This window comes from Drosophila eugracilis, unplaced genomic scaffold, assembly GCF_018153835.1.
Source record: "Drosophila eugracilis isolate 14026-0451.02 unplaced genomic scaffold, ASM1815383v1 contig_1477, whole genome shotgun sequence".
NCBI classification, from domain to species: domain Eukaryota; kingdom Metazoa; phylum Arthropoda; class Insecta; order Diptera; family Drosophilidae; genus Drosophila; species Drosophila eugracilis.
This window is the reverse complement of record NW_024572288.1, coordinates 31969-101228: the sequence shown is the minus strand read 5'-3', so window position 1 is coordinate 101228 and position 69260 is coordinate 31969. Positions and strand designations below refer to the sequence as shown.

Below are 69260 nucleotides of genomic sequence, written 5' to 3'. Positions count from 1 at the left end.
GTTTGTATCGATAGTACCAACTGCAGTCACCAAAAAGTATCGAATAAAGTTCATTCCGATATGTATCACCAACTGGGGCCGACGTCTTTTTACTTATACGGGAATACACATTATTTGTGTTATGGGCCCAGGGCACACATATATACACATACGTATAGGGCCACGCGGTTTGGAGGAAAAGAAATTTCAATAGAAATAGAAGCGGCGTTTGCATTACGGAGTGCAAGCAGTGAGTGGGAGCTGGAATCGGATCGCTGCCAAAGAAAGCTTCAGCATGAGTGCGCTTTACCAAATAGACAATTGGAGGAAAAGAATTATGATCTTGGCAAACACAGATGCGCAGCGTACTAGGTACACACGCCCAGAGCTGATGGGACGTGGCGTCCGGCCAGTTAAAACAAGAAAGATGCCGGTGAAAACTCTAATTGGCCAAGCCGTGACAGTAAGGCTCTGGCCATGATCACACTAAGCGTTAAAACTGCAGCAGTTGGAGTTACTATAAAAACGTGTACGACATCGTTTGAGGCCTGGACAAAACTAAAAGAAGTGCATCAACCGAGTGGGCCAGTCCGAAAAAGTTTCGCCTTCTACAAAACGTTGCTGGGAATTTAAAAATGGAGGATGGCCAACATGTTTCCAGTCACCTGAATGCGTCATGAGGTTTTTTGGATCAGCTATCGTCGGTAGGAATGGATATCAGCCAGGAGTTTCGAGCTATAATCCTTCCCGTCGAGCCTTCCCAAGGATTGCGAAAATTTTGTGGTCGCCATTGAGGACGTGCGACACATTGCCAGAGTTCGAGGTACTGCGAACCAAGATCAAAGAAGAGGGAGAGAGACGATCTCAGTCTGGACCGAGTGGCATGCACGCACAGGCTTTTGTTGCAAACACAGCCGCCCAGTTTCCAATAAGAATTAAAGAACGTCATTTGTTATAAATGTGGGTAAGCGGGGACATGTCAAAGCCGAATGTCGGTCGGATGGATCCGCAAAAGAAGAAGCAGGCTCCAACTGCTCAAAACAGTGCAGCTTATTGGAAGCTCTGGGATGATAGCTTTTGGTCGCACAAAGTGGTGCTGGGATAGGGAGCTACAAGCCACATGCTGTGACGAGAATTTGTTTTCAACCCTGGAACGAAGCACACTGAGACATCGATTGGATTAGCTGGAGACGGATTTCTCAGTTGGCGGAGGCAGGGAAAAAGGGAGTGGTCAAGATAAAGACGGATCGGATACACCCTTGTACTAAACGAAGTACTATTTGTTCCCACGATGACTTCATGTCGTAAGTCAAACCGTTTCTATGGCAATTTGCGCATTTTAACGACAGGCATGTAAAGGATTATTCAGAATCTATGAGTGTATTTTCCAAGTAAAGAAAATTGGAAATCTGTATTACTTGATGGAAAGTCCAATCAGTGTTTTGTGCTTCCAGTACCGATGGTATTTATGGCACAGCAAGATACGGTCACATAAACTATCAAATGCAGTCTGTCTGATAATGTGAAGAAGAACATGGCTCGTGGAATGGAAAGCTGTGGGTAAGCCACTAACTGAGACATGTCTTTGTAAAACATGTATGTTGAGCAAAATACATGTTCAGCCATTTCCACAAAAACTGAGAACCGAGCCAGTGAAATTTTTTAGAACTTATTCATGCAGACGTATGCGGCCCTTTTTTAGTACAAGATCCCTGGGTGAAAATAGATACTTTCTAACGTTTATCGATGACAAAAGTCACGTCGTATATTTGTTTACTTTTTGAAAGGCAAAGACGAGGTATTCTCTAAGTTCGTAGAGTTGAACTCGTGGAGAGGCAAACCGAAAGCTTCTGAAGTGCATACGGGAGTGACAACGGAAAGGAATTTTGTTAATGCAACCTTGACAACTTCCTCAAAGCAATGGGGATCAAGCGGCAACTGACATCCTGTACAGCCCACAACAAAACGGAGTAGCGGGAGAGGGCTAACCGTACGTTAGTGGAAAGATGGCCTGATGTTGACGCAATCTGGGTTTTTGATGGAGTCCTTTTTATGGGGAGAGGCTATATACACAGCCGTGTGGCGCCTGGCGGAACAGAGCGCTCACGAACGGCGTTGCGAGTTATGACGCCGATGGAAGCGTGGAACGGTAAAACCATCAATATCTCATTTTAAAAAGTATTTGCCCTTTTCTGCAGTAGCGATTTGATAAAGGCCACGCACGAAGTAAATTGGGAAAGGCAAAAGGGAAAATGGTCGGTCGGCTATTCTCGAACAAAGGGTATAGGCTTTACGACCCGAGCTCAGGACGGGTTATCGAAAAGAGGGACGTACTTTTCGACGAGCGAGCTGATAACCTGGCGAAGATGCCGGATTCGTATCGTTTGACCCCACCCCAAGCCAGTGAGGTTTCAGACGATCAATTGAGGATAAGAGGGACAACTGCAAGCGATGATGTAAGCTCAGATGGTGCAAGGCTAACCCCGGTTTGCAGGAATACGCCAGTTTGACGACGAAAGCCTCATACGACCAAGACAATAACGGCAAGTATGTGACCGCAGCAGGACGAGTCCATCAGCGCAGAGGAGGTGGATAGTGCGCAAGATGAGAACACCGAATGAGGTGAGCACAACGCACAAAGGATCGGAAAACGAGTGGGTCCTGGCAGACCTTAAACTGATCTCGCAGTGGCAAAACCTGGATGCCCGCGAAAGCAGTACAATGTCTTAGAGCGGCAATTGGCAGCGACGTATTTGTTCCGAAAGCTAAGAAGAAGCAATTAGGTGTCCCGATCATTATGGATGCGATGAATCGAGAGACATGAGGTTCTTATAAAACAAACTGCTGGCCATGGCAGATAGTGGATCTTCCTAGACAGAACGCTATAGGATGCAAATGGATTTTTACTTGTGAAGAGGGATGCCAACGGCAAGTGCAAAGTATAAGGCACGTCTAGTAGCCAAAGGCTGTTCACAACAGTATGGAATTAACTTATGTTAAAACTTTTTCACCTGTGTGTCGGATGGAAAGCATCTCGTTTCCATACTTGCCCTGGCTGCACAGTTAAAATTATATTTGCACCAGATGGATGTCTGTACTGCTTATCTGAATAGCGATTTTAACAGATACCGTACATGAAACAACCAAAACGGATTTGTAGCCAAAGATCACGTGACGGTGTGTTGTTGTTAAAGAAGGCAATTTACGGCCTAAAACAGTCTGGCAGAGAGTGAACCTGTAAATAGGGATGGAGTTCTGCGTAGTATTGGTTTTAATGCATAAACGAGCCATGTCTATACATAAACACAAGTGGACAGCATCTTGCATCTTTCTTATTCTTGCATACGTGACGACCTGATCATAGCCTGTCAAGATAAAAGGATTCATCGGCATAAAAGCAAAATCGCCCAATCGTTGAATGCAAGATCACGGACAGTTGCACATGTTTCGATTGGAAGCACATCGCGATGGCGAATCATGAGATAAAGTTAAGTCAGACCCCATATTGAGAATCTGCTTCAGCGGCACGGAATTGCTGAATGTAGAGTAGCCTTTGAACATATATTGGACCTAGCAGTCCCATCTATACAACGTGTGAAGAACGTCCACACCTCGGACACCAATGGTTTCTTTAGCTTAGTCGTCGTACTGACGTCGTTGTTGTTGTCATCTATTAAACAAAACACACAAGACATACATGCATACACGTACACTAATGAATTATATTGATTTACCTGCTTTTGTTGCCAAAAACTTGTCCATTTTTCACTTTCCAAAAACGCTTCTGCAACTAGTGGTGTTAAATAAGAGCGATACATCGATGGTGGAAAAAAAATCGAGGTATCGATGCTTTTACGGCTCTACTAAGCAGAAAAGTCCTATACCAGTAAAAAAGACGGAGTTCAAACAAATAAATACAAAAGGTACTCCCAAAGTTCAGAAGAAACAAAGAATAAAGAGAAAAAGGTTAATTGTGGAAATATAGCAAAATTAAAGAAAAACTCAAATATGTGGCGTCGTGCGTGTGAAATTCCGTTACTGTTTTACACAATTTTAAAATATTCATTTTGCTAGTTGAAATTACCCAAGCCCCACCTATTGTCGGAGAATGAATGTCGAGTAACTGATAGTGACGTCACTGCCCATGTGAGGCCTTATTACCTAAATTTCTTCATAAGTAGCGAAATAATGTTCCAATTTGAAAAATCTTTGTTAAATCCATAGATATAAACAGAAATAAGTTATACAACGTCAAACGAAGGCATTAATAATATTATTATAGACTCCACAGTGTTTCGCGGTTTGTAGGCGTTAGAGTGGGCGTGGCCGGATAAAAACTCAGGGGAAGTTGCAGTGGCATCTCTAAAATACGTATTCTTAAGCCTAACTTTCTAGCTCTTTTAGTTCCTGAGATTTTTGCATTTTTGGTTTTTCCGGTTTTGTGGGCGTTAGGGTGGGCGTGGCTAGATGAAAAACAATTCGCATTTGGGGCATCATAAAAATCTACATGTTTAATCCGAACTTTCTATCACTTACAGTTACCGAGATATCAGGTTTGAGCTTGGTGGGCGTATGGGTGGGTGTGGCCAGATAATAGTACCACTAAAAGATTCGCTGGCATCCAAAGTTTATACATACTGAATTTCAACTTTCTAGCTCTGGCAGGATGCTGAAATAAGCTTGCGCTGTCCCGGGACCTCAAGAATCTTCATGCTTAATCTCATCTATGTATCTGTTATATTTCCTGAGCATTGCAGAGCGCATAGGAATCCAAAAGAGGTCCGTATTCAGATCCTAGAGGAGTACTATTTCCCACGGATGGCTAATATTATTCGCACGCAACTGTCAACCTGTGCCACTTGTAAATTGCACAAGTATGACAGGCACCCAAATAAACCACCACTACAGACAACCCCTATCCCTAACTACCTATGTGAGATACTTCATATAGACGTTTTCACATTGGAGAAAAAAATTTACCTCAGTTGCATCGACAAATTCTCTAAATTTGCTAAACTTTTTCCCTTACAATCGACATCAGCAAGCCATCTTTGCGATACACTATTGTATGCACTCCATTTCTTCACGGCCCCTAGAATGATAGTAACTGATAACGAAAGAGGTCTTCTATGCCCAACTGTCCCACACTACCTTCGAACATTAGAAATTGAACTCTAAAAGCGAAGTAAACGGTCAGGTAAAAAGATTCCATTCTACCTTCATGGAAATATATCAATGCTTAAAAGGCGAATATCCCACCTTTCAACCAAACGAGCTTATCTCAATTGTTGTAGACAGATACAATAACTCTGTCTACTCGGTGACAAATAAAAAACCCGTTGACATTTTTTTAACCGAACTTCTAAATAAACTACCAGGGGCTATCTAATTTTAAACAGCAAACTCTTGACGACATTCGAGGCCTTATGGGACACAAGCAAATCTTAACCAATAATGGGCGCAATAAAAATAGAGGCGACCCAATTGTCTATGAACAAGGTGACACCGTGTATGTCGCCAATGAACAGATTAAAATCAAAGAAAAGCAACGATTCAACGCAGAGGAGGTTGAAGATGACCGAAGGGTCACTATAAAAACAAGGTCGGGAAAAATCTTTCATAAGTCCCACCTAAGAAATTCATTATTTGATCAACACGTGTAGTTTTTATTTTTTTCGACAGGGAAAACTGGCAACAGAATATCATAACTCCTCAAAATATTAAAATTTATCTTAACGAAAAATGCGTACCGAACGTTTTACTGACTCATAATCTCATCCAACCACAAACAAATCAATACCAGACATAAGCAAAAATAATTCAACCTTAATTTAAGATAGGCATTTAAAAACAAAAACCTCTTATAACAGGGGAACAATTAATCAGAATAACATTGAGCTACACCATATAAAAAACCAATTTTTTTAGTAATAAGAAGAATAAGACAAAAAAAAAACAATTTTATTATAAGAATCTACAATTTCATGTGCATGTAATCCCCTGCCGACGTTACAAGTGCGTCCACAATCTTCGTGGCGACAACCCTCCATATTTACAAATATGATGCACCGGTTGCCCCTTACCCTCTGGAGGACCAATGGCGTTTTCAAAGTGGCTCTCGTCATCAATCTAGGCCACATTCAGCAACTTGTCAACCAGGTAGCAAACTAGGCTATGGTATAACCGACCAACGTATCAACGCACTGGTTGGCCACTTTCTGCAACACGCATCAGAGGGAATCTCGCGCATGGATAAGCGCCCTGGAAAAGATCACTCTGGAAGTGGGGTGCGAGATCACTGGACAAATCTGATTGGAATGCCATCGTGAATAAGGAGGACAGCTTAGCAAGGGACTACAGCAACTTCTAGTCAACACACCTGCTAACTCATATACAAGCCACGGGTGGTGTCTCTCTATCATGACAGCGGTGTACTTCGACCGAAAGAATCCTTAAGCCACGCGACCTGGAAGGTCTAGAGCCCGCAAACAAGGCCTAATAATCTGTGGGACACAGATCTTGTGGTGGGGAGGAGTTAACACCGACCAAGCGCCCCCTTCCCATCAACCCTCTCGGCCCTCTCGGATTTCGGGCTACAAGACATGAGACCGGCAGCGACGCAGCAGCAGATATACAACGACAGCTACGCGGCGACAGCGATGGAGAGACCGAACGGGAGAGCGACAGCGCAGCGACGGCGGCATTCTGCCGGAGGCAATTCACTTACCTACAGGCAATTTCGCAGGCGCCCTGCCAGGAATATGCGGCGAGGCACTAAAAATCGTACCCCTGACTCAAGAAAACGGCTTTTGATCTTAACTAATAAAACCTTTATAACGCATTGAAACGATCACTGTTACACTGTGTACAAATAGTAACGTAACTCGTAAATATAAAAATCTAGGTCAAGGCGGGAAGAGACGAGTCAACTAAGAACCAGGAACCAAAGGAACAACGGTGGCAACTACTTTAACTAAGTACATAGGTGATATTTTGGAGAATAGTTCCTCTGGCCATATCCGGCCATAACTTCGATATATAGCGGGTCAGTAAAATGAGTGATGATTTTGTTTTCTCAGTGCACAGCTGCAAACCAACACAAAAAAGTCGCTAATAAATAAATGCTCTGCCGTAAGACGATTTGAGCACTCCTGTAATAGAGAGATAAGCAGAATAAGTTCCGTTACTAACATAATATAATATAATAATATACAGTATTGTTGAATACACAATTGTTGAAATTGGTTTTATTTTATGCAAACGAATAACAATAATCCACTGCACGACGCGGAATGGAGAACTTAAGCCATAGAAACTAATTGAAGTCAAACAAATAATAAAGAGACAAAACACCAACAATAATACCAACAGCTACAGCAACACCAACAACAACAACAACAACACCAACAACAACAACAACAACCGAACAGAAATCTGACTCATAATAATTACATTTGAAACCCATCAACTCCCTGCCATAAAAACCACCGAAAACGTCGATCATAGAACTGCTCTGAATATATACTTTGAGCGACACGGATACAAAACAAGAAACTCTTATGCAAACACATCAACATCTTTAAATGGGCAAACTACATCCACATCCTGCGATCACAACCAAGCAAACACACCTTCAACCTCATCTGCATCAATCAAAACAACACCGGCACCGGGAAAAATTCTCCAAAACCACAACCGACACGACCAGGACGACACCGAAGCCATGGAAACGGACAACATGAACCCCACCAGAATACCTCAAACGGATCTCAACTCACTAGGACCTTAAGCTAAAAATTTTCCCTAAAGATAAGTCAAACCCTCTGTGTACTAACTTCAAACCATCTAAATCAAAAGCCAAATCCTTTAACAAAAACAAACATACCACTAACAGCGACAGCGAATCGGTTTAAAAGCCACAGATCTCCCCTACTTTAAGGTTCAACCTTAGAACTTCTTACACTACCAGAATGTCACTAATTTTAATTCAATTGCAAATACAAGGATATACAAATAACTATAATAATCTCCTGATTAAAAAATGCTCTCCGCATATAATTTTTCAAGAAACTCACATCAATACACTAACAATATACAAACTCCAATAAAGTTCACACTACTAACAAACATAGCCCGCCTGGGGTTTCCCGAAAAATAATTCTCGACGAAAAACAATACAACAATTTATTGACAACACACAGCTAACCTTACTAAATGACAAATCCCCCACACATTTCTCAACACACATCACATACACGCATATCGACCTTTCACTTTGCTCAGCAACACTTGCCCCACATGCTAAGTGGGAAATACTTAATGATCTCCACGGCAGCGACCATTTTCCTATAAATATCTCTCATTTCCCTCCAAACACAATAAATAAATTTTTAAAACCATTTTTTTTTATCAAATAAAGCCGACTGGGAGCAATACGAGAAATATTCCCCACTTCACTAAACGTCAACGAAGAAGCCGCACAACTTAACAAAATTATATTACATAGCGTAAACATTTCCATCCCCATTTCCATTTCCTGGTGGAACACAAGACTAGCACTGTTAAAAAAAAAAAACAATTAGCTTGGAAACACCTAATCGCAACATCATCCTTACAAATGTTATAAACTACAGACGCTTAAACGCCAAGTACAAGATCAAAATTAAAAAAAGTAAAAGCGAAACTTCCAGCTCCTTTACATCCACCATACAACCAGAAACTCCTTCACCTAAAATATGGACCAACATAAGGCGCTTCTGCGGTCTTAACCCAAGCAAACAAATTCACGCCATACATAATCCCAAAAACAACACCACAACAACAACAGATACTCTCAAAATAGCCAGCTCCCTCTCACAGCACTTCTCAAAGCTCTCAAGCGACCTAAACTTCTGAGACGAATTCCGAAATAAAAATATAAAATCAACACAACCAAAACTATAGAGGAAAACAGAACTCACCTTGAATTAATGGCAGCACTATAAACACTTAAAGGATCCACTCCGGGATTAAACAGAATTTCTTACGAAATGATACGCAACAGCACCCTTACCACAAAAAACAGAATTAAAATCCTCTTTAACCAAATTTTCGACAGCCACATACCTCAAGCCTACAAAATTAGCTTAGCCATACCGAAACTTAAACCAAAAACTGACGAAACAAACATCTCTTCGTACAGACGCATTTCCCTCAATTGCTGTCTTGCAAAAACACTAGACAAAACAACTATGGTGGGTTGTGACCCACAACATGTAACGTGTAACGGTAGTAGCGATCAATCCTGGATTCTATACATGCGGGGCACGCTTTAATTTTCCGGCTCTAGCTCGTCGGCTTTGGATTCTTTGGATCTAAGAATTAGAATTTAGCGTGCTGCGACAAAAAAAAATCAAATAGAAAAAATGTGAAAATTTCTAGAGAGCTAAACGATAACCGGAAGAACAGAAGGACAATTTCAGAGAAACTAGAAGAAAGGGAAAAAGAAAGAGAAAGAGGTGAGAAATGAAAAGCTTGCGATACACAAATGGAGTGGTGTTCGCTTTATGCCATACCCAACCTATGATCATCTCCGCTCGAGCATGGCACTGAGGATCCCTTTATACCCTAGAACCGGAGAAACAACAGCATGGTTCTGTTAGGGATTTAGTTATTCATTACATTATTTTTTTTAAACGTTATAAAATTGCATAATTAAAAGATACATTTTTGTTTTTGTGCGATAGAAAATTATAACCAGATTGATATCAAATATTCAAAAATAGTGTGTAGAAGAAGAGTAATTATAAAAATGAATTAAAACTAAATATAAAAGAATATAATTATATTAAAAATATATATATAATAGCGAAATAATGTTCCAATATAAAAATTCTTTGGAAAATCGATAGATATTAACAGAAATAAGTTACACAAGGTCAAACGAAGGCATTCATAATAATATTATAGACGCCACAGTTTTCCGCGGCTTGTGGGCGTTAGAGTGGGCGTGGCCAGATGCAACTTCGTGGAAAGATGCAGAGGCATCTCTTAAATACGTGTTCTTAATCAAAGTTTGGTAGCTCTTATAGTTTTTGAGGTTTTTGCATTTTTGGTTTTTCGGGTTTTGTGGGTGTTAGAGTGGGAGTGGCTTGATCGGAAAAAAACAATTCGCATTGGGAGCATCATAAAAACCTACATACTTAATCCGAACTTTCTATCTTTTATAGTTACCGAGATATCAGCTTTTCTAGAAAATCCGAAAACCGTCTTTTGAGCCTTGTGGGCGTATGGATGGATGTGGCCGGATAGTAGTACCACTATAAGATGCGCTGACATCTAAAGATTATACTTTCTGAATTTCAACTTCCTAACTCCAATAGTTCCTGAGATTTCAGCAATTTTAGTTAGCGATTTGTGGGCGTGGCAGTATGCTGTAATAAACTTGCGCTGTCCCGGGACCTCAAGAATCTTCATGCTTAATCTCAACTTTGTATCTGCTATAGTTCCTGAGATCTCAGCGTTCATACGGTCGGACGGACGGACGGACAGACGGGCATGGCTCAATCGACTTTGCTATTGATCCTGATCAAGAATATATATACTTTATAGAGTCGCAAACGCTTCCTTCTATCTGTTATATACCTTTCAACGAATCTAATATACCCTCTTACTCTACGAGTAACGGGTATAAAAATAAAACCAATTTAAATTTCGACGAGCCTTTCCATTTTTTTTTCCGCACGTTTTCACATTTTTAACTTTTTATTAGATATTTTTTTTATTTTTATCTTATTCTTTATTTTAATATTTTAACTATTTAAATCTATTAAAATGTTAAATAATTTTTAAATTTTTTTATTTTTCACTTTTTATTTATTCTTTATAATATTTTTAGCACTGTTCTCGCTACATTATATTTTAAGGTTTATATATTTAAAAGTTCTCTTCATTGTTTGCAGTATATCACTCGTAAAATTAATTTTTGTTTTTGTGCACATTTTTCTTTATATGTTTATGTTTTTATGTTCACTAAAATTGATCTTTATTATTTTATATATTTTCTATTATATTTTCTCGTCTTAGATATTTTTCAGTGTGCACGTGGTTTGGGGACTTTAGTTAAATTTTCACATTTCTGCACTGAGCTTTTTGGCCACTTTCACATCCAAAACAAAATATGCTGGCCCGCGGAGTTCCCTCGATGGGATTGATTGGACGCTCCGCGGGACACTAGCGGGTCGCTGGGTCGGCTTAGGGCTTTTCTCTGCCTGAATGCCGGGCCGATGGATGATCCACATGGAGGTGGGTTCTCCTAGATAAAGCCGGTGTCTCCAAAGGGTTCCTATTTTCCCTGTCTTCAATCTTAAAATTCCGCGGGAACGGGTTGGCGGAATATAACTGGCGGGTTAATTTGGGTAGGTCTTCCTTCTCTAGTGGTTCGATCGAAAAGAACTTTAACATCCAGAGCGGAAATCTACGTCAGTCATCTGTATCCTTAGCTAAATGCCAACACCTCCCTATTTGCCAAAAACGCAATTGCACTAGCACCATAAACTGTAGCAATACACCAATACAACAAGTAACAGCACTCAAAATTTTAGGGATTACCATAAACAGCAAATACAAATGGGACACACACATAAAATCACTTCATCCATCACTACACCAAAAATTGAATTTCATAAAATGCCTCTCTAACCTCAAATTCAATTGTAACACACAAACACTACTCCACGTCTCGAAAGCAACAGTCATAGCAAAAATGGAATATGGCCAGTTTCTATACGGACAGGCTCCGAAAAGTGTGCTAAACAATTTAAAATCACCCTTTGCCCCAGCCAGCATCCTCCCATTAGAGCAAAAACGAGACCAAACAGCCAAACTCACAAAAAACTTTATATTCATCAAAGATACACCAATTCACAAACTTGTCAAACAAAGAAAATCAAAAAAGAACCCATAAACCATAGACCGCACAATAAACCTTTGTCAAGCACTAAACCTACCAACCGAACCAGTTAAACAATACAAATACCAGCCACCTTGGGATCTCCCAAACCTCATAGACACAACATATTAGTAGCCATATTAGTAGCGATCGACCAAGTCAAAAACACAAGGGGAAAGTTCATGATCTGCTCTAACTCTCTCTCAGCAATTGACTCCATAAGAAACACAAACAACAACAATCGACATGCAATATGCCCCTTATTTAAACCCCAAACATTAATTTAACAGACATAAACAGACACTTAAAACTAGAATTCCCAACAAGAAATAAGCTAAACATAGAACACTGCAATCAATGGTATAAAAACATTAACAAAGACAATTCAAACATCGACAATTACTGCAGATCCTTCATCCCAAATCGAGCAGACTGGATCAAATTAAAATAACACGCCTTTGACTAGGCCACGCAAAACTTACACACAAGCACTACTTTAATCAAAACCAAACCTCACCCTGCCCCTTCTGCCAAGGACAATACCATACCCCACCTATTAAATTCATGCCCATCACTCCTCCCTACTAAACTATCTATCTTCAAAAATACAAACCCATTAAATCCCCTTAACGATCTCAACCCTGATAATTAAGAAAAAAATCTTTATTTTCTTAAAAACTTCAAACCTTTATCACAAAATTTAAAAATGCCCTAAATGTACACAAATAAAATTTACCAAGTAAGTAGCCTAAATACAACGAACAATATGTAATTAAACTTATAGATTTAATTATCATTAACCTTAAAAGCCAAAGGCCTTGCTGCCAGCGCTTTCCCAACTAAGTTAGTCTAGTTTTGTAAACTTCTCTATCATTCATAACAAATAAAAAAAATCTTCCGAACTAAAAAATCTTTGGTAAATCGATAGATATTGACAGAAATTAGTTATACAGGGTTAAACGAAGGTATTTATAATAATATTATAGACATCACAGTTTTCCGCGGTATGTGGGCGTTAGAGTGGGTGTGGCCGGATGAAATGTCGTGGGAAGTTGTTTGGGGGCGTGGCTTGATCGGAAAAAAAATCGCATAAGGGGAATCATTAAAACCTACCTGCTTAATCCGAACTTTCTATTACTTATAGTTACTGAGATATCCGGTTTTCCAGAAAATGCGAGAACCGTCTATTGAGCTTGGGCGTATGGGTGTGTGGGGCCGTATAATAGTACCACTATAAGATGCGCTGGCATTCAAATATTATTCATACTGACTTTCTAGAAATAATAGTTCCCGAGATTTTAGCGGTTTTAGTTTTCGCGATTTTGTGATTTTGTTCGTGATTTGTGATTTGTCCGCTGCGTATGGACCTCAAAAATCTTCATGCTTAATCTCAACTTCCTATCTCCTATAGTTCCTGAGATCTCAGTTCATACGGTCGGACGGGCGGACAGACGGACATGACTCAATCTATTTTGCTATTGATCCTGATCAAGAATATATATACTTTATAGGGTCGGAAACGCTTCCTTCTATCTGATACATACTTTTCAACGAATCTAGTATACCCTTTTACTCTACGAGTAACGGGTATAAAAACACAGTTTGGGTCAACTACCAAAAATTAAATTAAATCAAAACAGTTTATACTAGTCAATCCATAGTCATTAACTGTGACATTGTTATAATAAAAAACTAGAACTTTTCCATCTAAATTTCTGTTATATTTATTGGGATGCAGTTTACATCTGCTCTAGTATCCACCTTAAATTTAAAAGTTACTCCATTTATTTGAAACGTTTTCGTCCATCGTACACCGCTTCGTCTGCACTCACTTATTTTTAAGCTGGAACTTAAAATATGACTACTTGCTTGATAATTTTCACTTTTACCTTACTCTAACCAATTAATTGATGATCCAGAGGATTGTTTGCCTTCCACATTCGATTGCTTATCAATAGTTATGTTGTTGAAGTCCGACTGTGATTTCGATCGTCTGTTGCTACCCCGTTTTTCTGCTGTTTACAGTACCTAGCCAAAATGTTCCAGTTTTCACAAACATGACATGTTGCCTCCGTGGCTCGGCACTCGACCAGATGATCTGGGTTAAACACAGCTCCACCACATTTGGGAACAACAGCATTGATCGTTCTGTAGGCTCTGCCTACATAATATTATTAAATTTTATTGGTTTCCATTCTAATATTTCAAAATGGAATATTTGTCGAACGCTTTCAGTACATCTTCCACTGAGCGACCAACAGCTTGCACAGTGATGATGAAGGGTCTGCTGACGTTACTGCAGTTCCTAACATTTATTTTTATTTATTTATCTAAGGCTAACAATTAGTTAAAACTAAGAGCTAACAAATGGCTAGGAGCAATAGCAGCTAGGGCCTTCAGCTCGGCTTAAGTTAGAATATGGCTGGTGAATTTTTGGCTTATGAGTATATACAAGCTATGGATTACTATTTACATTTTATTTACAAAAACTTTGATTTAGTTAGATTTGGGAGGTGATATGGGAGTTGTTTAGGAATTTGAGGATGTTTAAAGAGTTTGTATCTGTGGGGTTAGCTATGGTGCTGATTGGATCTGGATTATTAAGGAATAAGGATCTTTGCGTGGAGAGGGAGGGGCAGGAGCAAATAATATGGTGGATGTCAATCTGGGAGATGTTGCATAATGGGCACACGTTGTTCCTAGTTCTGTCGAGGTAGTGGGCGTTTGTTAAGAATGAGTGTCCTAGTCTGAGGCGGGTGATGATGATTTGTTCTCTTCTGTTTAGGAGGGAGTTTTTGAGGGGCTGGGTAAACGTTGATGACTTGAGTATTTCTTGGTACCAAACGGAGGTACGCAGTTGTGTTTTTTTTGCATGTAGGAGAGATTTTAAGAAATGGGATGTATCACTGGGGCTTAGATTAGGGGTGTAGGTTAAGGGGAATTTGGCAGCGTGTTTTGCTGCAAAGTCCACCTGCAATGCCCATGTGACTGGGGATCCAGATTAGTTTGATTTTTGGGAAGTGTTGGGTGATCATATTGCGAGCTAGGGTTGGATAGTGAGAATGGTTATCGTGGTTAAGAATCGCGGTAACTGAGGAAAGGGCGTCTGTACAGATGGTATGCTTGCCTGGCAGCTTGGCGCAGATGACTAAGGCTTCCTGGATGGCTATAATCTCGCTTGATAGTACTAAGGAGAAGATAGGTAGGAGGCCTGTTTTTATGGTTTCGCGCTCGGTTGTAATGCTGTAGGTGGTTATACCATTGGCTTTGGAGCCATCTGTGTAGATGAAGTTGTGATTAGGATAGGATGATTTGAGGGAGTGGAAGAGTTGTTGGAAAACGATTGGGGGAGTAGTGTTTTTATTATATTTGCAGAGGGAGGTGTCTGTGGCTTTGATGATGTTGAGCATGTTGAATTTTTTGGAGGGTAACTTTTTTATTGGGAGGGTTGGGATAGAATGGGAGTTACAGATTTTTAGGCTTAGGTCTATGGTACTGAAATATCTATAGTTTCGTTTTTGGGGTTTTGTGAAAGTTTTTAGGAGGGTGTCCTTAGACAGGGAGAGGGTTTTGGGGAGCTTGCCGGTAAGGAAGTCTCTTTTATGTTCGATGGTATTGATGCCCGACTCAGCCAGAAAGTTGTTGGTTGGCGTAGAGCGGAATGCACCCAGTGCTGATCTAATTGCGGAGTTAAGAGAAGATTTTAGGCGGTTAAGCTGGGATTTAGGTGCGCGACCGTAAATGGGGAGGCAGAAGTCAATTTTGGTCACTATAAGGGATTTAACTATTTGGACAAGAGTTGCTGTATTAGTGTTGTTTTGTGAGGTCAGATTTCAGTTTGTTGATGTGACAGGACCAGTTGTATCTGTGGTTAATAGTAAGGCCTAATATTTGGAGGGTATTGGTGCTAGGGATAATGGTGCCGCCTGAGATTATCTTGGCCTTGCAGTTATGTTTGCGGCAGATGTGGATGAGTTGACATTTTTCTACAGAGAGAGTGGAGCCCGATTGGAGGCACCATTCGTCAATGCGATTAAAAAGGGATGAGAGGTTGGATGTAGGATTTTTACGCTTGTTGTGTTGAATAAGGAGGTGGAAGTCGTCAGCGTAGGCGCAGAACTTAATTTGTTTAGGGATAGATAGGATGTTGGAGAGGGAATTGTAGGCAATTAGGAATAGGATTACGGAGATGGGTGAGCCTTGTAGGATACCATTGTCAAGTGGGAATATGCTTGATAAGCATTTCCCAGACTTGACGGTGATTTTCCTGTTAGTCATAAAGTTCTTGACGAAGTTGGTGATTTTTGGGCCTAAGTGCCAATCGTGCAGCTGGTGTAAGATCGTGTCACCAATTCTATCGAAGGCTTTAGTAAAGTCTAGCGATAGAATTGACAGATGCTTTTTGAGAGCAATGGATCTGGACGCTAGGTGGTCTACGTAGAGTAGACTGTCGAACCACCACAACCTCTTGGCCACAATTTTGTCAAGAACTTTAGATAGGCACGGGTTCAGGGAAATGGGTCTACACGAGGAGAGTTCAGTTTTGAGTTTGTTAGGTTTAACTATTGGAAGGACGAGGCTAAGTTTAAGTGATTGGGGGATGTGGGAGGAGAGGATGTTGTTGAAGTGGTTGACAATTCTAAGTTTTACAGGGATAGGAAGGTTTTTCATGGAGTAGGAAATTCGGTCGAGGCCTGGGGTGTTGCCTCTTAGGGAGTTCAGTGCGGATAAGAATTCTAAATAAGAGATGTTTGTTTCAATTTCTAGGGCTGGGTTCGAAGGTTGGTATGTGGGGACTGTATTCAGGAGTTGTTTATTGAGGCGAAATTGGGGTGAAAAGTTATTATCATCTGCTTGCTCTGACCACGTTTGACCGAATGTGTTTGCGATTTCAGTTTGGTCGGTAATAACCCCATGGTTGCAAATGCAGTGTGAAAATCCGGGAGAGTTTTCCCGGAAAAATTACTTTAAAAATTTAAACAAAAAAAAGACTTGCGACTAGCGGCTGGGGAATTTCCAAAAAAAACGAGACAAACGAAACGAAGTTGGTTCCAAAGTTTATTGCTGCCAGCTGCTTCGAGGTTCGATCGGTTCATGTTCTCCCGAGAGCAGCATAACACTTCGCATAGCCACGAACTGAAAAGCTTATCAGTTAGATCACAACAACTCGGCTGTGCTCAAGATTGAGTGAAACTGATAAGCTTTTGTACATTGGTTTTTAAGGTGGTTTGTTTACATTTTGCCTGCGTATTCAAATAATTATTTCTTTTCATCTTTCCTTAAAACTAACAATAAAACTTAATCTACTGCTCCAACATTCCGGCCCCGTTGAAGGCCTCCGGCGCTTTAACCTCCTCGTTAGGAGCGTTGCTTACTGGCAGCAATGCCAGCTTGTGGATGGCGCGCTTGATGACGCCTCCTGACGTCCGTACCTCCGCCACACGCACTCTTCCGTCCTCACCGACTGTTATTGCCACCACGCGGCCTGTAAGCCACCTTTGCGGGGGCATGTTGTCCTCGTGCACGAGCACCAGACACCCGACCTCCAGATCGCGGCCCTCGACGCACCACTTGTTGCGATGCTGCAGGCTGGCGATGTAGTCCTTGGACCAGCTGGCCCAAAACTGCTGCTTGAGATCGGACAGCATTCGCCACCGCCTCAAATATCCGCAACTGGCCTTGCTGGAGATTCCGCCTGTGCCGGACTCTTGCGGCAGCGTGATTAGAGGCTGTCCGATAAGCAGATGTCCTGGAGTCAGGGCCTCTCCATCGTGAGCCGCGTATCCTCTCAACTGTTCCTGACTGCGGTGAAACGCTGCGCTCAGATCCTTGAGCACGTTGCTCGCTCCCATGAAGTTCGTGGCGTTGTCGCTGTACATCTTCTGCGGCAGCCCTCTCCTCCCGACGAACCTTTTAAAAACAGATAAGAAGCTGTCAGTGGATAAATCTACATCTAGCTCAAGGTGAACAGCCTTTGACGAAAAACACACGAAAACGGCAACATAAGTCTTGATAGGAGGTTTACCGCGGATCTTTAGTGACACATAAAATGGTCCGCAAAAATCTACCCCGCAAACCAAAAAGGGGCGTGCTAACTTGACCCTATCGGCTGGCAAATTGCCCATTATCTGACCCATTAGCACTGGTTTGTATTTGAAACAGTGGACACAGCTACGGACAACTTTCGTGCACGCTTCTCGCGCATTGATTAGCCATATCTGCTGTCTCGAAAGTGATACCATCACCTTGGCGCCAGCATGGTAATGAGTACGATTCAGGTCTCGAAGAAATAGCGAAAAAAATTCTGATTTTGAGGACAGTAATATTGGAAATTTGGCATCATACGGAATTTGTGCATTTAACAACCTTCCCCCAACTCGGATTAATTGAAGTGTTACGCCTTCTAGTTCGCTAGTGTGTAAGAAAGGATTTAGACGTTGAAGCTGTGGGCTTAAAGATTCAGATTTCTCTAGCTTGACGTATTCTAAACCAAAATCAGCTCCTTGATATACTTGGACCATTCTTAGAAACGATAACTTAAGTTCGTTAGCCGAAATAACCTTATCGCGATTATTTTTCTTCCCTTGAATAAACCGATTTACATATGCGATAATCCGCAGGAGTTTATTGAATGACGAACATCTTCTAACAAGCTCAATGAAGACATTCGGTTGATTTGTTGTGACGGAACATACTGCCACGCTTTTCTTGTTCTCGGACAACTGTAACTCCGGTGAAAGCTCAGTCTGATGAGAACGAGGCCACTCGTTAGGATGTCGGAGTAAAAATTCTGGTCCATTTTCCCATAGCGTACATTTTAAACCCTCTATATCTGTTCCACGTGATACTAAATCGGCTGGATTATCTACCGTGGGCACATGCCGCCAGACAACATTCTCTGAGAGCTCTTGAATTTCAGAAACTCTATTCGCAACAAATGTAGCTAGAGTGGACGGATCCCTCTTTAGCCAGTATAAAGTGACTTGGGAATCCGACCAGAAGTTGATGCTTTCAAACTCTAATTTGTTAAGCAAGGGAAATACTTGAGTCCATAATTTGGCAAGCAGATGCGCTGCCCACAGTTCGAGCCTTGGAATTGATTTGGTTTTGAGGGGGGACACTCTCGACTTGGCGGTCAGCAGTCTTGACAAACTATTTGTCCCAGCCACGGTACGAATATAAATGCAACAGCCATTGGCGTGGCTCGATGCATCAGCAAATCCGTGGATTTGAACACTGTCATAGGAAGACAAACAAATGTATCGAGGAATGGATATCCGGTCAATTTGTAGTAAATTCTGTTTGAATTCATTCCAACTGGTATGTAAATTCATGGGAACCGATTCGTCCCAATCCAGTTTTTGTCGCCACAGTTCCTGAAGCAAGATTTTAGCTCTCGTGATCAGCGGGCACAACAATCCCAAGGGATCAAACAAACGGGCTGTGACTGATAAAATGTTGCGTTTAGTTGGTGGTAGGGACTGAAACGAATCCTCCAAACTATAATGAAAGGCATCACTCTGAGGGTTCCATCTCATCCCAAGCGTTTTCACAGACTCGGAAGTGTTGAACATAAGCGATTTTTCTGATCCCTGGTTAGTCATCAAACTTGGGTGATTTGTTGCCCATTTGGCCAGCTGGAAACCCCGAACTCTAACACCTTGGTCACTTCTTTGCGAATGACTTCCAACTCTTCTAAACTGTTTGCTCCTGTGAGCATATCGTCTACATAGAAATCACTTGAAATTACCTCTGATGCGACAGGATGTGACTCAGAGTAAATTTTTGCCAGTTCAAAGAGGCAACGAATGGCCAAAAATGGAGCAGAGGCTGTTCCATAAGTGACAGTGTTGAGGCGATAGGTTTGGAGAGCTTGCGTCGACTTTTCCCTCCACACGATAAGTTGGAAATTTCTGTCTTCATTGGCAATGTTAACTTGCCTATACATCTTCGAGATATCAGCAGTCAAGGCATATTTGTGTAATCGAAATCTTGCCAAAATAGGTAAAGCTCCCGAATCGTTGCACCCACCATTAGAGTCTCATTTAATGAGATCGAGGTGACGTTTACTTGAAGCGTCAAAAACAACTCGCAACTTTGTGGTGCTACTATCAGGTCTCAGGACACATTGATGTGGAATGTAATAGTGTTGTCCGAGGAGGTGTTGGAAGCAGCGACATATGCCCAAGGTTAAGATACTCTTCATAAACTTTGATACATGTCATGTAACTCGCGATTATTTGCAAGCTTGCGCTCCAACGCAAGAAATCTGCGCCTTGCCGTTTCGAAGGATAATCCTAAAACACTTGGATTTGTCTTAAATGGCAACTTAACCTCAAAACGACCTGACGAAAGCCTGTGTACTGTTTTCTCAAAGTGCTGCTCGCAAGCAACTTGTTCAGCTGTATACACAGCCTTCGATCTCTCCGGGACGTGTTCCAATTCCCAAAAACGTTCTACAAGAGAGTCGAGAGAACTTATATTTACACTACCAGTGACGCTGCATACTTGAGCATTATTCGATACGCCTTGAGTGTACTTTCCCGAAACAATCCATCCTAATAAAGTTTTCTGTATTGAAGGATGTTCTGAACCCAATTTTATTTGACCTACGCTGAGAAGTTCGAAAAAGGGTTCTGCCCCAATTAGTAAGCCTACTTTTGCAGGCTTGTGAAAACGAGGGTCTGCTAATTCAATATTTGCTGGAATTTTCCACTGTGCACAATTGACTTCATTATCTGGTTGATATGAGGAAATGGAGCTTAATACCCAAAAATCAGTAGCGAAACTATGAGCATTGACGCGAGAATGAATCGACGCGTGGACTTTGTGCCGTACTACCGAGTCGTTCTTTCCTACAGTAGTCATATTCAAATAGGATTCTTTCCTGCGTAACCGCAAACGCTGTGCTAAGTCCTCGGCCATAAAGTTTATTTGAGACCCTGAGTCTAACAGAGCTCGTGCGAATTGAAACTGTCCAAATCTATCCCGTACCTTAACGACAGCCGTAGCAAGAATAACTTGGTCACTACTTGCAACATGACAAGAATGGGCTTGATTGGGATGATCAAATGCTACTGAATGTGCTTGGGCTTGCGTTTGAGGAAGCGATCCCGAAGAAGTTGGTTGCTGCTCTACCCCGTATCTGTGAAAAAGTGTGTTATGAGGTTTGGAGCAAACGCGTCACTTTACTGCTTTGCACTTCTTGACTGGATGACCTGGATTCAGACAATTAATACACAACCTATTGTGTTTCGTAAAATCGAACCGTTGGATCACTGATAAAGCCATGAAAGGTTGACAACTGCCTAAACTATGGTTTGTCGCTGAGCAATATCGACATTTTGATTCAGGTCTGCGATCTGTTTGTGTGCATGAGAAGGAAGATTTGGAATATCCTCTATTGGAACCTTGGTTAGGCTTCCCTTTACTTTTGGTTGACTCTTCAGCAGCTAAATGTTGATATCGCCGATTCAACAGAGTCGCACAATCAGACCATGTAGGCAGCGTATTATAATCTAGCTGTTCCTCAAATCTGGATTTTGTTGTGTGATCTACTTTGGACATTGCTATGTGAATAAAAATTGCGTTGTTTATTTCCTTTTCACTACCCAAGGACTGTAACGATGCGTAGAGGGCCGATATTTCATCTATAAGAGACCTCAAGCCTGATGAAGAGGGTTTTGATACTTGCGGGAGGTCAAACAGCTGAGAAATCGTGTCAAAAAAGATCAAACATTTATTATCGTACACGTTTTTTAGACTAGCCAATGCCTTCTCATAATTTAAATCCGAAATTTGAAAAGCTTTCACAGTACCTAATGCATCATCTGTTAGACATGTTAGCAAATGGTTAAATTTCTCTATGTTTGTTAGAGATGGGTCGTTATGAACTAAACTCTCAAAAAGACTTATAAAATTTTTATAGTCGGAATGTTTTCCACTAAATTTCGGTAGATTCATTTTTGGCAACTGAGACGAATGACGATAACCACCTATATCACTTTGACTAAGTCTCTGAGGCTCGCATTCTCTCATTGCGGACCGATATAACGCTTTTGTAATTATGCACATCTCCTCAACAGACGCTCTTAAATCATTCACTGGATTTAGTACATCGATATCTCCTTGAATATCCATCAATTTCTCGCAATATGATTCGAGAAGTTGCATTCGGTATTCCATTTGAAACCTATCGAATGAAATGGTTTTTTCCTCGAATGACGTTCTCATACGTTGAATGTCACTCATTACCCTGCCGTGTTTTTGCATAGCCACTATTAGTTTAGCACTAGGCTTTGACGATGATTCCTTTTCTTTCTCAGACATTTTAGGTTAATATAAAAAAAATAAAATACTCCAAGTAAAACCAGTCGGACACAAGGGTTGAATAAATTTATTTCCAAAATGCTCAAATGCTTCCTTAATAATTTTCCAACAATATCTAAATTTTAAATTTTAAAAATTAAACAAATTTAATTTCTCCAAAAAAAATTTATTGGGTTGGATAAGGGGTTAAATTTGCGCAGAAGCACCACCAAAATGCACAAAATACGTTTGTATGTGTATTTTCCGTTTAACCAAAGCCGAAAAATGCACAAATGTTGAATTTCATTTGACAAATAAATTGTCCAAACTATTTAAGTGGATCCCATACGGGTTAAAGATGCCCACAAACACCGGCAAAAAAAAACCAACAAATGTATTAAACTTTTTCTCCAGGCCGAATCTTTGAATATTTACCGAATTAATATGCAGGCAAATATGTACATATAAACATAAAACTGTGAGCAGGGCTTAAATTCACTGCCGAGTTTTGTAGGAACTTTTGGCTATATACAGTTTGAAAACCACTGCCGCTGCAAATTGCGCTAAAAATTAACCGATGTATTGTTTTACATATGTACAGCATAGAAGCCACTGACACTTATATATAGCAGACAAATAACTGCTCTGCAAATGCACAAAAGGGAATCGAAATTGGCGGCGAAACGCTGGTATGTTTGTACATATGTATGTAGATATAGCTGTACTTTTTAAGTTGCAGCGTATGTATATAACGCACATAAAATTTTCAAATTCTCGCAAAATTTAAAACACCGTAAGTTTTGTCAAAGGCAGTTCACTTTTTATTTTATTATTCGGAAGTTAGGGTATATTTGGGGTGTAATAATATTTCTAATATAAAGGTTCCAAGAATTAATACCATGTAAAATGCACGCATACACACATAAGGTGGAGTGCTCACAAATTTTAATTTTTGGCACTGAATACCTGGTTGTTGTTAGGCATAATTTTCCAAGCACTTTCCTTCCGTATCCAACTGCTTTCGCCAACACTTCACTGCTTCGCCGAATTCCACCAGCTAGAATTTTCGCCAACAACTTTAAAAAAACTAAACAGATGCCGAGACGACGAGAGGTGCCCTGTTTTTCGATTGTTTTTCCGACGCGAAAATTAATAACAAAACTAGCCGTAGTCCCTGTTCGGGCGCCATGAAAATCCGGGAGAGTTTTCCCGGAAAAATTACTTTAAAAATTTAAACAAAAAAAAGACTTGCGACTAGCGGCTGGGGAATTTCCAAAAAAAACGAGACAAACGAAACGAAGTTGGTTCCAAAGTTTATTGCTGCCAGCTGCTTCGAGGTTCGATCGGTTCATGTTCTCCCGAGAGCAGCATAACACTTCGCATAGCCACGAACTGAAAAGCTTATCAGTTAGATCACAACAACTCGGCTGTGCTCAAGATTGAGTGAAACTGATAAGCTTTTGTACATTGGTTTTTAAGGTGGTTTGTTTACATTTTGCCTGCGTATTCAAATAATTATTTCTTTTCATCTTTCCTTAAAACTAACAATAAAACTTAATCTACTGCTCCAACACAGTGAATATTTTTTTGTGGGTGCATGCCGCAAAGTCGTTTGATGTTTGCCCACATTTTCGTGGGGTCAGAAAATTGATTGATATCCGTAGTAAAACTACGGATATCAGCTCTTTTGGCTATTCTGACGGCTCTTTTGAGTTTTGTGTTTGCTTTTTGTATTCCATGGTGTTGAAGGAAGTAACTTCTCTTTTTAGGGTTCTCCATTTCATGGATTTGTCCCGTTTAAGAAGAGTTAGTTCCTTGTTCCACCATGGAACTGTGCGATGGAGGGGGAAGGTTGTGTTTTGGGGAATTGAGAAATGGACGCTTTGAGTGATTATTTTTTTTATTAGCGCTGCTTCGCGGTTGACATTGCTGCTGGGATGGATTGAAGTGTTGAGGAGGAGGGATTTTTCTTTGAAGAGTTCCCAGTCTGCGGATCTTAGTTTGAAGGAAGGTTTGGATAAGAAGGAGGGAGAGGATGGGTTGTTAAACAAGGATAAAAGAATAGGGAAGTGGTCACTGCCATATAGGTCGTCCAACACTTCCCAATGTATTTCGGGTGCTAATGGCGATGATGCGAAGGATAGGTCGATGTGAGTGAAGGTGTTGAGGGTGGAGAAGTGGGTAGGGGATTTGTCGTTAAGGAGGATGAAGTCTGATTTGTCTAGGTAGTCCGCTATTATTTTCCCTCTGGCATTATGTTTAGGCGAACCCCAGTAGGGGTGCCAGCTGTTAAAGTCCCCTAGGACAAGTGTGTGCAGATTGTGCGAAGCAAAGGTATTTTCGAGGTTATTGGTATTAAATGATTTTGAAGGTGAGATGTATGTAGAAATTATGTTGAATTTGTATTTAGAGTGGATGTTAACTCCGACGGCATCGAAGTCGGAGTTCAGAGACATGGGGTTTTGGGAGATGGAGTTGTGGATGAGAAAGGCAGCGCCTCCAAAGCCGTTGTGGTTGTGTGAAGTGTATAATTTATTGGGGAGGGGAGTGAGGATAGGTTTGATATGTGGGTTTCTTGAAGGGCTAAAATGTGTGGATTCTGGGATTTAATTAACATTTGAAGTTCTGTGTAGTTGTTTCTATAGCCGTGTATGTTCCATTGAATTATTGTTAATGACATTTTAGTGAAGATGAAAGTTTGTAACTTAACTTTATTGGTAGTGTTAACGGTTTGAGTTTAAGGTTCTATATAGATTCGATGTCGCTGTTGTTAGTGAGTTGGATTTTATTTAGCGCTTTGGTCTTAGTCTTAGATGCTTTAAGATTAGTTGTTAGGTTTTAAGACTTATCTTTATGGAAGATTTTTATTTTTAGTGAGTCTTCTGTGAGTTGTGACGAGTACGATGTGGTTGGTTTTTTGGTATGTGTGATGCAGTCAATAACCATGTCTTCTAGTTTGTCGTAATCGTGGTGGTGATGGCGTTGAAGAGTTTGGCCTGATGGTAGAGTTGTTGTGACTAAGCCGGTAGCTGTCGTATTTAATGGAGAAGTTTTTGGTTCCTGATGTGTTTTTTTTTATGTTGCGGTTGTGTTGTGTTTGGGTTTGTATTTATATTAGCATTCGATGATTGAGGGTTAGTTGTCCTCTGAGTTGTGGCGTTTGCAAGTGTTTTGGCATAGGTGTTCCTCGATTGAAATCCGTGTCGTTCGAAGTAAATACGTTGGGCAGTTTTGTGATAAAATTTTTGTGTGGTTTTAATAGCTGTTAATTCTTGGTTTTTTATGAAAGTGGGGCATTTGCGGTCGATTGGGCTGTGCTGATGGTCAAGTTCTGGGTTGTTTGTGCAGTTTAGGCATTTTTTTTTCGTTTTTGCATGTTTCATTGTCGTTTGTGTGTTTTGTTTCTGAGCAACTAGTGCAGGTTTCGGAGCTTTTGCATATTGGTGCTGGGTGACCAAAGCGGAGGCATTTTCTGCATCGAAGGGGAAGTGGGATATACTCTCGTACACGCACTGTTTCGTATCCAATTCGCAATATTTCTGGGAGTTTGTGTGTTTCAAATGTGATAATGATTAATCCGGTTTCAACTAGAGTGGTGTTGCTGCTATCAGAGTTGGGGTTTTGTCGTTTCATTATTTTTTTAACTTCGCTTACTTTTTGTGGTTTTAGTTCTTGTAAGATAGTGTCTTCGTCAATATATCTAAGGTCGTTACAATAAATAACTCCCTTAGAGAAGTTCAATGTTTTATGTTCGCTTGTTGTCACTTCCATTTCTGCGTTTTTTGTAAGTTTAAGGAGCTTTCTGGCTTGCAATTCATTTTTAGTTTTTATTAACAATGTTCCGTCTCTTATTTTTTTGCATCCGTCAACTTCTCCTCCACAGGCAAAGTCCACGGTGAAATGGTGATATTTTTTCAAACGACTCGTTGTCCTTTCTTTAAATTATTATAAATTTCGGGTCGCCTAATTGGGAATGATACGATTTTGATGAGATTTTGAAAATGTCTGGTGGGTCCGTCATGATAGCTAATGAAGGGCTTGAGCCCGTATTAGAGGTTTTCGTGTGTTTGGTGTTGTTGGGTTTTTTATTTTCTCTTTGTGGTTGATATTTGTTTGTGCAAGATTTTGCTGATAACGTTTTTGGTTTGCGCGAAACAAACTTGCTGACCACAAGTCACGTGTAATTTTTATATGCGAAACATATTCAAGTATTACTTATAACTGGGCAGAGGTTTCGTTGAAATAATTTAACATTAGCACATCTCGTAAGTGCGTCTTGCTCGGTAGCTTATATGTAGGATCCAATACCTGAGTTTATTGTAAAAACGCTTAATTTTCTAGAATATTGTAGGCAGCAATCTGAGATAAGGCTTTGTCAATGTCGGTCTTTGGCTTAGAATTCGCATCGTAGAGGACGGCTCTTTTGAAGTAGGACCCACACCTCCATCCACCCAAAATTCCCTTACCCACGTTAACCTTTCCTTGATCACTCCGTATCATTTTCCCATGTCTATTGATTTTTCCATAATTTTAGTACTGCCCCTACCCCTCCCCAACCTAAACTTAAAATAGATTTAGCCAATTGAAATGCGTATAGATCTATGTGCGAACAAACAGCTATGGATTGGAAGTCCGGTTGTCTGAGCCACCAAGTTGCACAAATAACTTAAGGAATTAGGTCCGCAGCCAACTGTAGTATTCCACTAACCAAACGGGTTGTGCGCAAGGCTGCAGTTCTGTGGTGGAATTACAGCCTTCAGAGGCTTCGAAATGAAAACCAACATCTGTTCACAAGGCCAGAATGTCCGACACCAGTGACAATGCAGTTTTTAAAAAATCTGTACTTGTTGCCAAACAAACTTGTCTTAAAAATTTTACCTCCAGGATATCCTCTTTAACTTTTTAGAAAAAAGTTTGGCGCGACATAAAGAGACTGCCCGGTGTACCACCACAGCCATTTCAATTTTAGAAGTGCGGTTCAGGTGTCGTAAAAGGTTCTCAGGATATCGCCGAAGAGCTCGGGCATCTTTGGTCAAACTATTTGACTGACAGTAACTTTTCAGCCGAATACGTACACCAAAAAGAAGCCTACTTATCGCAGTCCTATTTTCCGACAGCTCTGTCATCACCTGCAAAATGGTTAGAAAAAAACCTTCACATTAGCCTAAATCGAACATGCATTCAAAGGGTAAAACCCCAGGGGATGACCGGATATCCTACCCAATGCTTAAAGAAATGCCACTCTCTCTTAAAATCAGGCTTTTAGAAATATATAATGCCATTTTTAGCTCAGGAAAATACCCACGTAGTTGGAGATCAGCCACTATCATGCCAATTCCCAAAGCAATTAAACCTCCGGCCGAAATGAACAGTTACCGCACAACCACCCTCCTTTCCTGGTTATGAAAAAAATGGAAATAATAATTTCCCGCCGACTTATGTGGGTTATCACTCGAAATAACCTGATCTCGCAAAACCAAGTTGCATTTAAACAAAAGCATAGCACTATGGACGCCTTGTTGCGTATTTAACACTTCGCGTCTAACGCTCTTTCCACGAAAAATCACTTCTCTATATTAGCGTCTCTATAACCCTTTTAGTAGTTCTTTTTATTATCGCTTTTGATAAACTCAATTGTATTTTAAGTAGACATAAGGACATTCAACTCTAAATATACGCAGATGACGCTATCCTTTTTTCCAAATAAAAAAATTTAAATATTGTTAAATATTAATTTGTTGATGTATTAAGTGAAATAGATTCCTGGGGAGCTATTTCGGGTGTGTGCTAGCCATTGAAAAATATAAACTACTCCATATTTGCCGCAAACACAGTTGCCCTCTCTCCCGCCACAACAACGTTGCACTTCCTCAAGGAGTCGCTGCCGAGGGACCGCGATAATGACATCCTTCAGATGGAGTCACGGAAGGGAACTATTCGGTGGCTTGGGGATTGATGATCAAGAGGTACAACAATCCTCGCCTCGTTTTCGCCCACCACATGAATGCCATCTACGCGTTGCCTAGGCTCCAGAAGGACAACACAGAGTTAATACGGTCGATGTTAAGCACGGTCAATGTTTGTCTGGCTGCATTCCGCCGCGTTCAAGCCTTGGACGGGGCATCGCAGCACTTGCTGGCACACTACGTAGCATCGAGGCTACCAAAGGAGACCCACAACGCTTGGGAGCACCATCAGGGAAGTTGTTCCACAGTTCCATCCTACAGAGAGTTGGAGTCATTTTTAAACGATCGGCTGGTTGTAATGGATGCGATTGAGAACCGAGGCTCGTCGTTCGACTCCGCTGCTGGCCCAGGATCTTCAGACCCTTCCAAACGAGTGCGAGTGCACAGTGCACAGGAGCACGCTAGGCGCCCTAGCGGCGCCTGTTCCCACTGCGTCGTTGCTCAACGTTTTTGGCCCTAGACTGCTACCAGAGGAAGGACATAGTAAGCAGGGCTAAATTTTGCATCAATTGTCTAAGTAAGGCACATGCCCTTTCGCGCTGCACGAGTAATAAAGGCTGTTAAGTTTGTGGGCAGCGTCATCACACATTGTTGCATTTTCCTGCTTTGGCTCATAGCCAGTCGCCGAGCGGTGTGCCGCCGCATCATGTGGCGCCGACTCCTAGTGCACCTGCAGACAGGGAGAGCGTATCTCAACAGCGCAGGCAGCCAACGACAGACCAGAACCCCGGCGCATCTTACGAATGCTATTCAGCAACGTCGTCGGATCTGACTTTGAGATATGTCCTTCTCGCCACTGCTCGTATCACTGTGCGTAACCCGGTCAACGGACTGCGCGCTGTCATAAACGCCCTGGTCGACCAAGGATCGGAGGCAACCAATGTCTCGGAGCACGTGATACAGTCCTTGCATCTGAAGCGATCTGGCACCCGAATATCTATTTTTGGGATGGGTCTTGGGGGCGGTCGTCGGTGCAAATATACAGTCAATTTTGAAATCCGTAGTAATGTTAACCCTGACTTTTTAGTAGACGTTGATAACGCCTATGTCCTCAATTCGGTTACTTTCTGTCTTCCTTGTCGGAGCTTCACGCCTCAGCGTTGGAACCGAATACGAGGGCTCCTGTTGGCGGATCCGAGCTTCTCACGATAGCAGCGAATCGACCTCATCTTGGGTGTGGACCTGTTGGCGCAAATCATGTTGCCGAACACCAGGATCGGGCTGCCCGGCGAGCCTATAGCTCAGAACACTCACCTTGGGTGGATCCTATCTGGTTTGGCGGACGGAGTGCGGGAAGCGACTCCGGTACGGTGTCATCGGGTGCTCTTGGACACCGAGGCATTGCTCAAGCGTTTCTGTGAGGTGGAGGCCGTTCCGGACCGTTCTTTAACATCGGAGGGGGACCTCTGGTGCGAAGCCTTCTTTCAGAAGACACATATTCGGCTATCGGATGGCCGGTACGTGGTACGGTTGCCCTTCAAAACTTACATGGATCCAACTATGTTTCTGGAAAGATCGCATCAGATGGCGCTGAATAGGTTCTTGCAGTTGGAACGGCGTCTGTCCAGCACTCCGGAGCGGTGGATCAAATATAGCGAGGAGATCGAGGAGTACCTTGCCCTCAAGCAGATAGCGCCGTCGGTGGGCAGTGAAAGCAGTTTGCTGATGCGTACTTCGACGGGTAGGCATGTTGCTTCCTGCGTGCTGCCGCATCATGCGGTCTTTAAGAAGGAGCCGCAGTCCCTTAAGCAAAGAATCGTTTTTGACGCCTCCGCAAGGACTAGCAACGGAAGATCTCTAAACGACGTGTTGTGGACTGGGCCTGCCCTTCAGAACAACATGTAGCACGCCATACTGAATTGGCGGAAATATCGTTTCGTTATTACAGCGGATACCCAGAAGATGTATTGTTGTAAAGATGTTCATCCGGAAGACGCCCAATACCAGCGGATTTTATAGCGGGCGGCGGATGGGACCATCAGCGTTTTCGCGTTGTCAACGTTAACCTTTTCATCCAGCAGTTGGCGAAGGACGAGCGCCGTTCGTTTCCCAAGGCGGAAGAGGTGTCACGTTGGAGGAGGCAAGGGATAAGCGGACACAAGTATCGGGGGCGATAAAATCCGCGTGCCTGGAGTTGCGGAAATGGTCTAGCAACGAGTCCAGTCTCTTGCTCTCGATTCCTGCGGAGCATCAGTGCAGCCGGACTGCTTTAAACTGGGACACTACGGATCCTATCAAGGCGTTAGGGATGCATTGGCTCCCGAATAAGGACTGTTTTAAATTTCAGATCGATTTTGAGATTCCAGCTAGGTTCACGAAAAGGATGATTCTATCGAGCATAGCTACGCTGTTTAATCCACTGGGTCTCATCGCACCAGTCATCATCGTGGGAAATCTGATCTTAAAGGAGGTAACCATGGCAAAGAAAGAGCATGCGGATGGCACTCAGTCGGCAATGGAGTGGTACGACGAGGTTCCGGACGCCCTCGTAGAACGGTGGCAAACGTTTCGGGACGGGTTGATGAGGATCGACGACATAAGCATAGACCGATGAATTCATTATTCCCCTGGATGTATAGTGTCAGCTCAACTTCACGTGTTCTGCGACGGTTCGTCGACATCTTATGCGGCCACGGGCTACCTTAGGCTCGTCTACGAGGACGGAGCATGCTATAGCTCACTGTTGGCCTCGAAGTCAAGTCCCACAAGGCCCCTAACTATACCTAGAACGGAACTGAGTGGCGCAGTTTTGGCCGTCAAGTTGGTGAAATGGCTTATTTCGGACGGATGCCACAATCCTTTTACTCTGGTTGTACGGAGACATCACCAGGTGGAAGACGTTCGTGGACAACAAGGTCGCGTTCATTCTGGATCATTCTTCGCAATCGCAATGGAGGCATGTGGGCACAGCTGAGAATCCAGCGGACTGTGCGACAAGAGGACTGTCTCCGGGTGAATTGAAGGGCTTTGGCCTATGGTGGCGAGACCCTGAGTGGCTTACACGCAGTCCGAGTGACTGGCCTTCTAGGAGTTCGAGCAGGTCGACACCAACGTGTCGCACTAGAGGCAAAGGCGGCCAAAGTACGAGTTCAACACGCAGTCCCACTTCCGTCGATCGTTGGCAGATTTTCTACTTTCAGCCGGGCTGTATGAGTCACGGCCTATGCGTTGCGGTTCAGGCACAATGCTGTCGGCAAGGGGAAGAGGCGCATCTGCCTTTGGAGAGCTTGACTTTGCTTTAGGGGCTATAGTGCGCATCGTGCAGCGGGAATAATTCCCAATGGATTTGGCTGCAGTAAGAGATAGTAAACGGCTACCTGCGCGAAGTAAGCTTTTGAGCTTGTCGCCGATCTTGTCGGAAGGCATCCTGCAAGTGAGGGGGCGACTACGGCATTCTAACTTGCCATATGACCGCCGGCATCCGAAAATACTCCCAAGTTCCCATCATTTCAGCCCTCCGCTTCGGGTCAGTTCATGGGAGACTTGCCGCTTCATCGAGGGAACCCCCCTAGTCGTCCATTCATTTCAACGGGAGTTGACTATAGAACTCAAGGCAGCAAGGTTGACTACGGTGCTTATAAGCATAGAAGCATGTCTAAACTCGCGGCCGCTTTGTCCTCTTACAGCCGACGCAGACGACCTAGAGGTGCTCACGCAGGCTCATTTCTTGATTGGTGTTCAGACGAACACGACTATGTTTATATTAGACATGTAAAGGCTGCGGTTGTTTAGGTAATAAAATCTGCATCTGTACCAAATTGCTGCGGCCTGGCAGCGCCCACTCGAGCCTGACACAACGCGGTGCCGAAAGCACTTGGCATGTAATCTGACCTCTTGCGAGCGGTCACAGTATGTTTAAAGATAAGTGCGATCGGGGTATCCGAGATATCTTCTATCGCACTTAGAACCTTTTCCCACGATCGGGGATGTGCCGATCGTCGAGCTAAGCCACGGATACGTTGGTTCCATTTGTCACGCTTAAAACCAAGCAAGGCCGGTTGAAGCGTGCGGTGTCGAAACTCTGTCCACTGCCGATCCGGTCATAAGCGCCCTCACATACACACCTCAATTATAATTTATTTCTTGGGCACACTTCCTGTTTTCTTTCCCATACTAGATTCTACCCCACAACCAGGATGGACCGGACAAGCGAAGGTTTCTCATGCTAGGTCTAGCATTGGCGGGCGGCATGTTAAGTTTGCTGCTTGTCCCAGTGCTGGAAGCTGGGAGCGAGGAGCGGAGAGCAATCAGCTCAGGACGATGCGTGGGAGCGAGAACGAAAGCTTTTGCAAGGACTCTAAATTTTTTTCCATTAAACTTGGTCATGTTAAATTTATGGAAAATTTTATAAAATCGGTTATTACTGGTTTAATTGCTAATATTTGATATTTATATGTTCAGTTTCAAATTAGCAAATTTGCTTGATGGGCCGACAATGTCGAATTGATAAAGGACTTTTAAGACAAGACAGATTTAAAATAGGTGCTGATCGACCATACTCATTTAACTATCATCGAACTTTTGACGATAAGTCGATGGACCACTGCTGCCATAGCATCGCCATTTATATATAGCAGTTAGAATAGTATTGTTATCATTTAATAATTTCTGCTCTTTAAAGCTTTTCGGACATGGCTCAATCGACTTCGCTATTGATCGTGATCAAGAATATATATATGTCGGCGGAAAGGGTATGTTTTCCATCTTGATGCTTTTATTGATTTTCGCAGCTACACAGCGAGTTCCGTTTGGTTCGAATACCCAAGCTCAACTGACTCTTGCATACGCGCTCACGTCATAAACTTACTCAAGTCGAGCGTATACAGCCATCTCTGTCTTACTCAAGACTCTTGGTATCTTACTATCGAACCTCACTCAGCAGCAGAGCGTCTCTGCCTCTGCTGCCGTGCATTCGCTCAATATCAATGAGTAAAGCAGAAGCAGGGAATTCCCCAATTTCCCAAATTACCAGAATGCTACATTTACTGGGTATCACACTGCGACACGGTCTTCCTGACCTATCACACGTCCTCGTGTGTTTAGCTTTCAATATCACGAGACTCAATTTCACTTTAAACTTTTCTTTATTTTTAAACAGATATTTTTATTTCATGTATTGGACAAAAGCTTTCAAAATAAAAATCACTTATATAAATATCAAATCTTCTGTATTCATTACATTTCTTCAATTAAACATAATCTTTTTAATTCTTTTAGTTATTCTTTAATAACATTATTATCTATTGTAAAATAAAACATTTGTGCATTTCCTTTGACACATTTTAACAATTGTGTAATTCCTGTAACACATCTTACAATATAACATTAGTGTAGTTCCTTTAACACTTTTTAACATTTGTGTAGTTCTTTTAAAACTTTTTTTTTTTTTTGATTCTCTTTCTTGATTTTCAGACGCATCTTCCATCGTGCCGTCTCTATCTTCGCGTATTAGCTCATTATTCGGCAAAGCTCTTAAGAATTCATGGGAGTATTTGTAAGTTCGCTTACTTGTTAAGGACTTTAACAGATATCTATCTCCATCTAGTATTTTGACAATCTCAAACGGCCCTTTAAATTTAGGGTCAAGCTTAGTTTGATGACGCTCCTCATTCTTAATCAATACGTGATCGCCTAAACTATGTTTAATAATTTTCGCCTAATTACTATCAAGCCTGCGGTTATCATATCGTGCGCCGTCTTCCATATTTTGTTTGGCTTGTTTTCTTAGATTTTCTCTGTCTATTTTGTCATCAACTTTTTCATCTATTGGTAGTAAGCCAAAAGGTCTAGCTTCCTTACCAATTAACAATTCTAATGGGCTAAACTTAGTTACTCTATTCGCCGTACAATTCATTGTCAATTGCACCTCGGCCAACGCATCCTGCCACGATCTCTGACCGGTTTCCACAGCCGTCAACATACTTTTGAGTGTACTCATTACTCGCTCGACCTGACCATTGGCCCTACTCGCACCGGTGTCAATTAAATGCAAATTAATTTTTTGAGAGGAACAAAACTCACGAAAATCTGAACTTGCAAAACAACGACCTTGATCCGCTATAATTCGGGTAGGCAAGCCAAATAAGGAAACAAGTGATCTTACGGCCTTAACACAACTTTCCGTATCTATTTTCAAAGTGTGGTAAAAATAAACAAATCTTGTAAATGCGTCTATTAAGACAATAACGTATTCTTTTAAGTCATTTTTACCACTCAATTTTCCTGTTATGCCAATATGTACCGTGTGCCACGGTATATCTATTTTGGGAATAAAATGTAACTCTGCCTGCACTTTACCTACGGGTGGCTTCGATAGTTTACAAGTGATACAGTTCTCTACGAACCAATAATAGCTATAAACCTTATCTAATGTCTTTTCCCATCCCAAATGCATTATTGATTCGTGGACATGATTGATAATTGCCCATCTAAATGACCTTGGAATTACCGGTAGACATTTAGTTTTACCATTTCGCTGTATTTTCCTATGCAAAATACATTTTCGTAATTCATAGGTTTTATCTAAATTATCTGGTAATTCATTATTTCTTAATTTAGTTGATATATCTAAAATCTCACTATCACGCTGTTGCTCCGAAATTAACCAGTTGTCGGTTACCTCAGTCAAATTTATTCGTTTCTCAGGTATTTTATTCTGAACACTATTTTCCTCAGGTATTTTATTTTGATCATTATTTTTCTCAGGCACTGGATTCCGAGATAGACAATCTACGTGCGCCATTCGTTCACCCTTTCTGTACTCTAAGTCAAAGTCAAACGATTGCAAAAATGCCCACCACCTATGTACCCTCGGCGTTAAGTCTAGTTTTGTGCGACTAGCCTTCAAAGAATTGCAGTCTTTATATACGACCAATTTACGTCCCTGCAAGTAATGGCGGAAATGTCGGATACCGTTAACTACCGCTAGCGTTTCTAATTCATAAGAATGATATTTTGACTCGGCAGGAGACGTGCATTTACTAAAATACTCAACGGCATGGGGTTTGTTATCAATTTTGTGCAATAGTATAGCTCCATAGCCAATTGAACTGGCGTCAGTGTGCAACTCAATTGCGTATTGCGGGTCGAATATGATCAAAACGTGTGCCTGTGTCAACACACATATGATTTTAGCTCGTATTTGCTCGTGGTCTTGTTGCCAAGTGAAAGTTGCAATTTTCTTTGACGTTAGGTGATACAAAGGCTTAAGCGTCTCCGAAAATTTTGGAACGAACTGTCTGAAATATGAAGCCAATCCAATAAATTGTCGTAACTGCGACACAGATTGTGGAGGCGGTAAATCAAGCAATGCTTTTATCTTACGTGCTTTTGGCCTAATTTCCCCGTTGCTTATTTTGAAGGAGCACTTAGTTACATTAAACGAAAATCCGGCATTACTTAATGTTTCGAGTACAGTATGCAACCGTTCCAACGCCTCTTCTTTGGTTTCGGCTATAACCAACACATCATCAATATAAACGATAGCATATGTGTGTGCTAGAGTTCCTAATGCTCTTATTATGGCCCTCTGGAACACAGAAGGTGCATTTTTCAAGCCAAAAGGCATGGTCAAAAATTCATACTGGCCTTCTGGCATTACAAACGCGGTTCGCTCTATTGAATTTTCATGTACTGGAATTTGATAGAAACCACTGGCCATATCTAAACACGAAAAATATTTGACACCGCGAAGCCTGGCAATCTGGTCTGCGATAAGAGGCAACGGATACCTATCAGCAACGGTATTCTCATTTAATATCCTATAGTCCACACAAAGACGATCAGTGACGTTTTTCTTCTTTACCAACGTCATAGGGCTGGCGAAAGGTGAGCAACTTTATCGCTTAGCCTGTAAGGACGTCGTTGCACTGTCTTTAGTGGATCTATTAAATTAATTTCTAACTGCCCTGTCGAGACTCGAGTTTTTGGAATACCGCTGATAAACCAAACATTTTAGGATATTTGTTAAGGCCATTTTATCGGATTCGACTAAATCAATATCAGCATTTATAATATCTCTGTAATCAGTTACAGTCAAAACATCTACCCTTTTTATTTTATAAATTTGGAATTTGTCGGCGTCTATTGTTACTCCAAAGTCCTGGCTAAGGATTTCACGACCAACCAACACATCGTATTTCAGATACTTATCCATAATTACGTGTAACAAAATATTAAAGCAGTACTGTTCAGTATTTATATTACACAATACTTGATGAGTACTACAAATGGCATCATTACTTATACCGTTAAGTTTTACAATGTTAATTATTCTTTTTCCCTTAAATTTATCCACGGCGCTTTCCTTCACTAAAGAGCACTCAGCACCCGAATCAAAGCAAAATGGAATAGACTCACCGGATGCCCTTATTATTCCAGACGGCGGAGCTACTGTGCAGATATCTACCCGCTTCTCATACGTTCGGCCTTTTGGACAAGCAGATGGAAAATGTCCTATTTCGTCACACTTAAAGCACTTAACACTTGAGCGATCCTTCGGTCCAGTCATGTTGCTGCCGCTGTGGATTTTGCCTTTGCTCTGCACGACATTCGGCGTATTTATGGCCAGCCTTTCCACAATAATTGCATTTCATCGGTGTCGGAAACTTGAACTTCTTGCACTCCGAGCCTGTTGAACTGTTGTTGTAGCTTATTGCGAGTTTTCAGTTGTTTGTAAAAACCCAGCGCGTCAACTTGTTGTCTATTTGCGCCATGTGAGCCAGAGTCACGGATACCGCTATTTCTTCCAAATCCTTGGTTTTCCATTTTGACATAAGTAGCGTCACAATACAGCTGCCGTATTCGGCGAAGCCCTCCTCCGGCTTTGGTCGACCATTCAGAACATTTAATAGCATGGCGGCCGAAGTCTCAATTCCAACAAAGCGTTGTATAAACAGCTCATTGAACTGCGCCCAAGTGATGCCGGCAAAGCAAATTTGGGAAAGCCACTGTGATGCGCAGCCTTCTAGTTCCTTGCTTAGGGCGATCACCAGGTTGCTACCCTTAAGCACGTTATCCGCAAAGCGCTCCAGCGATGTCAAGATTGAATTTTGGAAGAGTCACATATGACGCTTTTCCATCGGCTGGCGGTGCCCTTGGTGTCTGCATGTTTTTGATGATTTCCAGTAGGTTGCGGTTTTGTAGCTCCAACGCTGACAAATACGGATCGGTGGCATGAGCAGTAGGCAAAGCAGATCCCACTTCTGATGTCGGCGGCAAGAGTATGTTTTCCATCTTGATGCTTTTATTGATTTTCGCAGCTGCACAGCGAGTTCCGTTTGGTTCGAATACCCAAACTCAACTGCCTCTTGCATACGCGCTCACGTCATAAACTCACTCAAGTCGAGCGTCTGTCTTACTCAAGACTCTTGGTATCTTACCATCGAACCTCACTCAGCAGCAGAGCGTCTCTGCCTCTGCTGCCGTGCATTCGCTCAATATCAACGAGTAAAGCAGAAGCAGGAAATTCCCCGAATTCCCAAATTACCAGAATGCTACATTTACGACATATACTTTATAGGGTGGGATACGCTTCCTTCTATCTGCTACATACTTTTCAACTTTTCTAGTATACCCTTTTACTCTACGAGTAACAGGTATAATAAAAGCGAAAGGCCGCTGGCAGCAATGCCAAATAGCAAGGGTATTTATCCCCTGCAAACGAACATCCAAATCAGATAAAAACAAAACGAAACTGAATAGTCCTCCCGGTAAACCAACGACTCAAAGCCGCGAAAGACAACAACAGCAACGCCGACTCTCTGTTGCCCGAAACAACGCGTATTTTTTGTATATCCCCCTGGAACCAAAAAGTAGTGCAAAGTCTTTGACCGCAACCGAAGACCTCCGCTCTCTGACGCCCCGACTCCTAACCCCAATCAGCGTTGCCGTTATTGAGTCTTGGAGCTCACAATGCCCTTCCTCCCTCTCCAAAATCAACGCACTGACATAGCTTTGGAAATCTCTTCCACGGTGCCACTGGTAACTACCGTTTCTGCAATTACAAAAACAACTACGTATACGTCGTCGTCGGCTTGCTCTGCCATTACTAACGTTCGCACTTTGACGCGAGCGGGAGCAGAGCGTTGCAGAAAAACGAAAACGGATCTGCTCTGCTTTGTTCCGAGCTTTGAAAAATTGAGAGCTTAGCTATAGCAATAGAAAAAAATTACACTTTGTGCTATGCGTAGCCGTAGCCGAATATTAAGAGAAAGATTAGAGCAGAGCAATAATTTTTCTTGAGCTTCGGCTCTCGGGTATTTTTGTAAAATTTTTCGGCATTTATTGGCAGCAGACAGGATAATGATAAAGGTATAGTCCTTATGCTTAAAATGAGCGTGTGTGTGTTTTAAGTAACTAATAGTGACGTCACAGCCCATATAGGGCCTTATAAAATAAATTTCTGCATAAATGGCGAAATAAGTTTCCGATTTGCAAAATCTTTGGTAAATCGATAGATATTGACAAAAATATGTCACCCCACAGTTTTCCGCGGTTTATGGGCGTTAGAATGGGCGTGGCAGGATGCTGTTATAATCCACCGAAGCGCCTCCCCCCATGATCTGCAGTATTTTCAACCTGTTTCAAGCTATCGATTGTCACCCGCACGCATCGCATCATATGGAATTGTAAGTCTTAAAACAAATAAGTTTTAAGAAGACTTATCTTATATTAATACTAAACAAATCTACTTTAAATTCGTTAGTGAGGAGCGAGTACAGCAACCAGTAATGACGACAGCAGAGACAGCTACCAGACAAATTTTTTATGTGCGGGTAGCACCTCTAAGCATCTCCCAATTAATATCCTAGGCCAACTATATGAGATACATGTTTTGTGTATCCTAATTTTGAAATAATAATCTTGCAGAAATTAATGTGCAGGATTTTCCCAGAGTAACTAATGGCCTTATCGTATAGACGAAGAAGGTCCAAATGCTGACTGTACACATATCCAAGAGCTGGGCAGGCATCTGAAGAACAAGAAGAAATAATTTCGTTCTTATTAGACAAACAGCTAGATGTGCTCATAAGCTCGGCAACTTAAACTCGGCAATATTAAATTTATATATTAGAATAACGGTAAAATACTAGTATTGCTTTTTTATATTTTCTAGTATCTGGTCACACTTGATCGTTAGCCACGGAGTTTCGATTATTCTGGTTGTCTCATGAGTTGTGGTTGGTTGTGCTGGCTTAGGTGTTTAAAGCGCATGATTGCGATTCCAAAAAATTGTTTATACCAAAATTTTAAAAAAAAATGTATCAATTTTAGCAAAAATGTACCACAATTTTGTTTCGGTAGTTTTTTAATACTACATTTTGTTAACTTTTTTTAATTACCTCTTATTATTTAATATTTTGATTTTGTCTTCAAATGTTAGTATGGTATTATAGTATATAAAAAAAGACAACAACAGAACTTTTATTTAATCAATTATACTTTTTAAACATAAAGAATACATAAACAGAACTTTCACTTAAAAATAACAAATCAAATTTTAAACTATCTTCATTTTTAAAAATAAACCGTCTTTTGGGGACCAAACATAGAGAAGGTACCTACAATCAATCAATTCCTTGCAATATATTATGTTATTTAGTGTTTTAAATTCAAATTTATTTCATAATTTAGTTTTCATTAAGGAAACTTCAAAAAACTTTCACCCTGCAGCAGCAGTGCTGTGTGGCAACGACATCAAGTAATTTATGAATTCTATTTAGCTCCTTAACAGCGGTTTGTCAATATTTTTTTTTACTGTCAATGTCAGTCCAAAACTTACAAATATCTTTTTCTTTTTCCTGTTTAGAGAATGACGGAGTTGGTTCCTTTGGGATCTTATATCATCAGGATCACAATTGCATAAATTTTCAAAGGTTTTCATAAGAGGTACTATGGAACATTCTTCTTCGCATAGAAATTTGGCTGGAGTTATTGCCTCTAAAAGTGTTAAGGTCAAATCTCATTTTTATTTGTAAAATCGGCTCAATGTAAAATTGACGAATATTTTCATTAATTTTAAAATTCACTAAGATTTTGGCTAAAAATATGCGATGCGCTTTTGTACCCATACAAATATTTGCTACTGGTAAAAAGTGATTTTTAGCTTTAAGGACGATATCTTTTAAATTTTTGCTTTTAATATAAGGAGTTTTACAGAAGTTACATAACATTAACTTAACAGAAACTTCAAGTCTATTGTATAGGTATGGAAGTCAGACAGATTCGGATTGAAATTAAGTGTAAAGTTCATTAATAATTTTTAGAGCGTACGTTAAAAACAACCGTTATTTCCGGTTCTTACATAATATTGACTAACTCCTTGGGCTTTATGGTATTGACTTCCAAATATTGGGATAGAAAATAAAGCTGTAGTGCCTTCCACTGCTCTACAATTCTACAAATAACTTTCTCAAGAGAAAGCTACCTTGTCATTATTAATCCTAAGATCTTAGCACTCTCTTAGGGCTCCACGCGATATAGGAATTAATGTTCCTGCACAGTTTTTCAATGTCTGTTGGCAATTTTTTGCGAGAGTAGCTTGCGCACAAATGTAGTGAGTGTCAAGTACACTTCATATAAAATAAGTTGGTGTCCTTATTCAGTTTTGTTTTTAATCTGGATAGCCTTCCCGCCATAGTATTTGCTCCGTCGGTTGCGAGTCCAATTCAATTCTTTGTTGAGATCTCGTTTGATGTAAAAAATTGTTTAATAGATTGATAGATTGACTCAGCGCCACATTTGTTAAGCTCTATCAACCTACGAATCTTGTCAGTAATTGTTTTCGTTACGCTTTGAAAGAGCCTTGCCACCGAAACATCAGTAGTTTCGTCAACACTAAGGAAACTAATTTGAAATTTTAGCAAACTAGTAATGTTTTTGAATGATTATTCCGCCAGCTGCTCTGTCATTTGTGATGCTTTTGTTCGCCTGCACTTTACCTATGTTAGAAAACTTATACATATTTACATATGTGTGTAAAGTTTTAATAAGACTCACTTTGGCTTATTATCTACTGTCACTTCCAAAGCATTAGCTTTAGTTGCACCAGAAGCTGTCTTTCTTGTAATGTATCTATAATATATATATATATATATATATACTTTGTTGTTTCAAAAGACATTGGCTTACTTACCTATCCATCACTATGTATAATCTTTATAAACTGTTTAAACAATTTATTTTTTAAATTAAGTTCACATAAGATTTGTGGTATTTCACAAATTGTGAATCACAAAATTTTCACGGATGCTCAACGGCTATGTTCTAAATACTCATTTGTTTTGGTAAATGGTCGGAGCACAGTGGCTTGGTCGCCCATAAGCTTTGAGCGGTATTACACTAACAATTTTTATTTTCCTCTTTCCGGCAACAAACGCAATATATTTTGTTATTGTTTCTTTCTGGAACATCTTCGAACATTTGCATTCCTTATACCATCTGTGTGCAATTTAGAGAATATTTCGCATTTGGCGGGTCACTAAAATGAGTGATGATGTTTATTTCGCTTAGTGCACAGCTGCAAAACAACACAAAAACATCACAAAATATGTGCACGCTTTCTTGTATTTGGGGTAGTATATGCTCTGACTTAAGACGATTTTGAGCACCCCTGGTTTAAAAATTTCTGCACTTTGCACCAAATTTTCTTTCAAAATAGTTAAATATTGGCATCCATGATTTCATGAATATGCCTTTGGCATAAGTATTTTGACGAGTGGTTTTAAATAATGTAACAAAAAATAAATTATGAGAAGTCCTTAAAATATAATTTGGATTATTAATATATATAATCCTCTTTAGTTTGAATAACTACACTAGTCGGCATAATTATTTTGACAAAAACAAATGGTTCAAATTTTAAAGTAACTTTGCAATGTTTTAATATAACTTAAAGAATTTTTCTTTTGTTTTACTTAGTGCTAATACAAACTTAAAAATAATGAATTATGACGCCCGGGGCGCATAAAAGTTGAAATAGGGAATAATATTAGGAAGTAAGAAAAGCCTTAAGGACAATCATGGAGTATATAGGAAGTAGAAAAAAACACTGAAGTATTCGTTTGTTAAGTTGATTTGTTGAGAAGTAATAAATAAGATTTGAATTTGAATGCGCGGGCGCGCCTTAGTAAACCACGATCGGTCACACAGCCGGGCCGAACGGGCACACCACATAAAGGGATTTTTGGGAACGGGCACATTGACGGCAGCCACGGGGTATATAAGGAGGAACGGTTTCTGGGAAGAGTCACTTTTGCGGTGGATCTCACCCAGGTCAGATCAGCCCTCTCCCCCAGTTCGGCACCCTCACCAGCATTATTCACTTTTTGGTCGGATTTAGCCGAAGGCTAAATCTAATACATTCGACCTCGGTCGTACCGAAGGAGCACTGCCATCGGCCACTCGCCGATGCTTGCCCGCATCAGATCCACTGAATCACTGCCGGCACTCTCGCAACAGCCTCACCAGGCTTAGCATTTCTCACGCGTCGGACCCAAGGGCCTCGCGTTATCTCTTGCAAGAGACCCACAGGGGCTTTGCATCTCTTACGCGTCGGACCCCAAGGGCCTCGCATCATCATCTTACCAGAGACCCACTGGGTTTCTATTCACTCTTTCTCATACCGAACCCCAGGGTTCTTTTCTCTTCGTTCTTTTACATTCACACTCTCTCGCGTGACTGGCCCCGGGCCACCACACGCTCCATCATTTCTATTTTTCTTTCCCTTTCTTAGCTAGCGGATCACCAAGACGGCCGGGTCCTGTCCTCACGCGGCCTCTCCACGGCCCACGACGTAGCATCGAACCCGCTTTTTTCTGGCGTTCCGGTACTGAATCGCTTAAATTTTTGATGATCTCTGGAGATATCTCTTCCCAAAGGGAAGTGAACTCAGAAATTGTCTCCTTTCTGGTTTTATTTAACGATATGTTCTTTAACGTTTCAAAAAAGACCAGATGTTTGCAATTATATTTAAATCTGGATATTGAGGTGGCCAGTCCAAAGTGGTAACACCAACATCCTTCAAAAATTTTGTAAACATCTTGGCTTTGAGGCATGGAGCATTATCCTGCTGCAGAATAAACGATTGTCCAATAAGCCTGTCTCCAGAAGTAAATGCATTATCCTTTAAAACCCGTAAATATTGGTCTTGGTTCATCCAGTGACAGGAACGAAGTCACCCAGTCCATTATTCGCTACACAGAACATCACAGAGCCTCCACCATGGCTCACTTTTTGGCAAACGGGCTGCCTTTTTTGCCTTTGTGCCCTTAGTAATCTTACAAAAATTGTATTTTTTTGACATATTCCTTTGCAAATGACAGTCTTTTGAGCTTGTTTGCTGTGCTTTTAATCGTCTACGGACTGTGCGCTCACTAATTGGTGTCTTAGCTGACAAATTAAATTGATCTGCTGCGGATTGGGGCTTTAGTAAAAGATTTTTTTAAATTCCCGTAAAAGAACTCGGTCTTCGCTGAAATCTGTTTTGCGCTTAGCACCTAATCTTCTTAAATTACGCATTTCATTACGCTTTTAAACTTTTTGTTTTGGTAGTGCACAGTTTGACGCGACACATTATACTTTGACTGCTATTCCAGCGTTAAACTTTGCTACCATTGAAGATCTGGTGACCAAACTTAGCTTAGCGGGTTCACCCATGATGTTTAATAATTTTTAGCAACTTTCTATTTTAATGAAACCGTTAATATAGCTCAAAGTTACTTACTGAAGTTCATTGATTCTCGCGTGTTTAAAAGTTTAAAAATATTTCCATAAAGATGCTGTCAAAATACTTGTGCCACGCAAAAAGCCGTTGTCTGCATGCATTCTTATCAGCAGAAAGGGAATGCAATAGGTAAACGCCATAGAATTTGGCATGCACATAGTTAAAAATAGATTGTTTGTTTTGCGCCTCATTTTGGCACCTTTACTTAGCGGTATTAAGGAACGCAAAGTCTGATAGTGAAAAGTAGGGTTCGTCAAAATATTTATGCCGACTAGTGTAGCTCTGTATTGGGACGCCGCCAAACATAGTTCCTCCCATGGGACCCAAATGCATAAATATTTAATTTGGATTCGTCCACAAGTACATATAAAGCCGTTTCAGAACGAAATCAGACAAGTTTCAAGTTCCCTAGCGAATTTGAGGCGTGCCATCTTATTTTTTTTATTTTTTTATTTACTTTTAGCTAGTATACATAAAAAACATTGTAATGGTCCTGCTTCGGGGTGCCTGGGACGGTTCACCGGATACCAGCAGTTCGTTCCAACATTTAGTTTGATGTCAGCCGTGGTTGCTAGAAAGGAAGGTTCCACCCAGAGTAAGGACGCAGCTGGTTCGGTTAGGTTAGATTATATCTCAGTTGTTTATTTCATTTCTAGGGTTACAGAGTTATTTCACAAGGTTCGGCTGGTCGTCGCCGGGCGGTCTGCGGGGCCAGGAGGGAGAGCTTCCGAAGGAGGGTAGCCGGGTGTCCTATGCTCCGTAGGGTGCCGAGGGGGAGGCCGTGTGGGAACAAGGCCAGACCGTCTGGGCGATCCGCTAGCTAAAGAAAGAAGAGACAAAATGGAAACGAGAGAATGGGTGACGGTCCGAGGGCCGATTACGCGAGCGAGTGTGAATGTGATGGGGAAAAGATTATGGAGTCGGTATGATACAAAAACGACTAGAAACCCAGTGGGTCTCGGGTGAGAGGTGACACGAGGCCCTTTGGGTCCGACGTGTGAGCGATGCAAAGCCCCGGTAGGGCTGTTGCTAGAGATGATGCGAGGCCCTTGGGGTCCGTCGCGTAAGAACTGCAAAGTCCCTGTGGGACTCTTACGAGAGATGACGCGAGGCCCTGAAGGTCCGAAGCGTAAGAGACGCAAAATCCCTGTGGGACTCTTGCGAGAGATGACGCGGGGCCCTGAAGGTCCGTCGCGTAAGAGACGCAAAGCCGGGTAAGGCTGTGCCTGGCAGTGATCCCGTGGATCTGCTGCGGCAAGCATCGGCGAATGGCCGATGGCAGTGCTCCCTCGGTATGACCGAGGTCGAATTTATTAGATTTAGCCTGAGGCTAAATCTGACTCAAAAAGTGACTAGTGCTGGTGAGGGTGCCCAACTGCGGGAGAGGGCGGATCTTACCTGGGTGAGATCCACCGCACAAGTGACTCTTCCCAGAAACTGGTCCTCCTTATATACCCCGTGGTTGCCGCCAGTGTGCCCGTTCCCGAAAATCCCTTTCTGTAGTGTGACCGTTCGGCCCGGTGGTGTGACCGATCGTGGTTCACTAAGGCGCGCCCGCGCATTCAAATTCAAATCTTATTTATTTAATAAATCAACAGCGACTATTTCAGTGTCTTTTTTCTCCTTACAACTATGAACAAATTATCCTAAATACTTCATTATTTGACTCTATGGCTATTCCTAATTCTTATATATTATTCTCTTTTTTATGCGCCCCGGGCGTCATACTACCCCCCCGTTCATGATACGGCGGCCTCGCCCGAAGATGACCTGGAGTGTGACATCCCTATTGGGCACCAGGACGCTGCGGTGCTGTCCAAACCGCAACCCGGCCCAACTCTCCCGGATGTGGGCCTGGGTGGTCGGGAGCAGGTGGACACCCGCCTGGATCTGCCACTCGACGCCCCTTATATCGTCCCCACGCCGCTGCCCTCCTTTGGTGACCGGTCGACGGGCCTCCTCTGGCTGCCTCCGGTTCGCCTGTTGGATAGTGACTCTTCGGCCTCTGCCGAAGAGCACATTCCACGTCCGCGCCCCTTCCGGCACCAACAGGCTCTGCTGTTTGCCCCTGGGCTTTCTCCTCCATCTTTCCAGTATTTGTTCCACCGTCGCTGGCCGGAGGACGACCCCTGCTGGGACCGTCCACCCCCAGTTATTTACCATTGTTTCTTTTCCTGGAGTGGCCCGGTGGTCTCCCCCCCCCCGAACCTTCCGAGACGCAACACTGTAGTACGTCTCGGTCCGGGGAGTTGTCTCGTGTCTCGTTGGTGTGATCGTCGGGGCCTGCCGCCCTATCGACCCTTCCTGACTGCGCCTCGTCATCGGTCGTGCCCCGGCTCCGGTGCTCTTCCCCTGCCGGACTTCCCTCGGCCGCCTTGCGCCGGACCCCTGGTCGTGTGGGTGCCGTCCGGATCCTTATCTCTGGTCCGGCGGCCAGTGCCGGTATTATTTTGGTACTCTTGGCGGCCCGTTGCAGTTGGGCACTATGTTCCCGGAACCGCTCTTTTGACTTTTGGAATTTGTCCATGTTTCCTGCAATGATGAGAGCGGAAGTTTGGTTATTACGGTTATTGGTATTCGACTTGACCGGGTTAGTGTTACTTTGATATTCTTTTAAATCCCCCACGTATGCCCGTTTTTTAATTGTGCCCCCCTGCTTCCTTAACTCTGCTATTACCGGTGACGGAAAACCCCGTACCTCCCATGGCCCGTCGTATTTTGGCGCTAACTTTGCGTTAAACTTGTCTATCGCACTAGATAGGAAGTGTGTTCTGCACCACACTAATTGCCCTATCTTGGGCTTCCATACCCTTTTCCGTAGGGCATAGTGTCGATTCTGGTTTTCGGCGACGTCTTCCATATTCCTGTAAGCTTCCGACCTGGTATTCTTCAGTCGTTCCCATCTTTCGGGAACCGATTCCAATACCAGACCGGAGCCTTTCGTAACTTTGTCGAACAGTGCTCCGGGCAACCGCAGCTCTTTTCCATAGAGTAATTGTGCCGGGCTATGCCCCGTTGACTCCGAGGTGCTGCTGTTATACGCGAGCATCAACTCCGGTAGATTTTCGTCCCATCTGGTTTGTTCCCCTCCTGTCAATTCCGCTATCATGGTTTTCACTGTGCGGTTCGTGCGCTCGGTCGGGTTTTGCTGCGGTGTGTACGGCGCGGTGAATTGCTGTTTTATTCCCCCAGTGTTCCATAGCCGCCTTGGTCTTCCTGCCGGTGAATTGCACTCCGTTGTCAGATATCAGGATCTTAGGGGCTCCAATCCTCGCTATGACCTTTTCCCGGAATACCTTCAGGAACGTGTCCGCCATTGCTTGCCGCACCGCCGTTATTTCTACCCACTTCGAAAATTTATCCACGATCACTACCAAAATAGTATTCCCGTGTCGTGTCCTTGGTAGTGGGCCCACACAAAGGGTTTCCCATGGAGCCTTGGCGATCTTTGTCAGCATCTGTCCCGCTGGGTGTTGTTGCGACGTCTTGTACTGCTGACAGGTTTCGCATGTCTTCACAAAGGTTACGATGTCCTTCTGAGTGTCTTGAATATCCCTAGGTGGCCTGCCGCCTCCTGGCAGTGGTTCTCTCGTAATACCGCCTGTACCTCTTCTCCCGCGACGCACAGCTTCCAGGGGTTAAGGTCTCCCTTCTTGGAGCCCTGTTTGTACAATCTTCCGCCCTCGATCCTATATTCCTCGTCTCCCGGGTTCTCCTGGCATTCCTTGTATTTCTTTTCTAGCCAGCCCTGTCCTGTTCTTGCCATTTTTACCTCGACTGGTGGCCCGCGAGATAATGCGTCTGCTACGGCGTTCAGTTTCCCCTTGCGGTATCTTACTTCGAATTGAAACGTTTGCAGCCTAATGCCCACCTTGCCACTCTGCCCGAAGGACTTTCGATTGAATTCAGCCATCTGAGGGCTTGATGGTCGGTTATTACTACGAACCTGTACCCTTCCAAGTACATCCTGTATTTGTGGATACTCCAATATATAGCGAGACATTCTTTTTCCGTGGCACTGTAGTTCCGCTCCGCTTGGTTTAACCTCCTGCTCGCATATGCTATCACTCGTTCCCCCTCTGGGTTCTCCTGCGTCAGCACTGCCCCTATCCCGAAGTCACTGGCGTCCGTTTGTAACACGAACTGCCTAGTGAAATCGGGACATGCTAACACCGGTGCCCGTGTTAAACTGGTCTTTATTTGATCAAATGCTGCCTGATATCGAGGTTGCCAGTCGAACTTTCTCCCTTTCTGTATTAGCTCTTGGAGCGGGTCTGCCTGTTCCGAGAACCCCGGTGTAAATTTCCTGTACCATGACGCCATTCCCAAAAAGCTGTGGACTTCCTTGGTTGTGCCTGGCGTTGGTAGTTCCCTTATGGCTGCCACTTTATCTGGGTCTGTCTGTATTCCTTGATCGGTCACGATATGTCCCAGATACCTTAGCTCTTTTTGAAAGAAAGGGCATTTTCCTGCGTTGATTTTTAGGTTCGCTTCTTGGAGCCTCCTAAACACCTCCTGTAGCTTCTCCAGGTGCTCCCGCTTATTCCTTCCAATTACCACGATGTCATCCAGATATGCGAATGCAAACGGCTCCATTTTTGGCCCTATGATGGTATCCAAGGCCCTTTGGAACGTTGCCGGTGCCGTGGTGAGACCAAATGGCATCACCTTCCATTGGAACAGCCCTTGTCCTGGTACCGTAAATGCAGTGTACTGCTTACTATCCTCGTCCATTGGTATTTGCCAATACCCTGCCTTCAGGTCGATTGTGCTAATGAACTTGGCCTCCCGGAGTTGGTTCAATATGAAATCCATCCTTGGTACCGGGTATGCGTCTTTCTCCGTTTTCTCGTTTAGTAACCTGTAGTCCACACACATTCTCCATTCGTTGTTTTTCTTCCGTACCAAGACTACCGGCGCGCTGTATGAGCTTCGTGAGGGTTCTATCAGCCCCTGGTCCAATAGTTCATCCACCTGTTCGTTTATAATGGCTTGCTGTTTTGGGTTGCGCGGGTAATAGCGTTGTTTCACTGGTTTTTCGTCCTTCATGTATATTGTGTGCGTTGCGATCGTACTGCATCCCTTCATCCTTTCAAACACCATCATTTGTTCTTCCAGGAATGTCCGGATCTCCTCCTCGGATGGCTCCGTTTTTATTCCTGCTTCCTCCCGCTGTTTCCGTTTTTGTTCCTCCTGAGGCTCTCTGATGGTTATTTCCTGGTGGTCGCATCGTATTATAGTTCCTACTTTTGCCAAGAAGTCCATCCCCAGCAGCATTCCTCCTGTCACTTGGTCCAGGATCAAGAAACTTAGCTTGAATCGCTTGCTCCCGAACTGGACGAGCGTGGTGAAACTCCCCATTACCTTTTGCCTTGTTCCGTTTGCCAGGGTTATTTCCTCCCTCGCCTCGTTCCATCTACCCTGCTTCCTTAGGTTTCAATAACTTCCCTGGTCGATCACGCTTCTTGATGCCCCGGTGTCCACTATTCCCTTCGCCCTTTTCGTTCCGATCCTTACCTCTGCCGTTGCCTGGAATCCATCGTAGCTTATCCCTCCTCCTCCCGCCGGTCCTAGTGCTCGGTCCTGCACTGCCAGAGTCGCCTGTTCCAGCCTCCTGTTGACGTCCGGCCGGGCTCTACAACACTCCGTTGTCCTCCGCTCGTTTCTCCCGCACACCCAGCAGAATAACCTTGGTGGGTTGCCGCACGCCCTTGTGGCGTGTCCCGTTCCTCCACACCTCATACAGATCTCCGGCCTTAGTCCGTGGCCCCTTGTCTCTGCCGGGTGATCCTGACTTTCCGTCGCCTCAATTTCCTCCACCTCCTCTGCTAGTGTTAGGAACTCTGTCAGTGACGCAAAACCTGATCTTCGTGCATAAAGCTTTATTTTGCTCCGACAGTTCTTGTATATCCTATCAAGTTTTTCTTTTTCTGAGTAACCGGTGAATCTCATCAGCTTCCTCAGTTCCATCGCATATGCCCGAGTGGGTTCCCCTTCCTTCTGCCGGAGTTGTCCGATTTTTAAATCCAGTTGCTCCTGGTACCTTGGTGGTAGGAAGTACTCTAGGAGTTCCCCTCTCAATTCTTCCCATGTTCTTACCCGACTTGGCGTCGTATTCCACCAGTCTTCTGCGGCGCCTTCCAAGAGAAAAGGCATCGTTTGTACCAATTCATCCTTGTCTATGCCATATCCTATGGCCCATTCTTCCATCTTGCCTAGGAACTCCAGAGGGTTGGGTGTGCCCTGGTACCGTATTCCCCAACTTCTTACTCTGTCCAGAGATTCCACTTTCCTCCTGTCTCCCATGCTCTGTGTCTCCTCTTTCGTGGCTGTCCTTTTGCTGTCCGGCTCGACCTGGGCCCCTCCACCCGGTATTTCCATCTTCTTGTACTTGCTTGATACCTCCATAAATCTTGTCCTGATCTCCTCTGTGTGCTCCGTGCTCTTCGTGTATGTTGACAGTCTTTGTCTTAGCTCCCTTGATCCTCCGCTTGGGTCTACGCCGAATTCACTCGCGTATTCTACCAGCTCTGCTTTTGTAGCCTGGTATACCCAGCTCGACATTACTCTCTTAGTGTCCTTTTCCCTGCAACCACTTCAACCTGTTCGGGCGCCATGTAACGGTCCTGCTTCGGCGTGCCTGGGACGGTTCACCGGATACCAGCAGTTCGTTCCAACATTTAGTTTGATGTCAGGCGTGGTTGCTAGAAAGGAAGGTTCCACCCAGAGTAAGGACGCAGCTGGTTCGGTTAGGTTAGATTATATCTCAGTTGTTTATTTCATTTCTAGAGTTACAGAGTTATTTCACAAGGTTCGGCTGGTCGTCGCCGGGCGGTCTGCGGGGCCAGGAGGGAGAGCTTCCGAAGGAGGGTAGCCGGGTGTCCTATGCTCCGTAGGGTGCCGAGGGGGAGGCCGTGTGGGAACAAGGCCAGACCGTCAGGGCGATCCGCTAGCTAAAGAAAGAAGAGACAAAATGGAAACGAGAGAATGGGTGACGGTCCGAGGGCCGATTACGCGAGCGAGTGTGAATGTGATGAGGAAAAGATTATGGAGTCGGTATGATACAAAAACGACTAGAAACCCAGTGGGTCTCGGGTGAGAGGTGACACGAGGCCCTTTGGGTCCGACGTGTGAGCGATGCAAAGCCCCGGTAGGGCTGTTGCTAGAGATGATGCGAGGCCCTTGGGGTCCGTCGCGTAAGAACTGCAAAGTCCCTGTGGGACTCTTACGAGAGATGACGCGAGGCCCTTGAGGTCCGACGCGTAAGAGACGCAAAATTCCTGTGGGACTCTTGCGAGATATGACGCGAGGCCCTGAAGGTCCGACGCGTAAGAGACGCAAAATCCCTGTGGGACTCTTGCGAGAGATGACGCGAGGCCCTGAAGGTCCGACGCGTAAGAGACGCAAAATCCCTGTGGGAATCTTGCGAGAGATGACGCGGGGCCCTGAAGGTCCGACGCGTAAGAGACGCAAAGCCGGGTAAGGCTGTGCCTGGCAGTGATCCCGTGGATCTGCTGCGGCAAGCATCGGCGAATGGCCGATGGCAGTGCTCCCTCGGTATGACCGAGGTCGAATTTATTAGATTTAGCCTGAGGGTGCCCAACTGCGGGAGAGGGCGGATCTTACCTGGGTGAGATCCACCGCACAAGTGACTCTTCCCAGAAACTGGTCCTCCTTATATACCCCGTGGTTGCCGCCAGTGTGCCCGTTCCCGAAAATCCCTTTCTGTAGTGTGACCGTTCGGCCCGGTGGTGTGACCGATCGTGGTTCACTAAGGCGCGCCCGCGCATTCAAATTCAAATCTTATTTATTTAATAAATCAACAGCGACTATTTCAGTGTCTTTTTTCTCCTTACAACTATGAACAAATTATCCTAAATACTTCATTATTTGACTCTATGGCTATTCCTAATTCTTATATATTATTCTCTTTTTTATGCGCCCCGAGCGTCATAACATTATTAATATAATAACTAATTATAGAAAGGAGTAACTAGCTCCTAAGGCCATCGACTCGATAATTTTTTTTTTTACTATTGCATAGCATTATATTATATTTAAGATCTGCCGAAACAACGAGGACAATAATTAAATTTTAACATTATACCTTAACTTTTAGAGTTTACATAACAAAATTTTATAATTAACGGTGGGGCGTTTACACGATTGCTAAGTCTAGAGGATGGTTTCTTTTTAGTCTCTTTATTGTGCCGCTGGTGTCTAGCAAGTCCTTTGCCAGGGGATTGGGTGACGGTCTAACTTAGTCACGTAGTTGTTGCTAAAGCGAGAAATTTCCCTTCTAACCCAACGGATTCCAAGTTGATCATGGAGCGTGTTGTTATCGTGAAAAGGGTGTGCTCCAGAAATTGCCTTTAGCGCATTATTTTGTGTTGTCTGAATTCTCCTTATGTTTGTTGAGCTTGCTGTGCCCCACAGCTAAATACCGTAGGTCCAGATTGGCTTCACGATGGCCTTGTATATAAAAAGCTTTACTCTTAGCTTCAGCGTGGAGCGCCTCCCGGTAAGCCATTGGAGCTGCCTTAGCCTTTCCACGACTTGGAACCACTTCCTCTAGATGTGAGTTTTCCAGGTTAGCCTCCTGTCCAGCGTCATGTCCAGGTATTTGGGGGTGGGGTCATTGGGGATAATACTACGTCTTAGGCTGACGGGAGGACAATCACCGTTCCGTAACGAAGAAGTAGTTTGCGTTGACTTCTCGGGGTTGACTTCTAAGTTCCACCTGCAGAGCCAAGTGTCAAGGCTTTCAATTGTCTCTGTATAAGGTCTGAGGCGTCGCTGGGAATCGCGGATGTTGCCAGAAATGCTGTGTCGTCCGCGTATGTAGCTTTCGGGAATCCATTCTCCGTCAATGTATAGTATTGGCCCAAGAACGCTGCCTTGTGGGACTCCTACTCGAATGGGTTTCAGCTCCGACTTGCCGTCTCCGCACCTAACCCGAAACTTCCTGTCACTCAGGTAGGACCGGAAGAAGGCTTATTGTGGATGAGGCAGGCTTGTCTTTATTTTCTGCAGGAGTCCTGGGTGCCAAACTCAAGACGACACAGCAGTATTTTTTTTTCCTCAAATGCCTTTGGTATAGTCTCAACCAAGCGTTGGCATTGCTCCGGAGTAGAGTGAGAACGCCTGAAACCAATCTGGTGACCAGGGATCAAACCAGCCTCGTCCAATACTGGCAACGCAAAAATACTCTTTCTAGTACTTTGGAGAGAATTGCCAGTAAACTTATTGGACGGTAGGAGGCAAGATTGGCTTCAGGTTTGCCAGGCTTGGGAATTACTATTACTTCAGCAGGCTTCCAGGCCAGGCTGATGGTAAGTGTCCGATTTTAAGGCATACATTAAATATTTGCACCAGAAGGTTAATGCGCCGGAAGATTTGTTGTTTCTTACGCTCGAAATTTCGTACTGTAACTCATCCTCTGTGACCAGGTCAATTGCGATGTCATTCCGGTTGGGTAGCGTAAGGTACTGTTCCGTCTCAATACGCTCCTCGTCTGAGCACATATCGAATGCAGTGAAGGCGTCCGCCAGGTGGTCGGCAAAGGCATTGGCTCTTTCCTGATCTGATCTTGACAAGGGCGGCTCCCTGGATAGGCCGCTTAGATTTTTTGTCAGCTGCCAAAGGTTGTGAAAGGGGCCCCTGGTTCGACATTGCTCAGGAACTCCTCGAAGGCACGCCTCAGCAGGCTGGTCAGGTGAGCTTTAAGTCTACTGGCTGCTCTGTTTAAAGCCCCTTTTTGTCGGTAGGGTTGCGCGTGTTGAACCAGACTCTGTGGAGTCGGCGCTTCTCCGTGACCAGAGCAGCGACTTCTGGGGACCACAGATGTAGCCTCCTTTGGTGGGGTCTGGCCATGCACGGAGACCTAGGAGTGGAAATATCGGCGGCATTGTGTATTTCCTGTGTGAGCTTGTTGACCAAATCATCCAATTCGGCGGACGTGGAGAGAGACTGATTTATATCCAGGTCGTTGGACAGCCAGGACTTGTACATCTCAATATTCGTACTCTTCCATGTGGGAGACGGGATGACTTTATTCCATCGGTAAGGCTTTTCAATATTGTATCTCTTCACAAGCTGTATACATCTTCGTATCGCGGATTGGACTTTAAATTGCCTTCGATACTTCAGGGCCACTTCGTAGTCCTTGCAAAGAATGGAGTTCGTTGAGCACACGAGTTTTGGTATCAGCTTAAAAGTAGTGTAGATCAAGAAAACACGTCTGGTTCGTTTCACGATATCTTTAATAATGATCTTCTTCGTTTGTGTGGCATGAGCTTGTCTGCCCTGCAGTCAGTTCATACACACATATTGCACACTTATCGATAACTTAAATACTCAATAATATAGCTTACATACTACTTATATACTACAATTCGGCCGTCCTGACAAAAAGGATCACCCGATTCTTTCGTAACGTTTCAAATTTTAGTTGAATTTCTAAGGTTATATCTTTTTTTAAAATTATTATTGAAGTTTACATCTGTACGTTTACTTTTAGGTTTCTTTATATTATTCTTATCGCTATTAATCAAATCATCATTTAGTTTATTATTATCATTTAAATTGTTTTGGTTTTTTGAATTTGAACATAAATTTTCCAAAGCGTTATTATCTAAATTTTCTGCTATTTTATCAATTTCTAAGTTATTATCAATTTCTTCTAAATCATTAGAGCATACATTTTGTGAATTATTTTTATTAAACCAAGGCTTAATGTTTTGTACAGACCAAATGCCTTTGTACGGTATCTGTGTTTGTTGGAATCCATCGACATCTTTTAACAGAAAACGATCATTCTCTAATATTTTTGATATTTTATATGGACCCTTAAACTTCGGTATTAATTTGCGCGGTACACCTATATTACAATCATAATTTTTTATTACTACGTAGTCACCTAATTTATACTTTATTGAATTTTTTCTTCGTGAATTTATATACTTTTCATTGTATTCTTGAGCTAACTTTTCATTTGTATGTGCTTTATCTCTAATTTCTGATAGGTTTCTACTAATGTTTTCAGGTTCCATAATTTTTTCTCTAATGCTATCCATAACTTTGCCTTTTTGACTGACACCAAACAACATAACGCTAGGGTGTTCATTTATCATTCTATGTTTTGTATTATTAAGAGAAAATTCCACCGTTTCAATGACTTTGTCCCAACTAATATTTTTATTAGAGTCACTAAGTTTGGCAATCATTGGGCCTAAATTCCTATTTACTCTTTCTACTTGTCCGTTAGCTTGGGGTGAACCTGTAGCTATCCTAATGTGTTGAACGTTATTTTCTTTTAAAAACTGATCGAACTCGCCTGAAGTAAAAGCTGTTCCTCTGTCTGAAACAATAATCTTTGGTCTGCTATAATAACGGAAATATTCTCCTAACGCGGTAATAACTTCTTTTGTAGCTGTAGTTTTCGTCGGATATAATTTAACATATTTAGAACACGCATCTATAACAACTAGTAAATGTTTTTTAGAAGAATTTCGATCAACAGGACCATAATGGTCAATATGCAGCATTTCAAACGGAATTTTTGCTTTAGGAATATTGTGCAGGAAACCTTCCACTTTACCATTTTTACATGAAAATGCAATGCACTTAAAACAGTTTTTAATGTGTACATCAATTTTAGCATTCATTTTTGGGAACCAGTAATTTTTTCGAATTAATTCACTAACTTTATTTATACCTATGTGACCCATTTCATCATGATATTTATATAAAATGTGACTTTCCATTGCTTCAGGTACGACAAATAAAACTAAATTCGACTTTAACTTTTTATACAAAACACCATTTCTCATTTCATAAAATTTGCTTTCCGTTGTCTGTAATTCTTCTTTAATTCTTAAAAGTTTTGGATCTCTATTTTGACATATGACTAAGTTTTCTTCAAAGGTGTTAGTCTCTACCATCATAATTGTATGGTTTCTGCTTAATGCATCAACATGTAGCATGCGTTTGCCTGATCTATGTTCAGTCTCATAATCAAAATTTTGCATTTCTAATGCCCATCTTGCTATTCTAGGGTTAAGTTCTTTTTTATTTAGCGTAAGTGTTAGTGAATTGCAATCTGTAATTATTTTAAATTTTCGTCCGTAAAGGTAAACTCGAAAACGTCTTAAAGCGTAAATTATTGCTAACGTCTCTAATTCAAAACTATGAAATTTTGATTCTGCTGCTGTGGCTCTTTTAGAAAAATAAAAAACTGGATGCCATTTATTGTCTTTCTTTTGGACTAAGACAGCACCATAACCTAAAAGCGCTTGCATCACAGTGTATTTCTGTTTCTGCCGCTGGATTAAATAATGCTAATACTGGTGATTCTAATAATTTTTCTTTTAAAAGCTCAAATGTTTCTAATTCTTGTTGGCCAAACATAAATTTTTTATCTTTTTTCGTAAGATCATAAAGAGGTTTAGCAATTATTGAAAAATCCTTAATGAATCTCCTAAAGTATGAACAAAGTCCCAAAAAGCTTTGTACTGCCGTCACTTTTTCTGGTATCGGAAAATCTCGAATAGCTTCTAGTCCTGTTTCGTCAGCCCTAATTCCTTTTTCATCAATTGTATATCCTAAATATTTAACGGAACTTTTCATAAACTCGCACTTGTCTAACCGTAACTCTAACTTATTTTCTACAACTCGCTTCAAAACTTCTTCTAAAATCTCTAAATGGTCTCTAATATTTTCTGTAGCGATCATAATGTCGTCTAAATAAATAATAACTTTACCTTGTCTAACCAAGTCAGCAAAAACTTTGTTTATAAACATCTGAAAAATTGACGGAGCATTTTTAAGACCAAAAGGCATTCTCAAAAACTCGTACTGACCTAAAGGTGTAATGAACGAGGTATATTTTATTGACTCTTCATTCATAAACACGTGAAAAAATCCATTTTTAAGATCTAATTTTGAAAACAATTTTTTATTTAGTAAACTTTCTAAAAGATCATCAATCAAAGGGATCGGATAATTATGTTTGGCGGTATTTTTGTTTAGGTTTCGAAAATCGACACACATCCGTAGTTCACCTGTCTTTTTACGCACTAAAACAATAGGGGATGCATACTCAGACTCACTAGCTCTAATAATTCCTTTTGATAAATAATCATCTAATATTTTCTGTAATTCCTGTTTTTCCACATGTGATAACCTACGAGGAGGACAATTAAATGGTTTGCTATCATTTACGACAAGTTTCATTTCTGTACGAACGTTTGGTGTATCAGGTCGTTTTGCATTAACATAAGTTTTCTTAAACATTTCTAGTAATTTATTCTTAATCTTATAATCAATGTTTTCACCAACGTTTAAATGTAACTCAGTTTCTTCTACATTTATGTTTAAAATTTGTTTTTCAAAATTCTCTTCACAAAAATTGCAGTCATTATTAAGCTTCAAATTATCTGTTATAATTTCATTTGAATCATTATGCTTTTCAATTGTACTGTTGTTTGTCTCAAACCATATGATTTTACTATTGCTCTTAGCCAAAAAATCGCGTCCTAAAATTGCGTTGTGTTTCATTGATTCATTAGCAACCACATACATTTCAACTTCAATCTTTGTGTTTATTATTTCAACATAACATAATAGTTTTCCAAATACATTTAATTTTGTTTCATTTAAACCAAAAAATATATTTTCATTACTTATTAAATTAACTCCTTTAGGTAGCATTCGTTGCTGCATAAAACTAATGGGGCTGCCGGAATCAATCAAACATTCTAAAATAAAATTTTGGTTATTTCTCTGGCTTAAATAAAACTTAAATAATCTTACATAATCATTTTGCGTTGGGGTCTTCTTCTTCTTATTCATCGGACAGTCATTTATAGTATGGGACTCGCTTCCACAGGCATAACACGATCCAGGCTTACGTTTCGGTTTGTTGCAGTCAGCCGCATAATGACCTACACTGTTGCAGTTGTAACAACGTTCTCCCCTTTTTGTAGTCATCTCGTTTTTCCTTCATAGCGTTGTTCGGGGCAGCCTCTGAATTTCGACTTGCCGGCATCTTGAGCTCCACATCAGCTAACGTACGAAGTAAATTCTCTTTGTCATCTATTTTTTGCATAATCACTTGATTTTTTATTTGACGATTAGGTATACCATCAATTATGTACTCAATAAGTTCATCTTCATCAATCGTTAATTTATTGGCCAAAACTAATTTTTCGTTAAAATATAAACCAAAAGGTTCTCCAGGTTGCCACTTTCGTTGCTCAAAATTTTTTCGGATGCGTAATTTGTTTTTTTTAAACTCAAAAGTTATCTTAAATTGTTGCCATAAGTCGTCCATATTTTCGCAAATCCAATTCGGTCGTGCATGTAACCAGCGGTGTGCTTCACCAGTAAGTTTAGTATTTAATATTCCACGAATCATAATATCGTTAAGACGGTAAGTTTTCCTAATATTTTCTAATTGTGTGATCCATAAATTCGCATCCGTTAAACCATCGTAAACAGACACAAAATCTTTTATAATCAGAAATGAATTTTGTCCATATCTATTCTCGTCATTTTGCGCATCACTGGCTGCGTCGTTTTTGTCAACGGAATTTAATTTCATCATTTCCAACTGTTTCTTTAGGTTTTCGTTTTCTGCTTTCAGTATGTTTAGTTCGTTTTCTTCTTCACGCATTTTTTCTATTTCGCTTTTCTGCTCAACCATAACTGTATTGTCTTCGTCGTCTGCTTCAGCGTTGGCGCCGGTTTCTAGAATTTCGGCTGCATTTTTGATGTCGTTGTAGTTTTGTAGTGTCTGAATTTCACAAATTTGTAGCTTTTTAACTTTATCATTACTTTTTTCTTGTGGAGTTTTTGTGTTATTTTTTATTTGGCTTAACGTTTTTTGTAATTCACTCGAACTTTTTTCTAATAATCGTGATTTTAGTGTTGCTTTGTTGCCCGAACTTGGCACGTCTAATTTTTGGCATAATGTTTTTATCTCGGCTAAACTCAAATTGTCAATAATTTTCTCCATAATGTCGTTTTTTGTTTTTTAAATTGTTTGTCAGGAATAGCGAGTAAGTAAAAAAAAATTACTCTCGTTTAGCACAGTTAATCCCACTTCTGAGATTGTAGATCAAGAAAACACGTCTGGTTCGTTTCACGATATCTTTAATAATGATCTTCTTCGTTTGTGTGGCATGAGCTTGTCTGCCCTGCAGTCAGTTCATACACACATAACTTAAATACTCAATAATATAGCCTACATACTACTTATATACTACAGTAGTTTGGGCTACTCTGGTTTTAATATCCGGTAATCCGGCTTCGGCCAGGAAGCATTTCATTGGGGTCGTTGGAAAGGCGCCGATACTCCGTCTCACAGCAGCGTGATAAGGAGGTAGGATCTTATTTAGGCACACCATCCGTAGATAGGGAGGCCATACTCGATTTTGGACAGCATCAGAGCTCTCGTCACTTGTATAAGTGTAGTGAGGTGAATTACTGAGCGCTTAGTTGTTAAGAATTTTATAATGTTAAGCCTATTGATAAGTTTAATCCTAAGTTCAATACAATTTCGTTTGAATATGAGTCGTTTATCGATAGTCAGGCCAATAATTTTAAGAAACGGTACGAGTTCTATGTCTATGTTATTGAAAAATAATGATGGATATGTACAGTGTTGTTTTTTGCAAATATGAAGGAGTTTCCCCATATTTGGATTTCATTGATCTGTGAACTTATTGTTGAGTGTATTGGTATTCTTACATTTGCTAAAAATAATGGCATGTTCTTTAAAGATTGGAAGGCAATCATGAACAACACCACAGAGAGGTGCGATTCTTGTGGGATGCCGTTGTGCAGAGTGTATAACTTAGATAAAGTGTTGTTTACTCTTACTTGGATTCATGAAAGCCTTCGCTAAATTGAAGGTCTTTTGACCTATCCCCCACCGGAAAAGTTGATCCAGTACTGTATGCATGATCGAGATGTAGAAGAGAATCAAGTGTGCTATGCTGTTGTTTAAAAGCTGTTTGGTGAGGGCTGATAAGTTTATGTTTTGTAATAAACCACAGAAGTCGTTTGGCAAACATTTTTTCAAGAGTCTTGCATAGACAGGGAAGGAGGGAAATGGGTCTAAAGGAAGATATTTCGTGGGTTGGTTTATTGGGTTTTAAAATTGGGATTATAATGGCGGATTTCCAGATATGGGGGTAGGATCCTTGACCAAGCATTTCATTGTACATTTCTAATAGGAGGTACTAAGCTTCGGAGGGCAACTGTTTAAGCCTAGGGTATGAAATCCGGTCTATACCGGGAGTTTTACCTTTCGCGTACTGAAGGGCATATTCAAGCTCGCTTAAGGTAAAATCAGTAGCAGATGCGGATAAATTGGTTACTGTGTAATCCTGCGAGAGAATTTCTTCCCAGCGGGTCTTGTATTGGTGGGAGAAGTTGTCGTTCTTGGAATAGACCGACCAAAAGTTCCCAAAAGCGTCGCAGATGTCAGTAGAGTGATGCAGCTCTTTATCTTTATATGTAATTGTTCTGAGGTTATATGAGGAGATCGGGCCATGTCTTCTTAGTAGAATTTAAAGGGCTAATATTTGATGTGAATCGTTCGACGGATTCTCGTTTTGCTATTTTAGATTTGTATTTAAATAGTGCAATGGATTTCCTGTAAGAGATCAAAGCGGAGGTAAGGTTAGCTTTTATATGCGTTTCCTGCAGGCAATAAAGATACGGATTGGTAACGTTAATCAAAAGTTGTAGTTTGTGATAATTGTTGAAGTAACCGTTCATGTTCCATTGAACTAGTGTAATGGACATAAGCGGGAAAAGAAATTGGATATTATTGAGTTAAGATCTGGGATAGTCGAAATTATAAATCACTCATAGATTCGTCAGACAGGTTTATTTGTGTGTGAAGTTGAAATATCATGATTGGAAGATGTTGTTGGACTGTTTGCTTCATTTTCAGCCTGAATGTGTTGTAATAGTGCAAAAAATGCAGGGGATAGGTTATATTTGTTTTAATCAGATAGAGCGGTTCGGTTTGACTGATAAGAGCTTGTGGGGATAGGGGAAAGGAGGATTTTGGTAGAGGGAGGGGAAGAGGGAACGGAATGGGAATTGTTTGGGGTTTCATCGGAGGAGATGTTTTTGATTTTTTCATTTTTTTTGTTTTGGTTTGCGTTTTCGCTGCGTTGATTTGATAATTTAGCTACCGAAAAATGGCAAGCGGTATTACCCGAAAAAATTGACGTTGTCTTAAATATTGTTTTGCCCTCGCGCATGGTGCAATTTTTTGTTGTTTTAATTTTTAGTATTTCCTTTTGTTCTTGGTACTTTGGGCATAGTCGGGAGGTGGCGGGTTGCTCACCGAACAATTGGCACAACTAGTATTTGTGCATTTACTTGGTGTATGCGGGGGAAGGGCACATTTAGAGCAGCGAGGGGAGTTTTTACAGTGCTTGGCTGTGTGGCCGAGCAGTTGGCACGACTTGCAACGCATGGGGTTTGGTGTGTACTCGCAAACTTTAACGGAGTGACAGGAGATTTCAACTTTAGATGGTAGGCTATAGAGTTCAAAGCTTTATAAGATGAATCCACTCGGCTTGAAAACACCATGGTATGACTACATAAATTTGTATACATCCGTCACTTTTTGTGGTTTAAGTTCGTTGACAATTTCTTCAACCGGAATGTCGGAGAAATAAGGGGCATAAACCGTTCCTTTTACGAAATTGAGGGCCTCATGGAGCTTGCACTTTATTTTGCATAAACCAGTAAGTTCAGTAGTTTTTAAAAACTTTTCAGCATCGGCTTGCTTTTTTACTAGCATTAGCAAATTTCCGTCCCGGAGGTTGGAAATTGATACAATGGCAAAACGGCAAAGTATGAGCATTGGGAGATCGTCTTTTCGGTGTTGGTGGAGGCAATTATTGTATATTTTGGATTGTCAGATGGAGGTTGGAGGAAGGTCTGGAAAAGCCGTATCCAGTTTTTTGGGTTTTTTTCTTTTTTCGAGGAGGGGCTGATGGCAAGCGGTGCGAACGGGTTGTCGCCAGGTTGGTCTGACCTGGGGCCATATTAAATTTCGTATTTTATGTAAGTTTCTCAAATTACCTCGAGAAAATAGGAAGAGGAGGGAAACAAAATTGGACCGCGTGGGTCGATAAGAATAGAGACCGATTGGAAACCGCTGTTGGGAGATAAGAGACGTCCGCTCGCAATTAGATAGATATAGTCGAAGACTGCGTGCCATCTTATTTTTACCACTAATGATGGACTTCTTTCTAGAAACTCGACCATTAAAGTTGTGGTTATGCAAAATGCTCGGACTATACCTGGGCAATATTTTTTCCCCATTTCGATCTCCGCAACTATTTTTGGAGCCGATAGCTTGGGGTTTCTCTTCACGACAATACGTCACTCCTGGTGGTTATTAACATTTGGATTATGTATTGGACCCTACTAGGGCTTAAGGCAACCATTTCCTCAATGGCGCGCTGGGTTTTCCCATCTTTAAAAGGTTTAAGGACTTTTGCTCGATAGTTGTTCGTGGCGCCATAGTTGAAAATCCCCGGTAAACCGTAATATTTGGGTGCCTCCAGCCTCGAAAACTTATACAGCGGATCGCAGCTTAATTCGTGCAGCTACCAATAAAATGTTTGAGTCGTTATTCCTGCTAAACTAAAAAATATATCAAATATATAAAAAAAATTTAAATTCAGGGAATATTAACATGCTTATTAAACTAAAACGATTTTCATAATGATAAAAACAAAAAACTTATGTAATAAATACAACAAAATCAGCCTTTTTCATGACGCAGCTTATTTCGTGCAGCAGATTCTACTTTACTTATTATTTGTAATTTAACAGCTAATTTTTTGGTTCAGGACAGCTTTGAGACGATGGAAGAAACTAACTTTTTAGTGGATTCCACTGGAATTTTTGGACATTCTTCCATAGGAACAGTATTCCGATCGTTTTTGGTCGAAATCTTCCTCTTCCTTACAAATCTACATACTGTACTGGCTTTATATCGACATGAGGGCAGCTCCTGATAAGCCAGGACTTCACTTTTCCTGCTGAATGCAGCGGATCGTTGACCTAGTAAAATCGAAAATGATCGTGTATACCCAGTTTTTCAGCAGTTTGCAGAAGGTTTTCCTGTAAAATGTTGAAGTACATTTTGGCATCCATGATCCCATCAATGAAAATGAGGTTGCCCGCGCCAGAGGCTGCCATACAGGCCCAAATCATGACGTGATTTTATTGAACTTTTTAAAAAAACATACAACATCAGACATTTTGACAATTATTTACTTACATATAAACCACAGTGCCAAAAAAAAGATTACTGTGGTGAGTAAGGGGGGGGGTTTGAGAGAAACAGTTAGCAGCGAGACAGTGTTAGCGAGAGCTACAAGGCGGTATACGAGAGTAGGAATTCAAGAAAAACAGTATAAGCGGCGGAGAAAGAGGGAGGGAAAGTGTATTTTCGAAAGTTAAAAGCCGGTGAAAGATTCAGAAAAGAGATCCCCAGCTGTTGTAATATAGCAGGAATGCTCAACGTCTATGCTCTGAAGGATCCTTTGTTTTTGTAAATGCTCGGAGCCTAGGGGTTTGCTCGCCCATAAGCTTGGAGCGCTCTCGGCGATATTATACTAACCATTTTTCGTTTTCTTCTTTTCGCCTCTTTCCGTTGCCAAACTCAATATATTTTGTTTTTGTTTCTTCCCGGAACATCTTCGAACACTTGCACTGGAATTCATTCCTTATACCTTCTGCTTGCAATTTAGAGTATATACATACAAGTTAACACCGGCCAAGTGCCCTCTTGGCTTTCGAGGCTACAATAATGGAGCCGCCGAGGCATGAGACCGGCAGCGACGCAGCAGCAGATATACAACGACAGCTACGCGGCGACAGCGATATAGAGACCAAGGGTCGCCCTGCAAGGAATATGCGGCGAGGCACTGAAAATCGTACCCCTGACTCAAGAAGACGGCTTTTGATTTCAACTAATAAAATCTTTATAACGTATTGAAACGATCACTATTTTATTTGGAACGTAGCTCGTAAATAGAAAAACCTAGGTCAACGCGGGAAGAGATGAGTCAACATAGAACCAGGAACCAGAGGAACAACGATGGCAACTACTTTAACTAAGTACATAGGTGATATTTGGGAAAATAGTCCCTCTGGCCATATCCGGCCATAACTGGCGCCCGAACAGCTCCTCTTTTACGAAAAAAACCCTGGCACCACATTGTTGGCAGTTATATTTTTTTGTGTGCGTTAAGAATTTTTGCTGTGTACGTGAAATAAAAGCAAATAGGAACAAAAATCGAAGCGGTGAATTACTCACTGCGGCGGGTTGCCGATGGCATGACCGCGTATGCAAAAATTGCCTACAATGTCAATACAAAATGTTTCCAATGTGCAATTTGATAAAAATAATAAAATGATTATGCAATGAAGCAGCTGCCTTTGGCACGTCTGCGAGTATAACAACCTAAGATAAGCAAATAAAATGCTCGGAAACTAAAATTAAACAAAAATTCTTTAACCGGCTTGCAAAGAAAGACTTATTTTTTTCTTTCAATAAATAATTACATGCAGAATTGGCAAAAATGCGACACAGAAAGAATGAAAAAATGAGACATGCCACAGTTCTTGGAATTGTCGAATTCTAGGAAGTGTTGTCTTGATTGGCGAGCATGGAGGATGATGCCACACTCCCAGAAGTTAAGCAATTCCTGGTATCCGAAGTGTTGCCTCTGAGAACGAGAGCGCAACTGTCGAGTGTGGTCAGGTTGAAGAGCGCGACACTTCGGTTTGAGCTCTTGCCACGATCACTTCGCTTAGCACTTCTAAACTGTAGCGCTGTAAAGCTGTAAAAACATCGATAGTGCCCCTACTCGATGTTTTCGATAGTGATAGTCCAAACCATCGATGTTTTCGATAGTATCAATCGAATTATTATTTAATTTTTTATTTTGTATTTTAAGCGTATTTGCTTTTAATTTTTTAATTGCGAGGTATGAATACAGCTGCGACAAAAACCATACAATTTATTAAACTATTAAACACACTTAAAAACAAATAGGTTAAAAATTTAAAAGATTTTGACTATAATAATAACTTATACATTTTTTCATTAATAAGTTAGGAAACTTAAAAATTCTCGTATGCTTTTAAAAGTCATTATAAGCCATTATCGTTAGCCTTCTGATGCTAAAATCGAGAACATTAAAACTATTAATGAAATATCAAGCACATTTCATTAACATGTTTTTTTATTGATTATAATTATACGCGAAAACATGATTATAAATTAAAGTTAAGAACTAGTTAAGATAATAATGATTATAATGAAATTAACAAAATCGAGATCATCCGTTCCTCGGGAATTGCTGTTGATTACGAATTAAATAAAGAAAACAAGTTTAGATAATCCATTCTTTGGAAAACTGCTCTTGATGACTTTGTACTACAAAAAATGTAATCCAGCAGCCACTGATTTCTGTTAAGCAAAGGAGCGTGTTTAAATGCTTTGGCTTCAAAGAAGTTCGTTTATCCGATATAATTTGACCGGCTCTACTAAACATCCTCTCCGATTCGGTAGATGAAGCCGGGTGCAGAGGTACCGCTTGACGACTTCAGCCAAGCTTGGGTATTCCAAGAAATGAGTCTGTAGTTAAAAATACATACATAATTTAATTTTTAAACATTTTATATAATTTGAAAAATATTGTTTTTATTAATTACCTTCCAATACGTAAGAGGATCCAGAGACTGCATAGAGTTAGGCTTCTCTGAGTCCACCCTCTTGTTTTTGATTTTAGTTTGACATTTTTCTTGAACGTACCCAATTAGGGACCATCCGTCGACCTCTCTTTGTGATTGTTCTTCTGGCTCTACTTCGATTGTAGGAGAAATTGTTAGCTCATCCTCTTACGCTTTCAATGCCTCCGCGGCGTTGAAAGGACTTCTTAAGTCTCGGATCCAACATAGTGGCAATCCTAGTTACCGTCCTTGTCTCGAACTGAAACAATCGAGCTTCAACTCCTTTCTTTAATAATTCACAGACTTCAGGTCCTTCTGTGGATTGCAATTCGGATGTAATTTTTTTTAAGTTTAAGTACAATCCGCACGCCACCGGTATCATTAAAGAAATTGTCACCTTTGTATCGCCAGAGACAATGCGTAGCATCGTTAAAAATTTTTAAAAGCTCGCAAATGTCAGTCAGCAGGTTTATTTCATTTGCATTTAACATCTGCTCCGACTTCGGAGTATTTAACAAAACTGAGTTGATTTTATTTTTCAGTTGCAAAAATCTTTTCAGCATATTGAACGCGCTATTCCAGCGGGTTGGAACTTCTTGAATGAGGCTATATGGATTATCACCTTGAGCCGTCTTTAATTTGGCATAAGCAGTGGCGCTACTTTTAAAATACGTCACAATTGCTTTGCACTTACCGAGTGCCGACTTGACAAGCGATGAGGAGAAAACATCTTGTACAACAAGATTTAGGGTATGAGCGAAACATCCCAAATGACGCTTCTTAAGAAGTCTGCACGCATTTAACATCGTAGCTGCGTTGTCCGTGACTATAGCAACCACTTTGTTAAAAATATGCCATTCATTCAACGCGAGCTCCAAAGTGTGTGCAATATTTTGCCTGGTGTGATTATGTTCATTGACAAGAGGCATGGTTGACAAAAAAAACCACTTTATGACTTCAGCTCAAAAACACGAAGTTTATTAAAAATTTCACAACGCTCAAACGAAAATTACAAAATTTTTTTTTCATGAACAAAATGTAAACCACGTACTAATTCTAATCTAATTTCAGAATAATAATCCTGTAAGAGAGAAAAAAGGGGACTTTGAAACATTGAAACATAGAAATACTGAAACATTGAAACCACGCAACAAAAGAAAAGGAGGAAAATACTGAGGGCCTGTCCGATTACTCATGTGAACACCCACATGCTGGATATGTGCGCCGCTCAATTTCAATTAACGACTATACATCTTCTAACCTTCTAGACTCACTAAAAAAGTGCCTAAAACATTAGGTAATCAATGGGATTAAAATTCCGGATTATCTACTGTTGTAGTGGGGCGGATTAAATTTTCACACGGCAGATATATCGCAATTTTACCTCTTTTTATTTACGGTAGTCAACCGTCTTCGTACAGTGTTAAATTAGAATAGCTTAATTCTATGAGAGGGAAAAGCAAGGTGCCGCTCGGAGAGCGGAGTGGAGACCCTTAACAGTGCAAGAGAGCGAGATGAGAGCGATCTGGAAAAACTGCTCTCACGACTGTTAAGGCCCCCAGGGCTGGGAGACTGGACTGGACTAGAATTGGACCGCTTTGGCGTGAACATAGATTTAAGTCGCTTTTTCGTAGACCCATGAGTTCTTATTCAGAAACAATAACATATTAATGTTTTTCTCCTTCAGCCGAGTTCGGCGATCAAAGACTATTTGTCCGGCTTTGCTAAACATTCGCTCGAACTCCACTGATGTGGTGGGTACGCACAAAAATTTTAACATAACGGTTTTTATTAGTTGCAGATCTATTTCGTTCATCTGAAATTATAAACAAAAAACTGAATTTAGTTGATTAAGTATATATTAACTTAATTTATATGTATGCTTACTTGTATCCAGAGCAGAGGATCTGTAACCTGGGATGCTTCACCTCTTTCTATTGCCTTTTTACTATTATGGCATCAGTTCGGCGGGTGGTTGTTTTTTCGTTCGCTTTCAGTTCGACAAAATCAAAAAATGGTTTTTTTTCTTTTGAAGTTGTAGCTTCCGATTCCACAATGGGTTTCGGGATTTGCTGAGATACAATGACAAGCTCACTTTTTAAAAGAACGGATACTTGCTCAGCGTTGTAATTATTGCGGAATCCGATTTTTTTGAACCTCGGATCCAAAATAGTTCCAATTCTGGTAATGCTTCGCTCTTCATATTTAAAAAGCCTCTTTGTTATTGACTCCAACAAACATACTTGGAGCACTTTTCCTTCATTCGTATTTAACGATGGTGTCAGTTGGTCAACTTTGCGGTATAATCCATACACAATTGGTATAATTAGAGAAATTGTGATGTACTTGCCGCCGGAAATATGCTCTGTCGCACTTTGAAAAGGATCCAATAGGTTGCATATGTCCTCTAATATAATTATTTCATTGGCAGTAAATGGCAGAGGTGCATTTGCTGTGGCCAATAACACTTTTGATTCGCTTTGTTTGTTTTAATTATTCGCTCTATCATAAAGTAGAAGCTGTTCCACCTAGTTGGCATTTCCTGTAGCAAGCTTGGCGGTTTTTCGGATTCCTGTGCTTTTATAAATTTTTCGTATGCAATAGAGCTTTTCTTAAAAAATTTGACGGTGATCTTACATTTTGCAAATAAGTTTCCCAAGCACAAATTGGTGTTTTCAATTTTTAAAGCGTCTTGCACAACAAGATTTAAGCTGTGTGCAAAACATGGCAAGTTACGAATCTTTAATATATTTCATGCTTTTAGCTTTGAGCTTGCGTTGTCGGTCACAATGCACACGGTTTTTTACAAAACATTGAATTGCTTGAAGACACCTTTTAAAGTTTCAGCGATATTTTCTGCCGAATGATTCGTCGCATCTTTTAATTTTTCTGTGCTCAGTGACGCTGTTCGAAACTGAAAGCAAATTGCAAGTCCCAGTTAAGAATGAATCATTTGCGCTTGATGTCCAGCAATCGCATGTCACAGCAATAGTAGTTGTTTCCTTTAGTTTAGTTTTTAGGGTGAGAACAGCCTCATCAAATACACCCTTCACCAACACATCTCTGAGATGGGTTTTGCTGGGAATTTTGTACCTTGGGTCAAGGATTTGAGAGTATTTGATAAAACCTTCATTTTCAACTATGTTGAAGGGTTGAACATCCATTGTGATCATCTTAGCTAGTGCACGATCGATGTGTCTCTTCCGTCTAGAGTTGGTATCATATGAAATGGCTCGTTTGAAGAAGGAAGAGATCGAGTGCATGCTCGATCTTGTGCTGCTGCTTGATGATCCAGGCAAATTTGAGTCATTGCACTCTATAGGTTTGGCAACAGCGTCATCGATGCCTGGATGAAACCGTTTTAGATGATCTCCTAAATTTGACGTGTTGCCACTCGTCCTGTATTCCTTTCCGCAATTCAAACACTTCGCCAGCTTTTTATCGTCAGATCGCTTGAAGTACTTCCATACCTTTGATATCCCCTTCCTACGTTTGAGGGCTTCTTGCTGTGTGTTGCTTACGTCCGAGTCAGCGCTGCTACAGTCACATGCTACTTCGACGTCGCTGCTAG

The 69260-nt window shown here is 41.6% G+C and overlaps 1 protein-coding gene across 1 annotated transcript; it reads right to left on the bottom strand.

The window, feature by feature from the left end:
- Nucleotides 1-17022: 17022 nt before the first annotated feature.
- LOC108103727 lies at nt 17023-23314 on the bottom strand. The gene is made up of 2 exons (XM_041819459.1): nt 23183-23314; nt 17023-17818 (listed from the first exon to the last, which is right to left on the bottom strand). Exon 2 carries the CDS (start codon nt 17785-17787, stop codon nt 17212-17214), a length of 576 nt encoding a protein of 191 aa, XP_041675393.1. The 5' UTR covers nt 17788-17818; nt 23183-23314; the 3' UTR covers nt 17023-17211.
- Between the last annotated feature and the right edge of the window lie 45946 nt (nt 23315-69260).

Coding starts and splice junctions, on each gene's coding strand:
- LOC108103727 (XM_041819459.1), bottom strand. CDS start 17,787: ATGTACAGCGACAACGCCACGAACTTCATGGGAGCGAGCAACGTGCTC.